This window comes from Gallinula chloropus (genome assembly GCF_964237585.1).
Source record: "Gallinula chloropus genome assembly, chromosome: 3".
Lineage (NCBI taxonomy): Eukaryota > Metazoa > Chordata > Aves > Gruiformes > Rallidae > Gallinula > Gallinula chloropus.
The window spans coordinates 97,767,201-97,836,291 of record NC_140087.1 but is presented as its reverse complement, the minus strand read 5'-3'; the positions used below and the strand labels follow the sequence as shown (position 1 = coordinate 97,836,291).

The 69,091-nt window shown below is 42.9% G+C and overlaps 2 protein-coding genes across 2 annotated transcripts; one reads left to right on the top strand and one right to left on the bottom strand.

The window, feature by feature from the left end:
- Positions 1-27,314: 27,314 nt before the first annotated feature.
- Positions 27,315-41,885, bottom strand: KLHL31 (kelch like family member 31). Its single transcript, XM_084262570.1, has 3 exons — positions 41,829-41,885; positions 38,363-39,566; positions 27,315-35,461 (listed from the first exon to the last, which is right to left on the bottom strand). The coding sequence occupies exons 2-3, from the start codon at positions 39,532-39,534 to the stop codon at positions 34,729-34,731; spliced, it is 1,905 nt and encodes a 634-aa protein (XP_084118696.1). The 5' UTR covers positions 39,535-39,566; positions 41,829-41,885; the 3' UTR covers positions 27,315-34,728.
- Positions 41,886-47,338: 5,453 nt separating this feature from the next.
- On the top strand, positions 47,339-66,843 carry LOC311189500 (elongin-A-like; the record flags this gene model as incomplete). Its single annotated transcript, XM_084261163.1, has 11 exons — positions 47,339-47,416; positions 54,273-54,329; positions 55,231-55,343; positions 56,981-57,683; positions 59,106-59,205; positions 60,043-60,216; positions 60,815-60,912; positions 61,701-61,881; positions 62,386-62,509; positions 66,473-66,591; positions 66,726-66,843. 11 exons carry the CDS (start codon positions 47,339-47,341, stop codon positions 66,785-66,787), a joined length of 1,809 nt encoding a protein of 602 aa, XP_084117289.1. The 3' UTR covers positions 66,788-66,843.
- Positions 66,844-69,091: the final 2,248 nt, after the last annotated feature.

The following is a 69,091-nucleotide window of genomic DNA, read 5'->3' as shown; positions in this document are numbered from 1 at the left end:
TCTCCAGAGAGAAACACCTCATCTGCCCCAGACATACCTGCTCAGCCCCCGCCCTCCGGTGCCAAGAGAAGGCCCAACTAATGAAGGTGATAAAGAATGAGTTAACTCTCTGGGAATTGATAGAATGGTCTGAGTTGGAAGGGACTGTGGTGGTTAAGGCCCAAACAGCCTGAACGGTGCATGAAGGGAAAGGCTCTCGCTTCTGGGAAGGAGATCTTCTAAGGATGCCATTGAAGAGGGAGGAATCTAAGCGAGATTGCAAATCCAGTGACAAGGACTCAGAAGCTGAAATTCATTACACCTGAACCTTTGTTTTCATCGCATCCACAGAGCTCTTCCTTCTTGGGCTTTGGGAACAAGTGTGGCTGGCACGCAGTAGGATTGCATAGCTAAGGGTTTGAGGGTTAGTAGAATACTTAAATTGTGGTGTAGCCCACTAATGGGTGAATTGTATTATTAGGTATTTCATTAACTGAATTACTATACTGACAAGAACTGCCTAATCTCCATTCTTCCAGGATATGAGGTGCCTCAAGGATAGGACAGGCTTCCAACAGATTAGAATAATAAATCTAAAATGCATTAGTGGAAAATATCAAATATTAATGCAAAACCACTCAAAAGTAAAATGTTTTATATCTTGGTTACTTCTTTAGTGACCTAAATTTGTATACAAAGAGCCGCATTGACAGAACAAGAACAAGCAGTGACCATTATAATTAAAATACAAACGTTTCATTTCAAATGCAATGTTTTCAGGGGCTTAGGGCTTTTTTTAAAACTCACGTCTCTGGCTACATTTTTAATAGTTGATCTCTAACTGAAAGCAGTGCTGCTGTTGTTACTGTTGTAGATCTGGAGAAGGCCTGTTGGGTTAGCTTGGGGGGGAAGAAAAAAATCTTTTGGTTAAAAAGATCTCACAACCTGTTTCATTTTTGAAAAATCAGGAGGTCCAAAACCCTCGTGCTTGGCAACAGGAGTCTTATGAGGTGTATCCCTCAAGAGAAAGTCGAGTTGTGCTTTATTTCAGATCTGGGAGGACAAAGAGACTTCATACACCGCCTTGCATATTTGAGGACAGTTGCACCAAAAGATCATGATTCAACATTGGTCCCACCACACTGCCACCCCATCTTGGGTTTTCCCCAGCTTTTAAATCCAAGCTGGAGCACCTGAGGAGCCCCAGCAGTGACAAACGTGGCCAGGTAAGGCCTAATGGCTTTTCTGCCAGATGTGTTAGCCCCTTTCCTTCTCTTGGGGCAGCTGAGTCTGGTGTCGGAGCATATGTTAGTATATCAGAGTAAAATGAACACTGTCTTCTGGTGAGCCTGGGCAAACCTGTCCAGGTTATTTAAGACCCTCACTCCCATTTCACTTGGCTGATAGAGAGAGCAGTGTGATGCTGTGAGACACTTTTGAAAGAATTGGGCATTTGGTATATCCTTGGTGCTTTGGGTGTGCTTCTGTATCTAACTGACTGTAAACATTCCCAGCAACATATGCAAAATATCCAAACTAAGATCAGCTTTATTATAACACAGGCTGCTACTATGCAGCTTGTACTCTTCAGCTGACCATTAATGCTACTCTTTGACCTGAAATTCAAGAGCACATTTTCACTGTCTGTTTTTCTCCACGTTTAAACATGGCTCATTTTTGTGTTATCTTCGTGTCATTCAATAGTCTATTTCTAGTCTTGTGTGCTTAGTCTTATCAGCTGTAGAGCTGGTATGTTGTTTATAACAGAAATCCAATATATTTTCCTTCTGCATCAGTAAAACTGATAGAAACATAAACTGTTTTCTCACATTGTAGTCTCTGGCATAACAGCATGACAAATCAGCTCTGTTTATGAGGTGCTTACTGTCTTCAGCTGGAGCCTTTTTCACTTTAGTTCTAATGTGTGTGCTCTGGCAGTGTGGGACTATCTACAGCCTTCTTCCTTTGCAGGGGACTGAGGAGGAGTGTAAACCGTTCTGAGGCTGACAGCATCACGTGCAGAAGCATTCATTTGCACATCACATAAAATACGACTTTGAGACAAACCATCGTTGGATAATGTCTGCCTACATGCATAAAGTTGTATAATTATTTCCAGTACACTTATTATCATGTATAATTACTTCCAGTACACTTAATATGGAAAAAAGCATGCTTCTCTAAACATGCAGGCAGTACTTTGGATACTGTTAGTAGTTTAGCTTCACACCAGGATCTCCAGCCCCAAGACTTGACTGATTTCTTCAGACAGTCCAAAGGAAAGTCTTCTGGATTCAACATGGGAAGAAAAAAATGCATGTTTGCTAGAAAAGCATTTTGTGGAGAAGAAATGTCTCATCCTGAAAAACATTCTCTTGGCAACATGGAACTTTTGTAAGGGTAGACTCAGCCCAAATTCCCTTTAAAACTTCCTTTTGCTCCAACAAGATCTGTTTTATAACTAGGCCACTTCATTATTTCTTGATCTCTTTGAGTATCTGCATGTCGGTCCCATGGAGGGACCATTCGTGAAGCAGCATCCAGTGATCAAAGAGCAAATTAGCATTAATTTGGGAAATGTCACCACTGACTTCAGTGCATTTGGTATCTGTTAGGGTTTTTGTTTTGGTGTTGGGGGGGGGGGGGGTTGTTTTTTTTTTTCCTGTGTGGGGTGTGTTCTTTGTTTGTTGGGTTATTTTTTTTTAAATTTGTGTTCAGTTGAAGCAATTAGAATAATTTCTCTAATTAAATTCTATGTACCCAAATACCAGCTTTTTTTTTTTCCCTTCTCTTCCCTGCTCTGTTTTAGAACAGAAACTTAATGGAGAAGCCTTGCCTTGTATGGAAAAGAAGACAAATTGTCTGCATCAAATTGTAAAAAAAACAACATTTATTTTTTTCAGAGATGGAAAAATCATTTCCAGGTGAAATTCAGCTCTTTGTTTATGACAGTGTTGATGCAGCATGACAACACCCAGAAATGTCTGTCCCAGGAAACAAAACTATTGTAGGAAACTAAGATCTACTGAAGTTACAAAATCCTAGGAAAACCTACTGAGGACTTGAAAACCATTAAAAAACCTTCAGCTGTTCAAATTAAGATAAAGATCAGTAGGCATCTAAAAATGAGTTACGGTTGAAATAGTCATTGAATCAAAGAAGGGTTTGGGTCGGAGGGGACCTTACAGATCATGTATTTCCAACCCCCTGCCATGCTTAGCTTATCCACCAAGACCCCCCCAAGTCCTTCTCCTCAGGGCTGACATAAATCCATTCTCCATCCAGCCTGTAGCTGTGCTTGGGATTGCCCTGATCCATGTGCAGGACCTTGTACTTGGCCTTGCTGAACTTCATAAGGTTTGCACAAACCTAAAAGTTTGCACAATCTTAAGAGTGCATGGACCTTTTCCCTCAACTAGTAACTTCCAGGACCTGAAGAGGACTAACAAGAAAGCTGGAGAGGGACTGCTTACAAGGGCATGTAGCAATAGGACAAGGGGTTATGGTTGTAAGATGAAGGAGGGTTGATTTAGATTAGATAGTAGGAAGGAATTCTTCACTGTGAGGGTGGTTCGATGCTGGAACAGGTTTCCCAGAGAGATGATAGATGCCCCCTGGCAGTGTTCAAGGCCAGGTTGGATGGGGTTTTGGGCAATCCGGTGTAGTGGAGGGTGTCCCTGCCCATGGCAGGGGGGTTGGAACCAGATGATCTTTGAGGTCCCTTCCAACCCAAACCATTCTGGTTATAAAGTGGAGGGTGTAAGTTGGTAGAATGATATGCACCTGAGGAGCTACCCTTAGGGTTCACATGTTCCTGTCTTCCTGGAAATCCCATGGAGGAAAATCCACTTGGGATTTTGTGTTACCTGCAAAGCTGTTCAAATCAGTGGCCACTAAATAGAGTAGTTTGGCACTCTGAGAGTATACCTGCATGTGTAGACTCATGGGTGGGACCACACCTACAGAATCCTTTCTTTTAATCCTTTCTATTACTTATAAGAAGTAATAAGTAAAAAATAGGTGTCTTGTGATGAGGCTGTTATTACAGAGAAGAAAGGTTTGTTTTTCTTCATGAATCATCTGCACAATTTTTTAAAGCAGCATTGTTCCAGGTGACTGTTGAGTTGACATTGCTTAATATTGTGTTATTCTCTGAATAAAATGAAAAGATTTCAGATGGAACAGTCTGCTTTCAGTTTTCTAATGGTATCCTTTGTCAAAAAAAAATAGATCGTTGTTTTTTTCTGATAAAATTTTTATGCTTCTGGGTCTGTAATTTATGCCATGCATCTGTGTCCAGTATAATTGATTCAGGTGAGCAGCGGATGTCATGACTGCTGCCTCCAGCAAGGAGGGCTCCAGGCATTTTCTGAGGCACTGGAGAGATCGGTGCTCGGGCAATTAGTTCTTGATGCAGAAAGTCTTGCCAACTACTAACTTGGAGTAAATAATAATGAGAGCAGTCTGGCATGGTGACTGATGCCCACTGCATCTTTTTCATCTTCCTTCATGACCTGTTCCCTTGGAGATGCCCTCTCCAAACCAGCTGTCTCCACATGTAGTGAAGTCTCCATGCCAGAGAAAGTAGACATCTAGTCGATATGTAGATAGCTTATACAAATCTCCAGTTCTTCAGAACCCACATGTATTCAGCTCAGGTCCAGCTCAGATACTGAATTGCCATGGTATTAGGTCTGCAAAGCTGGAAATACCACAATTTTCCCATGACAGAAACTCTTTTTTCCCCACTTTGTGTGTTCATTGCCTGGCAGCTTTTTGCCTGTTGCAGTTCTGTCTCCTTTCATCATTCAATATTGTCAGTGGGGTGTAAGTGATGGTGGATTGATTCCTGGTGGGAGTAGTCAATATTTACAAGATTGCATATTCTGTAGGCTTTTGGTCATGTAACAATGAACCAAATGGGGATAATCCTTCAGTGTTTCAGATGGCCATACATATGGGTGCTTGTACCTTAGATAAAACGGCAGCAGGAAACAACATAACCTTCAAGAAGAAAATGAGATAGCAGGGTAGGATTTGATAAGAGTTTTTAAAAAGCTATGGTGAAAGCTTTCCAAGCCCCTAAGTAAGTCTGGAGTCTCAAAAAATGATCTGATTTGAACGCTTAATCTTTTTGTCAATTTGAAGCAGGAGTGGTCACAAAAAGATTACACATAGATTTTCCTCCATTGATTTTTGTCCAGTGCACTAAGTCCCAGACAGTAGCTTAGTCTCAGGAACTGCATCTAGTTAGAAAGACTGAGACAGTCAGCAAATACCCTGTGGTACTTTTCTAATAACCAGGTCATCATTTTCCTTAAAGACTAACCCACTTTTCACATGGCAAGAGAAATAACAATTTACGGGCTTTTATATAATAGTCCAACTTAGCTGTGGACATTATAAAACCCTTGAAAAACAATCTCATTTTCCTATTGAGTGCCATACCTTAGTTCTTCTGTTTTTTTTGATAGCTTGTGGAAACTAATCTATTTGCAGACATAGTATTATACCTTTTTTTTTTCATGATTGTAGTGAAGAAACAGGATACATTAAATAGTAGGGGTAGAGAAAATAGTCCACTAGAAATCACATGCCGAATAGTCTCCAGAGATCAATTACACCTTCCTCAGTTTCAAGTTCATCTCCAAATATTTAATTTAAAAGTATTTTTCATCTCATCTGCTTCATACTGTATATTGTGTATAATCTACTTTGTATGGAGTATAAAGTTCTGCTGAAAAGTTGAAAAATACTGGGAATGTGTTCTCCTTGTCTCTTTGATGAAATTGGTTGGTGGGTGATTTTTTAAAAGGCTTTAGACAGAGATCAGTGCAAAATCAAAACAGTAAGAAGAAATCTTGAAAAAAGAGAGCACCGGGATAGAAATTCAGTATTTGTTACAATATATTCTTTGTGGGTAACTGTTACCACCATTCAAACCTCCACGGAGTTTCCACCAGACAACTACCTCTCAGGGTCTGTCTTCCAGAGGGAAGTTAGAAATGAGTTGGATACCCCATTTGAAAGGGAAGTCAAACAGAAGATAGGGAACATGCCTTTTGTAAAATTTCTTTGGGTGGACTAATAGATATCATTTTACAAGTTGGCCTAGTACTTAAGAGTTACAGCACTTTGTAATATGTTGTTATTTATAGCACCTCTGAGGAACTGGCAGCTGGTTATGGGTACAGGTAGACAAGGTGATGAGCAGGAATGTCAGGCTGCTTTGAGTGGGATCCAGGATGCTTAAGTACCTAGAATAATATTGCTTAGCTTAACTGTAGGCCCCAGCTCCAGGGCTTGATCCAGTTATCTTAGAGTCAGAGCCTCAGTTTTGCATAAAGTCTGCCATGAAATCACTGTGTGAGAAAGAGTAGTGACAGCCCCATGGGCACTGTCAGCAGAGGGTGACGAGCCTGCCCGTGAGGAGAGGCTGCCTGTGGGATGTAGAGAGCTCTGAGGCAGGGCACACAGCTTCCCTTGCTGCCATGCCTACCACCATGCCTCTCTTTGAGAAGGAACCCCCTGGGAGTGAATTGGGCAGTGGTTCAGCAGATGTGGTGTCCTGGCCCATCTCCTCTGCTTGCAACTGCATGGCTAACAGGTGCCAGGGACTGGTTGGTGGCACCCCTGTGCTATACCAGCCTTTAAACACTTGGGGAACTGCATCCTTGGTGGGCAGATGCACCAGTGACTGGGAAGTGCACGGGAGAGCACTGGGTCAAAGAGGACTGCTGGAAAGGTCAGCACTAACAAGGGGCCCATTGCTAAAAGCTGTATATTCCCTGGAAAACCCCTGACATGGGACTCAGAGAGGACTCATCACCTACTGTTCTTCCTGTGCAGAAGGTTGGAGGAGTGGGTAGATGGAGTATGTACTGTTACACTGGTTACCTTGTCAGGGCTGACAAACCATATTCTCCTAGCCAGTCAACAGCTGATGATCGTAAGGCCATGATCATAAAATAATAAAGATTAGCAAAAAGCTTTTAAAATAGTGCTGCACCTTTGTATCAGCAAGGCTGTGTTTATGACCTTGCTTTGTGCAAGGTACACGTTTCATTTGTTTATATTTCCTGTCTCAGCTCAGGCTCTGTAATCTAGAAATGCCTTTTGTGTGGCGTTCAGCAAGATTTTTACCTAAAGTAAAAAAAGCATGAAGAAATAGTTAATGCTGAGCAGGTGAGGTAAGAGTTGGAACCTAATCTGTGCTTTGCATTACTAAATCCCCCAAGGCTCCATTGTCCTAGTATTTGAGGTTTATAGAAAATAACTGCCTGGTTTCTCTCCCGTGCCTGTAAATGATTATATGCCTCACATTTCTAGCCCTTGCTAATGCTGCCAGTACCAGTAATACAGTCTCCATGTGGTAACTTGGTTTTCACATCCATATCTTTAATCTTTGTCCAAATCCCCATTTCTGCCAAAGAATGAATCAAGCACCACGATAAGACAAGGGGAAATGTAACCCTTGCTCCAAATAACCTCTAATGTACTGTAATGTTTTATCACAAGAGCTGCACTTTGCACAGTTGTGTAAAAAGGCAATCACCTGCCTGCCAAACCTGCAGCACTCCCACGGTCCGCGGTGCTGACACCAGGATTTCCAGCTCTTGCCTCTGGGATTAGCTGCTGGCAGCTGGTTCTTTCCAAGACTAGCATCGCCGAGTAGCAGTGCCAAGGCAGCGTTGCTGGTGGGATTCGTGCCCCGTGTGGACCCATGCATGATGCAAAGGGGCTGAGAAGGCTGCCAGGTTTGCTCAGCGCAGGCTGTTCTAGTCATACAGCAGCAGAGCTAGAAGGAAGAATAGAAAACACAGCCAAAAGACTCCATGCTCAACGTAATAATACCAGTTATTTTCTTCTTGGGCTTAGATAAGGGAGTTACAGTACCTTACAACTTCTCTTTTATTGTATGGATGGGTGCAGTTTTGGTCATATGGATCGTCCCATGAGAAACCTTTGTTCTTGTCACTACAAGAAGGACATTGAGGTCCTCGAGCATGTCCAGACAAGGGCAACAAGGCTGGTGAAGGAACTGGAGGGAAAATCCTGTGAGGAGCGGCTGAGGGAGCTGGGGATGTTTAGTCTTGAGAAGAGGAGGCTGAGGGGAGACCTTATCACTGCCTACAACTACCTGAAGGGAAGTTGCAGAGAGGTGGGCGATGGTCTCTTCAGCCAGGTGACAGGAGATAGGATGGGGTAAATGGCACTAAGCTGTGCCAGGGGAGGTTCAGATTAGATGTTAGAAAAAGATCTTCACTGAAAAGAGTAGTCAGGGCCTGGAACAGGCTGCCCAGGGAGATGGTTGAGTCACCATCCCTGGATGTGTTTAAAAACAGGGTACATGAGGTACTTAGGGATATGATTTAGCATAGGACAGGAACAGTTGGACTTAAGGATCTTAAAGGTCTTTTCCAATCTTGTAATTCTGTGATTCTGTGATTCTCAAATTTCCCATGACTCCAGTTCCAGCAGTCTGTTCTAATCTTTTTCATAAGAGCTGTATAATTCTGTGGCACCTCACCAAGGATGAGGCTTTAAATCATTAATTATTGTTCAAAAATCCCAATTAGAAACCTGTTTATTACTATATATATACACCAAAAGATTAAATTTATTAATAAGCCTAGGCATATTCTCTCAAGAATGAAACACATGCTTACCTAGTCCAGCAAATACTAATGAGGCTGAAATGCCTATTTGCACATAGACCTCCTAGATCAAAAAAGGGAATGTTGGCCTTCCATTGAGTAGTTCAGGTATTCCAATAATGTTATGTCCCACTTGTATCTTTCTTGTCACATTGTGTTCCTGGATAGATAGCAGAGTATCTTTCTTGTCACATTGTGTTCCTGGATAGATAGCAGAATGGGTGGACTATGATCCCAATAGCTCTGCTTTCTCCCAGTGAGGAACCACATTGTGTGAGGGAACAGGTCTGCCAGCTGCTGTTCCACCACTGCTCCCACACACTGTGTAATCATCACTGTTAGAAGAAGTAGTCAAGGACCGTTGGCTGCAGGGTCTTTGGTGGTGTTAGCACACTCATTTCTTACATGGTGTTGCAGAAAGACAGAGTCCTCAATGACCAAGGAGGTTGTGTGGAGGTGAGGGATGGCTTCTCAAAGACAAAGATGCTACAACTAGAAAGACACGCACAGCTCTCAAGGGATAGGCAAGTGCTTTGGAAACACCTCAGTAGATGCTATTCTGTGTTTTAGGCCCTTAAACACATTTAGTATCTGGTCTCCAAGATTTTCTCTTGGAGTTCTTTATGTTCACCAAATAGCACACTACTGTTCAGCCTTCTGAGCAAGGGTATGTAATTACTGACAGGCTGCAGATGGCTGTTAAGACAAGTCTGCAGGGCACATAACAAAGAATTAACGTGTCTGCAGCAGTCTGCCATAGGTGAAGTTACACGTTTGGGCTTGAGATGGCCTAACATCTCATTTCCACATAAAGGAAGAGACTGTGCCCTTTTCCCTGTTCTCCCCCTCCCTAGGCCCTCCTCCCCTCACGTGCACTGGCTTGTGTTTTCTGACCCTGCCCCAAGACAATTCAATTTACTGGAATCAAGAATAGTATTAAACTAAGAAAAAAGGTGAATTGGCTTTTGATGGCTCATGGGACTGACTCCAAGCTGTGAACCTACTGAAAAGCACCAGGGCGAATGCAAGGGATGGGATGGGATGGGATGGGATGGGATGGGATGGGATGGGATGGGATGGGATGGGATGGGATGGGATTGTGTGGCTGGGTATGGGTCTAGGGAAGGGAAGAGGAGGGAAAGGAAAGAAGATTTTTAAAGCAGAGGTAATCTGGCAAATCTGTTCTGTTGTGATCTGCCTCTACCCTTGAATAACAAAAACCAAGTTCTGTTCACATGCAGTCTACCTTCAGCACCATCCTGAAGATACGTGCTATTTTTCTTTGCCATTATAGATTTGTCTTTCAGAGAGTGAGTATATGAGTGAGTGTAAAAGCTGGGAGTGCAATAGGATTAGCCGAAGAGGCAGCAGCAGTGCAGTGTTGCTCTAAGGGAAGGTGGTCAGTAGAACCTGAACTCATCTCTCAGCTCCCTCCAAGAGATAACAGCAATCTCTCTTGTCTTCTCCACAGGACCTAAGCGGGCTTTCTTTTTTCATTTTTAGTTTGGTTTTTTAGCTGGGGTTTTTCTTATCCTGGTTTTGGCTGGGATAGTTAATTTTCTTACTAGTAGCTAGTACAGTGCTGTGATTTGGATTTAGGATGAGAACAATGTTAATAGCACACTGATGTTTTGGCTGTTACTAAGGAGCATTTATACTAAGTCAAGGACTTTTCAGCTTCCCGTGCTTTGCCAGTGAGGAGGTGCACAAGAAGCTGGGAGGGAGTATGACCAGAACAGCTGATCCAAACTGGTCAAGGGGGTATTCCATACTGTACCATGGGATGTCATGCTCCATATATAAATAGGGGGAGTTGTCCAGGGGGACACCACAGCTCTGGAACTAACAGAGCATCAGTTAGTGGGTGGTGAGCAGTTGCACTGTGCATCATTTGTTTTCTGTGTAATATATATATATATAAAATCATCACCATCGTCACCATCCTCTTCCTTTTCTGTCCTATTAATCTGTCTGTATCTCAACCCACGGTTTCACCTTTTTCCCAGTTCTCCCCACCCCATGGAGGGTGGGAGCAAGCAAGTGGCTGCGTGCTGCTTAATTGCAGGCTGGGGTTAAACCACAGCACATAGGCTCTGGAAACAGATCAGCTTTGAATCTTCCTCTCAAAAATCTGTAGAGAAACTATGAAACTTGACATCAAATAAATAAATGATAATGAATGTACTGCCTGAGAAAGATCCAGCATGATTGAATAGAACAAAAAGGAGGAAAATTAATGATTGGCAGCAACTAGTAATCACTGGTGTTCAGAGTTTTTGCAGATTAAGTCAGACATTTTCTGTTTCTGTTCAAGTCAAAAACAATATTTCCATTGGCTGCAGTTGGAGCAGTTTTAATCTTTTAAGCTTTGAACAATACTGGGTTTCAATCTAGAATAATAAACTGCAATATTATTTCAAAACTGTCTCAGTTATCTGATGTGTGGGCTCATCATTTATTCTAACACTTACCTGACTTTACTCATTCTTCTGCTGAGGTTAGTTTAAAAGCAAAGGCACCTCACAAGCTATCCTCCCTCGAAAGGTTACCTAAGGCTTTGTTTTCCACTTTTTAAGCTCTGTGGGAAATACAGCTTCAGCCCCATTAGAAAGAAAACACCACCAGAAGAACCCGTGTTCTTCTTGCAGCAGCGTATCGGGGTGAGCATGGCCATGACTCACTGTTGCCTTTGGCACCCTGTTTAGACAGGCAGGTGCAGTTGGCAGGTATTTGGTAGCCTCGGGTGCATGGCAGCACAGGGGCCCCACATGCCGAAACACTGGCAGCCTCGGTGAAATGCTTGATAGGGAGCAAGGCAGATGCCTGGACATAAGCTATCATGGGTAGCCAAGCAACACACACAGTGCTGCAGTTACAGCATAGGACTTATTGGACCCCACTGCCCTCTGCGTTGGTGGCTGGAGAGCGGGTAGGATATTCTAGAGTACTCAAGAGGGCATCTGCATATGAAAAGCTTCACCTTTCCTCAAGATTCCTAGAGCTGGCATGATAAGAAATCATAGATGAAAGAGCTATTGGAGAGCGTACTTGCTGGTTTTCCTGAACAGATTCTCCTCTGGAACCTTTACATGGATTATGGGTTCCCACTTCAGCTTCTTTTTAAGAAACAGGGTATTCGTGTTGCTTTTTACTTCACTGTAGTGTACTGTCTTGGCAGTCTGAAGATGGAGACTTCAGTGTTCCAGCTGTCACCACATTACAGGCAGCAATCAGCCTAGTGCTCCTGGTGCCACAAATGCAGCCCTCGTGTTGTCTCCAGGGAAGCAGGAGAAATGGATGCTTTGCCTTATTCTGTGAGCTTTGGTTCATCTGCCCACCCTTGGGATCCTTCTGAGATAGGAGTCCTTTCTTCTGTGTGCATCTGTGTAGGCACTGGATATGGTGGTCAGTTCTGGGACAGATCAGAGGGAAATTCAGGTTTCAAACTTCATGTTTTCCCTATGATACAGGTATTTTTCTGTTCTCTGCAAACCTATCCTACAGTCAGTCAGTCAGTCAGAAAAGTGGCAGCCTGAGAACATTGGTGTAACTGTGCCCAGCAAGAGGAAAAGAAGGACATTTTCTGGGGTCGGGCCAAAATGTGCTGTTCCCTGAAAGATCTCTGCTGTTTGCTGTGGAATGTGGAAGGCTTTTAGGGTTGGGTGGGGAACTAGAGACTAGTGCCACAGAGAATGCAGTTGGATGTGGCTGTGGCATACAACCTGGGGAAGGCAAGACCTGATTTCACAGCTTCCTTAGTCTTCATTTTTTAGTTTCCTTTCTTGGACTACTGAGTCTTAGCACTCAGCTGCTGCTCAGCTGAACTTTCAGAATAATGAGACGAAGTACTACATTTTTTATTTTCTACTCAGAGCTGTACTGGGAACAAGTTCACTAAATAATACAGGGTGCAGAAAGACAGGGCTAATAAAAATCCTGCCCAGGTTCTCATTAAGAAATCTCTGCTGTTCCTGTGTACTGAGTGAAGCAGGGATCTCTTGAAAGTAACACAATGCATCAGTATCATTAAACAGGTGTATCATAATGTATACACAACAGGGTGCCACGTTAAAGGCGATCTTAATTCACGCATTTATGATGTTAAAGGGACTGACTTTGCTTAGATAATTTTCTTTCCATCCAGGCCCATATTTGCTGGAGATTCCTAGGTTTCCAAAAGTGAAGGTGATAATGCAGATCTCCTTCCTACCATGTACCTACCGTACATGCTGACTCTTATACATCCCTCAGCAAGTCAGACATCTTTGATTCCCTATTCCAATGCCTGACAAGCCTTTTGGTGAATAATTTTTTTCCAATGTCTAATCTGAACCTGCCCTGGCACAGCTTGAATCCATTCCCCCTTTTCCTATCACCTGTCACTTGGGCGAAGAGACCAACACCCATCTCTCTACAACTTCCATTTACGTAATTGCAGGAGGTGATAAGGTACTCCCTCAGCTCCCTTTTCTCCAGGCTAAACATTCCCAGCTCCCTAAGCCACTCCTCATAAGGTTTCCCCTTCACCAGCCTTGTTGCCCTTCTCTAGACATGCTCCGGGACCTCAATGTCTTTCTTATCGTGCAGAGCCCAAAACTGAAGACAGTATTCTATTTATGTGCTGTTTCTGGCTCTGTTTATGGTGCCAATTAGAAAACACTGATCAGAACTCACTCAGAAACTTCGTTTCTGTCTTGATTGAGGCATATAACTTCATTTTCCCCACTGTAAAATAAAGATAATTACAGAATCACAGAATCGTAGGGGTTGGAAGGGACCTCAAGAGAATGATCGGGTTCAACCCTCCTGCCAAAGCAGGTTCCTTGGGACAGGTCACACAGATAGGCGTCCAGATGGGCTTGAATATCTCCAAAGATGGAGACTCCACCACCTCCCTGGGCAGCCTATTCCAGTGCTCTGTCACCCTCACTGGGAAAAAGTTATTCCTTCCCAGGTGCAAGACTCTACACTTGCTTTTGTTGAATCTCATCTGGTTTCTCCCTGCCCAGCTCTCCAGCCTGTCCAGGTCTCGCTGGATGGCAGCGCAGTGTTCCTGCGTGTCAGCCACTCCTCCCAGCTTTGTATCATTGGCACTTGCTGAGGGTGGATGCTATTCCCTCATCAAGGTTGTCAATGAAGATATTAAACAGGACTGGACCCAACACTGAGCCCTGGGGAACACCGCTAGTCACAGGTCTCCAGCGAGACTCTGCTCCACTGATCACCACCTTACTGCTGCCATTCAGTAGCACATTGCACTTACATTTGTGGAGGAAGCGAGTTTCTGCATCTCAGATTTCTGCATTTGATAACTTGTCCCACTACACACTTGACTTCTCCAAAGACCTGCAGAGCTGATCAGTAGCAGACATCAAAATAGAAATAAACCTGAGTGGGGTCAGAAGACAGCAACTATCCTTATTGATGGGGAAATGTTTACTTGACTACACAAAGGATGCGGTATATTTAAATATTCGCATCCTTTTGAAACACAAAGAGATCGACTAGTAGAAACTGTAACTTTGAAATGGAACATTGTTATTTTGGGGGATGGCACTAAGAGTAATTGTAATTGCCAAAAATCCACAGAAATATTTAGAATGATAGAATGCTTTGGACCGTAAAGATCTTTGAGAAATTGTGCTGTTCATCACTTGTTTTGTACATTATTATTATTATTATTATTACTACAGTATTCCTTTTTTGTGCATGTCCTATTTAACTTTTTATCTCAACCCATAAGTGTTCTCACTTTTACTTTTTCACTGTGGGGAGTAAGTGAGCGGCTGCCTGGTGCTTAGTTGCTGGCCAGGGCTAAACCACCACAGGCATCCACATCTTCTCTGGGCAACCTGTGCCAGTGCCTTATCACCCTCACAGTAAAGGATTTCTTCTTAGTGTCTAACCTAAACCTACCCTCTTCTAGTTTAAACCTATTTCCCTTTGACCTGTCACTACATATCCCTAAAAACAGTCCCTCTTCAGCTTTCCAGCAGGCCCCTTCAGTTGTTTTCTGGCAAGCATGACCAAACAGAGGAGCTCTCCTGGATCATGCTGTACTTTAATTACTGACCCACCAGTAGGACCTTCGTTTCTGACAGCAGAATCCAACAAACTGCTGTCTTTTAGTGCATACGGGCTGTGTTCCCTGTTACTTCCGACTAATTCCATCCAAGCCAAGTCGCTGTTTTTGTGTTCCTCTCAGATCTCAGCTTTTTGCTTCCATTTCAGACTGCTTGAAGTTGAAAACTAAAATTTGTGGATGGATTTCTTTGTGGTATGGCCCACAGATACACAATGGTTCTATATAATCCATATGGCATGATAAATGGCATCACTACATGGCAGCAGTGCTGTGAAAATCAGGTCTCCTATTCCTTGGTAGTCAGAGACCCAATATGATGCTATTTGGAATAATCTAAAAGAATCAGATCTTCTTTAATACAAGAAGCAGATCCTTTTGATCAGTTCATTTTAGTTTTCTGCTGATATATCACCAGAAGCCAGAAACAGATGGACTTCTTTCAGGAGGAATTCCATCCATTTCTGATCTTTGTAAAATTTAGGCTGCTCTCCATCATTGAGCAATGTCACACTGTTTCTCCCAGCTAATAAAAAAATACCAGTGACTCAGCATCTGTAGCCTGTAATTCAATAGCAGGTGAAAAGTTTGGATGGCATGACAACATTTCATCCTAATGTTAATGTATTATCTTCAGGAGAGTCCAAAGGGCAGCCTTCTGGAACAGGAATAAATGAATACCTTTAGCCTTAATTAATCATATGTACTCTGCTTGTTTTCCAGATGGCACTTGCTCTTCTTAGATGAATTGAATTCTGCATTTGGATTGATTGGTCAAATTTGCCACCAACTTTACTACTTTCTTGCTGAAAGGGGTAAAAAGCAGTCCAAGACAGACAGATTGTGACAGCTGATATTTTCTCTTCTGAGTAGTGAGTTGGTTTGTTTTAATCCTCTGTACTGTAAATTATTTCCAAAAGCTTCAAGTGGAAAATGCAGATGTAAACAGGTTTTTGGTACTTCCAGGGAACATGGCTTGCACAACAGTTTAAGGAGAAAAAAGCATTTCAGGAATTAAATTCAGGTGGCTTTTGTTCAAAGCACATTTCTGTTTGTGGGGAGAAGGGGGTGTATGGCCAGAAGAAGCACCACCCTTTAAAGTATTTGTGGGGAGGTAACAGTGTAGCAGCATCATTTCCCACAAGTTCACCAGCATGGGACCAGGCTGATCCGGGAGCACTCCCTGGGGGAGAGCAGCTTGTTGGGGTCTCTCCTGCCCATGTCAATGAGGAGCACACACAGAGGTGCCTTTTACATGTGTCATGGTCTGATACACCCCAGATCTGGTAATTAATTTTGCGGGGCCTGTGCGGAGGGAGTATTTGTCAAGTTGCTTAGTCGCTGCCAACTTGAAGCATAATTAAAATAATGGAGCAAAAAGCTCTATATACAATTAACCATGCAATAAGTCCTCTCCAAAAAATAAATTTTCATCTTAATTTATTTTAAACATGCAAACATAATTTGTTTGTAACATGATCCTAGATTTGCTGAGTGTCCCTGACAGGTTATTATGGTGTGTCTCATGTGTCATGTGCCCTTCCATAACGTGAAAAGTCCCTACAATTTCTGTCCAGTCATCCTCTTTTGGCCCTGTTTCACATGAGCAAACTTGCTAGCAAACCAGTAACTTGGTATTTGCATGATATACCAAGCATGAAACACCTAGAGCCAGGTGGCACTGGGACAAACTGTCATTGCACAACTCTGCTGTGCTATCAGTAGAAGAAAGCTGACACTCCTTCACCAGGTTTATAACAAACAGCACCAAAGACATTGGAGAAAGTCTTCAATTTTATGAAACTGTATATCTTTCTAATGCAATGTAAGGAATGCATTCACTTTTTCTATTTTTTTCTGTTTAAAGTTCCCAAAATCCTTAACACTCCAGTTTTAACAGCCACAAAATGTCAGGTTTTTGCAGCTCTCAGTGGACTCAGCAACTTTAACTGGATTTCTGTAGGACAGTTTGCTGGGACTGAGAAGATGCTCGTTCAGCAGCATGACTGTCTGATGCTGAAAACCTCCCCCTCCAGTTTGTCCCTCAATGAGCAGGAGGCCTGGCCGCAGGGATTTGTGAAAAGATTGATCTTTCACAGGGAACTGCAGATTTCATTGGAAACAACATTTCACAGGCACACACCGGTTGTGACCAATGCTTCAAACCAGAGGGCTACGCTGGGAACGTAGCAGGTCACTTGGTGGCTCTGGGGTGGACACAGGGTGCTCAGGACACAACCTTGCCATGCTGGCAGACTGGGGGCTGGCAGCTTGTGCTTTCTGCAGCAGAGCTGGAAGAGGGGAAAGCGTTGAGTTCCCCAGCTTCCTCAGAAGCTTTGGCAGGTCTGCACTTGGATCCAGAGGGGCTAGCCCATGTGCCTGTCTGCTTTGGCTTGTCTACTGCCTGGCAGTCCCACTGAAGAACAACCCGTGTGCTCCGGGGGCTGCCAGAAGAAGTCTCATGCACCATGGGCAGCTGATCACTTCGTTTAGCTTTTCAAAAACCTGGTGACTTTTCCTGAAGCAAATGCTTTCAGAGTCTCCTCTCCTGGCATTTTCAGTTGACATTCCAGTTTGAAACAACCGCTGCTGTTTGCAAAGCGCATGACTTGTGCAGCCCAGCTACAGGCCCAGCCAGGCGCCCTCCGTGTTCACAGAGAAAAAGCTGTTAAGGGTTGCCCTGCTAAGGCTGGGAAGTTGCTTCAGGGGTAGGAATTGTATTTATAAACTGACATGAGCCGGAATGAGTGCTAGAAGGTGTAGCGCTGCCCCCCTCACCTGCTCGTTCCTACCCTCTGCCAAGAGTTTGCACCAGCCTGATCTGAAAGAGAGGGAATGATCTGGCTGCAATCTCAGCTGGCAGGAACAAAAGCACAAGCGGCAATCCGCCCTGGGGTCATGGTATGGTTTTCCCCTGCAGCTGCACTGAGAGAGATGGGTACCTGCTGGAGGCAGAGCTGGGGGGGGATGGAGAGCTGCCTCTGTGGGGATCAGGGGATGGGGATGCAAGGTGGTCTCTTCTGCTGGTTCTGGGGACTTGTGTTTCCTCACAGGGTGCAGTTATGTGAGGTGGCCAAGCCTGGGGGTGGCTGTGACCAGTCTTTGTGAAATCGTTCTCATCATGATTTCCCCCTTGCAGGGATGGCACACACCAAGTGCTCGCCAGAATGGCAGAGATAGACATGTGGCAAGCTGGGCTGCAGATGAGAATTGGTGTGTAGAAGATGCTGGGAGATTCCCCCACCCCAGATGTCTGGGATTTCACTGACAAGGTAAGTGGTGAGTATTTATGGCACAAACGTGTGTTCCAGGGCACCTTTTCACAAAGAAGTTGCATCAAATGGACTCTTTTGTTCGTTGAGAAACCAATTTAGAGTTGTGGAGCACTGATTCATCTGCATGGTAGCTCTCAGTGGTGATTTTGTGGGTCAGCTCCAGACTTGGAGAAACAGGGGCATGTAGAAACTCAGGCTGTACTTAAACAGGGGCATGCAAAAAGGACTTTCAAGGTCCTTTACAAGTTAATGCCCCTATTTTTTTATCTGTTTTCCAACACAGAACAGCTAAATATTCTCATCTTGTTGGAATATTTACATTTTGTCTGATTTTTCTTTCATTGCTTTCTTTCTTAATTTCTTTCTCTATGACTGGAAGAATATATATGAATTCCTGGAGAAGTTTACAAAAGACTAGAAGATAAACAAACTAAGTTCACCTTTGTAGATTAGGTGAACTTGTTGGTACTTGCTGTCAAATAACATGTGGCTGTTTTAACTGCTGGGAAGGTGGTGGTGACAGCAGCACTGGCGTGCCGTGCTGAAACCATTCACACATGTACAGTGGCTGTTGAACATGCGGAGAGCAGAGAAAGGGGCAGATAGTGGCCTGTGGACTGGAAAACCTGCTGTATAGATGCTCAGAATTTTATTTTTTTAAAGCAATTACATGGACAAATATAAGGGATAAATGTAATTTTCATAGAATCATAGAATCATAGAATTATAGGGGTTGGAAGGGACCTCGAGAGATCATCGGGTCCATCCCCCTGCCAGAGCAGCTCCCCAGCTCATATTGCACAGATAGGCGTCCAGATGGGTCTTGAATATCTCCAGAGATGGAGACTCCACCACCTCCCTGGGCAGCCTGTGCCAGGGCTCTGTCACCCTCACTGGGAAAAAGTTCTTCCGCATGTTGGTGCGGAACCTCCTGTGCTACAACTTGCAGCCATTGCCCCTTGTCCTGTCTCCACAGACCACTGAAAAGGGGCTGGCCATTTCCCCCTACATCCCATACTTAAGATATTTATAAACATTAATAAGGTTCCCCCCTTAGTCTTCTTTTCTCTAGGCTGAACAGTCCCAGCTCACTCAGCCGTTCCTCACAGGGGAGATGCTCCAGGCCCTTACTCATCTTTGTAGCCCTCCGCTGGACTCTCTCCAGGAGATCCCTGTCCTTTTTATTCCAGGGAGCCCAGAACTGGACACAATACTCCAGGTGGAGCCTGAGCAGGGCAGAGTAGAGAGGGAGGATCACCTCCTTTGACCTGCTGGCCACACTCCTCCGGATGCACCCCAGGATCCCATTGGCTCTCTTAGCCACCAGGGCACACTGATGGCTCATGGCCAACCTGTCATCCACCAGGACCCCCAGGTCCTTCTCCACAGAGCTCTTCTCCAGCAGGTCATCCCCCAGCCTGTACTGATTCAAGCGGTTAATTTAGTTTTTCAAGGAAAAAATTGGCTCAATTTGAGATTTGCTATCTTTCCCCATATATCCTCTACTTTAATGAGCAGCTGTGAATTTTATGCAGGAATTTTGGGGTGCAGCTTCATGCAGTTCATTAGGTGGGTGATCAGACCTTAAATACTTAAACCTGATGTCCAGGCATAGAATCCAGAGCAGACCGAGTGATACAACGAATAGTTTATTCACTGAATGTGCACAAATACATTTTTATTTTCTCTCATTTCTCTATGACTTTTTGATTTTTTGGCCTAGTGTCCCAGTGAAGGGAAGCTTTGGTAATCACGACATCTATCCATCTGTTCCACTCTAGTAAAACAACTGCCACACTTTAACATCGTGCAGTAGTGTGACACACAGCTTGAAGGCATTAGTAGGATTCATTTCACCTAAGTTTAGACTTCTATAGTATCAGTGTCTTCATCTGAGACAGTCACCTTAGGTTGTCCTTACAGTTAGTGGAGATCATTTGGCACTGGTGGAACATGGTTGGAACCACGATTCAAATAACCTGATTTAGATGTCTATTTTGGGATGGAATGAATCATGGGCTGAGACCGACTTTTTCTCTTTATTGACTAGCTGGGATGGTCAGCTGAGATGAAGAACAGTGGCATAGTGGAATTTTCTACATGATTTAATGAGGCAAAACAGAGGTGTGTGTTCACCAGCAGGGTTGTGGCCCCTCAATGTTGGTGTCCGGCTGCCAGCCAACTCATGGCCCTTGGTGGGAGGCAGGGGGACCTCACATGGCCCTGTACCAAGCTGGTGTTTAGAGGACATGAGAAGAAGATGAGGGTACTGCTGAGGTGAGGAAAAAATCATGCAGACCTTTAGGGTCAGGAGAGTTGGCAGAGTTATTCTGTTGGGTGGGTAAGAAAATAAGACTCTAGTTCAAAAGAAACACGGCCTCACCGGATTTACTGCTCAGAGAATTAATTCCTTATTCCCATGAACTCACCACAACTCTGCATGCTGTGACTTCTCAGGTAAAACAACTTCTGCAATAACCCTTTCAGCATTTAGAGGTCAAGCCCTGCCTCTGATCAGCTTATGATGCCAATTTCCAACTTGATAATTTTCAAGCAAGCATTTGTGGTTTTCCCCCACAGCCACTCTATCATCTCAGAAAACGTCACTATAAACACCTCACACCCACCTCATTCTTTACTCTGCAAGTGCCCAGGCCTGCTGAAGTCCTGATGATGATGGAATGGTTGCTTTGCTGAGGCTGCTGCCTAGGATCAATTGTCTCTGCTTCTAGCTGCTTTCCACCTCATGGCTCCCAGTCCAAGTTCTTCAGGTCAAAGCTTCTCTTTGTTGTGCACAGTAAAAGTCAACAAACTTGGGTCTGTAAAATTTATGGTAATGCAAGCAAATAAATAAGCATATGCTACTGTACTGGTTCTGTCCTGCCTGTGTGAATGTTGGTGGTATTCCCTCCAGAGCTAAGAGTCTGGGAGTTGTTTTGACCACGTCTCTAAAATACACTCCCCACTAAATGCTGCCCCTTTAGGCTCAGTTGCTCAATTTTTTGTGGAAGGACACTGCAAAGCAGGATCGACCCGTGCCTGCGGAGGGGCAGCCACAGACAACAGCTGCAGGAGGACACAAGAACCCAGAAGGGGCCGTATCTTCTGCCTGATTACCAGAAGAGTCACCACCACCTTAACAACTGTGGTCACAGTTTGTGCTTTGTCCCGGTGGCTCTCAGCAGTTCGTAAGGCAAGGTGCTGTTCAAGGCCTGGCCTTGGTGAAAATGCAGTTGCTCCCGCACGCGTGTTCTCATCTCAGGATCGCTTGTTGGTGCGTATTTATTTAGCAACTCACTTTCTAGGAACAACTCCACTCGTGTTCGCTCTTTCATTATGGGCGAAGCGGAACTGCTGGCCCTGTTCTTCAGAGGGCACGACGAGAGCGAGCGAGCGAGCTAGTGGCCTGCTCAAAGCCGTGGAGGGGGCAGTGACGCACCCACGGAGCAGTCTGAATGGCTGGCAGGATCTGCTTGCCTTTCATTCCAGGAAAAACAAAGCAACTCGTGCAGGCTGGGAGAAAAGCTTCAAAACCAATGAACTGGAACAATCACTCCCTAGCTGATCCTGTTCAGAATTCGGTTCAGAGTCCCACACTGAAGAAGGAACAGTGAATGCCAGATCCTCCTCTTACAGAATCACAGAATGGTCTGGGTTGGAAGGGACCCCAAGGATCATAGAGCTCCAACCCCTCTGCCACAGGCAGGGACACCAACCTCCAGGCCTGGATCTACACAAGGTTGCCCAGGGCCCCATCCAACCTGGCCTTGAACACCTCCAGGGATGGCGCATCCACCACCTCTCTGGGCAGCCTGTTCCAGCACCTTACTCAACCTCGAAAGCTTCATCTTCTGAAAATCTCCCAAAAGGTTGGAGTCTGTTGTCCATGATTCCACTTCTTGGGTGTCTTCATCTTCCTGGTGGGACAGCAGAAAGAAGCATGATGCATGTGACATCCTTGTTATCTTGCTGAGGGAGCACAGGCCTTCTGGCCATGATGTAAATGAACAATTCCCTCAGTGTTTTCCAGTCTGACTGCTTCCATTCACGTCCTCAGTTATCAATACTGACCATTCCTTTGCCTCACTGTACTGTGCTCTCTGCTGCTGCTCTCAGATACTTTCATTCCTGCTTCACCCATAACTGCCCAACTATTTTTTTGTCTCCGTACTCTGAAGGAGGGCCATAGGATTGCCTTCCAGGGACTTCCTTGCAAAACACAAGGAAGGCAGTGTTCAGAAGGTTCAGAAGCAGTCTGTAAATACTGATCTACCTGGGTGCATGTGTATTTGCTCTGCACCAACCTGTTAAGGCTTACAAATGTGAACTGTTCCTGCACAGTATTTTGGGTGAGTGAAACGAAGTGTGTGAGCTCCTACAAATAAAGGACACAACAGCCTCAAAACAAGACTTCATGCCAATTAATCTTCATGTGCAGGGAAAAATAAGTATATATCTGAGGTAGAATTCAGTTCAAGGTGGAGGTCCTTGTATTTGTGTGTATACATGTAGGTATATATAAAAATATCCTTGTTGTCTAGGTTTTGACTATGGAGACCAGTGGCTCAGTGGAGACCAGTGGCTTGATTCAGTTGCCTAAATAGTGCCATTTGAAGTACTTCAGAAGTCTGAGGTATGTGTCTGGCACTTAACAACACAGGGGAAACCCATGTCCTTTTGGAATGGCTGGATGCCAGACAGGACACCCTCCCGTGCTCAGGCGGTGCTGGACATTTATGTGTGAATCTTATCTTTAGCCTATACAGTTAGTAAAGCCTGAGGAGCAACTCAGCTTATCCTAAAGTAGGACTTTGGAGACTTTGGGGACTGACCTGTTGGAGAGCAGCATAGGTGACAGGGACCTGGGGGTCCTGGTGGGCAGCAGGATGACCATGGGCCAGCAATGTGCACTCACGGCTAAGAAGGCCAAAGGAATCCTGTGGTGTATGAGAAGGGGTGTGGTTAGTAGGGCAAGAGAAGTCCTACTCCCTCTCTACTCTGTCCTGGTGAGACCACACCTGAAATATTGTGTCCAGTTCTGGGCCCCTCAGTTAAAGAATGACATGGAACTCCTTGAAAGAGTCCAGTGTGAGGCCACTAAGATGATTAAGGGAGTGGAAGGGGACTGAGGCGTGACCTCCTTAATGTCTATACATTTGTAAAGGGTGAGTGTCAGGAGGATGGAGCCAGGATCTAGTGATGGAGCTCCAGTGATGGTCAACATTAGGACAAGGGGCAACGAGTGGAAACTGGAGCAGAGGAAGTTCCATGTGAATGTACGGAAAAACTTTTTCACTGTGAGGGTGACAGAGCACTGGGACAGGCTGCCCAGAGAAGTTGTGCAGTCTCCTTCTCTGGAGACATTCAAAACCCACCTGAGCATGTTCCTGTGTGATTTGGTCTAGGTGATCCTGCTCTGGCAGGAAGGTTGGTCTAGATGATCTTTCGAGGTCCCTTCCAACCCATAACATTCTGTGATTCTATGACTTTGTGGGTGACTGAATAAATCACTCCATATGCTTGTATTGGCTGATACTGTACCCTTGGCTGTATATGTAACTGGAGGCTTAATATCTAGTGCATATATAGATGCCTAAATTGATGCTTCCTGACCTTGAGTTGCCCTTGGGTTTCACAGGAGCTGTGGCAGATACGAAAACACTTAAGTTACCCAAGAGCCAATGCCTGTGACCACTCAGTTTCATCACTTGCGCGACTGAGCTGGCCTTTTTAAGCAGTCTGCCCTTCCAAACAGATATGGTCATATGGGAATTCTTTGAGCTTTGAGCACTTATCTATCATATGAATGGATCCAACTTCTGGTAGCGTGACCCAAACTGATGTATCTTCCTGTTCTGTTTCTGCTGGGTGATCCAGTCTCTTTTCTGTGGCTCCCTGCCACAATTTCAGTCTAGGAGATAGGCATACCTTTCAAAGGGTCGTTTGATAAAGAAGTATTCAAGTTGCTGCTAGCAGCTTTGGATGTTATTTATTACTTGCATAGCACCGAAAGAGAGGTCTGCATGGAGTTTTAAGACATGAGTTACAGTCCCTGCTTTCTTTTTTCTTTTTTTTTTTTTTTTTTTTCAGATTTTTCTAAGATTCCTTTGGTGTCTAAGTACCTTTCTGTTCACCTGGCCTGGCACATCTGTTTCTCCTTCAGAAGAGCTGATCAGTTAGTTCTGACAATGTGACCAAGGTGTCCTTTTGCCAGAACTTGACACCAGCAATGAAGCAAAGAGACCCTGAAATGTCATCAACGGCCGTGTTGGCTGCTCCAGTGCATTTACTATTGTTCCAAGCAAGTGTGATCTAATGGAAAGCAGGACTTTCTTATTATAGCAAGCTGTAATTCACTGGCTGAACTCTCAAGTGTATGCAGAGGCCAGCGTAACAGCTTCAGAGCAGCAGCTGGGCCAGGAATCTGTTGGCTGCACTATTGTTCCAGCAACATGGGAAAGAACTGCTTTTCCCATCTGCTAAACTTCGGTAATTTCAAAAATGTTTTCATGCTGCACTGGGATGAAAGCAAAAAATGTTCATGCAAGAACTTGTCCTGAGCCGAGATACCAGCATTTAGGGCAGCAGTTTGGCAGACAGGAAACAAATCTATTCACCCTCCCTCTCCAAGGGTGGTAAATGTTAATTTATTTATTCAAATAAAGGACGATACTGAGTAAGAGAAACTTTCAAGTAGGTTCCTGGTGAGATCACGTGTCTGCAACATGCAAACAAAGATCCTGGTGTGAGCCAAAAAGACGAAGACATTCTGCAGGGAAGATGCTCTCTCATGGTGGCCACAAATTCATCCTGGACCTGAGAAGCCTCTTCCTAGGGAAAATGTTTTCAGACCTCATGCACTGCTGTGCATGTTGATTTTGACGAATTGGAATTTTTCAGCTCATCCTCACTGAATTCCACCTGCATTTTTCATATCCCTGTACCAGCCCGTTGGGATCTTCCAGGATTACAGTCTTGTATTAGGAAAGGCTGAATGAACTGGGGCTGTCCAGGCTTGAGAAAAGAAGACTGAGCCCTGGTGGCTAAGAGAGCCAATGGGATCCTGGGATGCGTCAGGAGGAGTGTGGCCAGCAGGTCGAAGGAGGTGATCCTCCCTCTCTACTCTGCCCTGCTCAGGCCCCGCCTGGAGTATTGTGTCCAGTTCTGAGCTCCCTGGTATAAAAAGGACAGGGATCTCCTGGAGAGAGTCCAGCGGAGGCTACAAAGATGATTAAGGGCCTGGAGCATCTCCCCTATGAGGAAAGGCTGAGAGAGCTGGGACTGTTCCGCCTAGAGAAAAAAAGACTGAGAGGGGATCTGATTAATGTTCATAAATATCTCAAGTGTAGGACACAGGGGGAATCAGCCAGCCCCTTTTCAGTGGTCTGTGGAGACAGGACAAGGGGCAATGGCTGCAAGTTGGATCACAGGAAGTTCTGCACCAACATGTGGAAGAACTTTTTCCCAGTGAGGGTGACAGAGCCCTGGGACAGGCTGCCCAGGGAGGTGGTGGAGTCTCCTTCTCTGGAGATATTCAAGACCCATCTGGACACCTATCTGAGTGATATGTCCTAGGGAGCTGCTTTGGCAGGGGGGTTGGACCCGATGATCCCTGGAGGTCCCTTCCAACCTCTACGGTTCTGTGAATCTTCTCTCCCAAAGCGTTTGTGAACAGCAGGTGGACACGAGGTGAGGGCGAGCGGGCAGCCCACTGCTGAAAGAAACTCTTTTGCACGACCTGACCACTGCCTTCGCCTTCACTCCTTGGAACCGTTTGCCTTCTGCTTTCTCCCCCTCCCGTCTGCCAGCAGCATCGCTGGCTGAAATAACTGGTTGGCGGCTTTCCCTCTGCCTTCCCCCGGGACTGGCCTCAGCTTTCCACCCGGACACGGCGGCAGCGCGGCACCATGCCCACGCCGAGTGACACGGCCCCAGCCCCGCTGCCCGGCCCGGAGGCTGCCAGCTCCGCTCTTCTGGTGCCCTCCAGCGTCTCCTTCCCGAAACAGCTCAGCAGAGCAAGACCTGTAAGAAAAGGTCGCGCGTAGAGCGATGCTCCATCGGGAACGCGTGAGGATCAGGCGCCGAATTTAAGGCTGGATTTAACTCCCTGGGTAAGCAGCGAATCCCTGACTAAAGGCAAGAGGCTTAAGTGCCCGTCTGTCTTTAACATAGGCTGAGAAATCCCAGCGTTGCTAAGTTCAGGAAAGCTGCAGGCATTCCTGGTGATCGCAGTAGCTACTCTGAGCACTGCCTTTCAGAGATCATAGAATCACAGAATGCATTAGGTTGGAAGGGACCTTTAAAGATCATCTAGTCCACCCCCCCTGCAGTAAGCAGGGACATCTTCACTGGATCATGTTGCTCTGAGCCCCATCAAGCCTGACCTTGAATGACTCCAGGGATGGGGCCTCCACCACCTCTCTTGCCAACCTGTTCCAGTGGTTCACCACTCTCCTGGTAAATCATTTCTTCCTGTCTCATCTAAACCTACCCTGCTCTAATTTAAACCCATTACCCCCTGTCCTGTCACTACATACCCTTGCAAGCAGTCCCTCCCCAGCTTTCCTGCAGGCCCCTTCAGGTACTGGAAGGCTGCTATAAGGTCTCCCCAGAACCTTCTCTTCTCCAGGCTGAACAACCTCAACTCTCTCAGCCTGATTTCACAGGAAAGGTGCTTGTGTCCCTCCTCTGGAAGCACTCCAAGATGTCCATGTTTTTCTTGGGGATCCCAGAGCTGGCCACAGTACTCCAGGTGAGGTCTTACAAGAGGAAAGTAGAGGGGGAAGGTCACCTCTCTCGATCTGCTGGCCACACCCGTGATGTGATTTGCCTTCTAGGCTGTAGATGTACATTGTTGGCTCTTGTCCAGCTTTTCATTCATCAGTCTTTTCCTGCAGGGCTGCCCTCTATCACATCATTGCCCACCCTGTATTGGTAGCGTTGATTATCCTGACCCAAGTACAGGACCTTGCACTTGACCTTGCTGAACTTCATGAGGTTTGCACAGGCCCACCTCTCTTGTGGTCCGGGGCTTTCTGGACGACATCCCATCCCTCTGGTGTGTCGATCACACCACTCAGCTTCATGTCATCTGCAAACTTGCTGAGGGTGCACTCAACCCCACTGTCTATGCTATTGATCAAGATATTAAACAACGCTGGTCCCAGCACAGATGGCTGAGGGACACCACTCCGTATAATTGTTTGCACTGTAGCTAAAAGATGACATTACAGAACATAGAATGAGACGTCATGGTTTGTTCTGCGGTCGGTTTAAGTGATGGGAACATGAGTTACAGACTGCAAGACTTTTATTCTGAGTTTTCCTCTTTGCAACTTCAATAAATTCCATCTTTGCCTCAGAATAATCCATCCGTAAGGAACACAAAATAACAGTGTCTCTTCAATTTGGCTGGTTTTAATTGATCTGAATGGCTATTCTCATGCTGCTATGTGGGGATTCTACTTAAGGAACACATGGTGCCCTTCAAATGAAAAAAAGAATATGCTGCCATCGGCTTAGCTAACATTTCCCTTACAAGCATTCACAAAAAGAAGGAATAAACCAGTTTATAAGCCTCTGCACACTGGGTTTTTAGTTGGCATAATGAACACCATAGGTCTATGCAAGATGGATAATTTAGGGGAAAAGTCAATGAGTGTTTCTCTGACATTATTTATCTGTTTTGTAAGCAAATGATGACATAACAAACTCTGAAACATATCTGGAATATAGTAAAATAGAAGTTTTCTCAGACTGTTAAGTTACAAAATAAATATGGCAAGAAAAAAAGGATCCAGTTATTTTTAACTTTAATCCATGTTTTTTACTTTAGTGATGCTGGGAAATATTTTGTCAAGACTTGCTTAAAAAAAAAAATCTTTTTATTTCCTTTTCCATGAGCTCTTGGACTCTCACTGGGTACTCTGGCTGACTCCAGCCTCTGTGTCAGGGACTCACTGTGAAGGGAGACTCCATCTTACAGTTTGTGTCTCTCCTCCCCTGGCTTGGGGACGGTTGCATATCCCACCCTGGGACTGATCTGTTCCTCCCTTTTGGGTGGTTTGGCTCCTTCTGAAATTTAATTCACTTCATGTAAATATATATATCCATGTAAGTAATCTGTCCTAATCATACCTGCTGTTGCATTATTGTTGGTAAGTTTGCTTCACTAGTGATAAATTATATTAATGTGTGATAGTATATACCTACTTGGTTGTTGCTGTCATTGGCTGTACTACCATGCTGCTTGATGCTGCTATTGATTGACACCATACTATGCATTGATATTGTATTACTGATTGCTGGTAATAACTTGCAATAGATTGATGTACAATCATTCATATTCACTTTATTCATCTTCATACTAGCTTTATTAATCATAGGTGTATTTGCTAGCGGTGATTGCTGTGGTTGTATACTTGCTAGTGGTGATTTTTGTGGTGTTTGTGGTAATCTGTAATAAACTAGAGACGTTCAGAGGATAAAGCCTCTGTATGACAGGACCCTAGGAACCCATACTTGCAACCCCTGCAAAGCTGCAGGCTGGTGATCCTTCAGGTTGTGACATCCACTGAATGCCAAATTGCGCTTTGAATACAGCCCGCGGTGTCGAAGCACAGGGAATGCTTTTTGGCACTTCACACTCTCTCATCTGTGGCACAACTTAATTGCTCTTTAGAATTCAGACTTTTATTTTTTTCCTTGAAATTTAGATGCTTTTATTTCTGATACTGTTACTCATACAATCCAAATTAAAACACCTTAAATTGCTAACCAGACATCTGATTGATCACCATTTTTTTGTTAGGCGTTCTGATTACAACAAGTGACTGTGAAACGAATTGTTAAAACCCAAGCTCTTTTCCTTGTAATGAAAAAGATAAAAGTGGCCCCAGTGTCACACTGTGTAGCTTATTGAGAAGATAGCTTGACAGCCCGGGTGTAACAAACATTCCAGTCTGCTGATATGAAAGCAAGGATCAGCAGGGGGCTCAGAAAACAAAGCGTATCTCAGCTGCAACCAGGCGTTTGTCAGAACGAGAGTCTCGCAGATTCCAACTGGTTTCACAGTGGCTCGTGCTGTGTATCGACAGTTTCATTTGAAGCATATCATGGAAAAGACCAGCATGCTGTTACCAACAACTGCTGCACCACAAATCTGCATTTTTCAAGCACTAACATTCTCACATTACGCTTACAGATTCTGGCTGTGGAAATGTGTTCCCTTGTGTCATCACAGTCTACCCTTGAAGTGTATAAATAGAAAGCCTATTTGTATAAGCAGTATGCCTAGCACTTGTAAGCCAGGGAAATACTTCACAGAAATAACTTATATGTTAAACGTTTCCTGTTGGAAAAAAAAAAACCCTGCCAAAGCAGCACCTAGTGTAACATCCAGTGTATCTAAATGTGTGTGTTCCCATTCTTACCAACAGAAATTAACTATGTATATTCCTCATCAGTTTGCTAATAGCCTATATCTTTATTGAAAATTCAATTTTCATTCAGACAACAATGAACTCACTCAAGTCTTTCGCATGGCACAACTCATCTGGTGTTAACTGAACCTCTCACACAAGCCATACAGATTTGCAGGTATTTTCCTTTATTCTTAAGGGAACTTGTGGGAACAAAGCTCTGAGCATCTGAGCACTAGAGACTCATGTTTCACCCTTTTTTCCAACAGGCATTATAGAATGTGCCCTTTACTTTATTGAGGCCACTGGTGATAAGGCTTTCTTAATTAGATTCACAGATGAACTTCTATGTACTGGTCACATCTGTGTATCTTCTCTGGTGCCCCCTGAGTCATCCAGTTATGGACGAGAGAAAATAAAAGGGACAACAGATCCTTCTCTTGCATGGAGGAGTCAAAGAACAAATCCGTGCATAACAATGTTTTTCATTACGTATACAAAGTATATCTTCAACATAAACGATGAGAAGATCCATAGCAAAAAGGTCAGGAGACTATAGTAGGACTACTGGATTCAACTACCTTCTCCAAGCAGGTATATTCAGAATTTGAAAAAAGATCTCCCAACTTGGGAGAACCAGGTTAGAGTTGAAAATTCAATTCAACTGAGAATTCAAGTTACAGGCAATTGGAAACTGAGTCTTGCTTTTTGTAAGAAAGGCTTGGCCATCTCAGTTTGGTAAAAGGAAGAAAGGCTGTTTATGGAAAGGTGTGTGTTGAAGGAGGTGCTTCCTTTCAGCATGTATTTCTCAAAAATCATTGAGAAATGGGAACAAAATCTTAGTCTACTGACTGTGCTAAGAGGTTCCATCTTCCCCTTTCCACTGTCTGGAGCCTCTGGCATCTCCCATCCTGTCTTGTATAAAAACCTCTGGAGCATGCATAGGATTTAATTCAGCAGCCATCCCCAAGGAAATAATCCTTAAGGAGATATCCACTCTCTAAAAAATTTAACATGCCTGCATGGTAAGCAGGTAGTTGAATGGTGATATTGAGGATCAGCCTAATACCTCCATGCTGGCTCTCATTGGCCATCGATACTTTTCTACCCATGGATTTAGTTCTTGTATTTTAATCTTCCAAACACAAGCACATAACTGTGTATATAGGAGACATCAAACTGAATTCAGTAAGGTATACACAATTTGTTGGACCATTGGGTTTACAAGCAGAATTACTAACCCCAGCTGTTACCAATGCAAAGCTCCCCCTAAACTCAACATGGGTTTGAGAAGAGTTAAAACTGTAGGACTGACTCATCTTGGTTTCAAGTTATATAAAACATGGTCTTACTCAGTTATTTAATTTATCATGTACTTTTTCCTGCAAGAACCACCATTTAAAAATGGCTCAACACAAAACACTTTTCAACACCTGATAGCTTTGGTTGATGCTAATTTTGTCTTCCGTCATTTGACCATCTAGAAGTTGGCACCTAAGTTTACTGGAACTCTTGACTGACACACAGATGATCTTGCAGTTAACTTTGGGAAGAGATTAAATGATCATGATCTCATCTTAAGAACTGAGCACAAAATCTTCCTTTCAGCATAACTTTCCAACACTTAAGTTTCTCCCTCACAACCTTGTAACACACTCTCTCATGCACCTACACAAGCATGAATAAACAAGAAAACAAACCACTACCAAACCATTTCACTCACACACTGGAGAAAGCTTATTTTCAGCTTTGAATTCCTTGGAAGCACAGAAGAGGTTGTTGATTATAAAATGCATAGGCATAATTAATTTTGAAGATAGCATATATATATATATATATTCTTCTTGCCATTAGTATAGCATTAAAGATGCCTGTAGTGTTTTAACGGTCTCCATCTCACACAGTTGAAAGCCCTTTGCTCTACTCAGTATTACCATATACAGTACTTCCTAAATTGCATGTTAAAATTTCTTTTTGGGATATACAATATTCCAAGTTCAACTGAGATACTGTAATTACACATCAGAGGATTGAAAACATGGTACCGGACAATGAAAGAACACCACCCCAGAAAACACAACATACAAACCATTTTTCACAGTTCTAACAGAAGAAGATTGTACATAAAAATGTTACAAATAGCTCGGTACCTTGGTATCATCAAAATAATATTAAGTCCAGCTGATATTGTCACATATTAAGGGCCAAAACCCGGCTCAATGCACAGTTAAAACCTACACAGATGTTTAGAGAAAATAATATAAAGTCACGCTGAAGTGCTCTGCTGGTGACAGTAACATTTGTTCATCTATCTAAAATTTTTGGCCTACATATGCGCCTAATTTGTGCTACAGGACCACATGGCCTGTGCTTGACTCCTGCCCTAGAACAGGTTTTCATGGACATGTCACGGCCAAGGGCAGTGGAAGCTGAGGAGCAGTCTTCCGTCTGGGTATGACAAATTTTTCAGGCATCTAGATCTACTGTTCTGCCAGAATTTGGCCAAGAGTTCGAAATCCTGTACATCTTATTCAGTAGTCCCAGTGAAGTCAATGGAACTTTTTTGTGACTAAGATGCAAAGGATTTGGCCCCCAAAGTTTTTAACCCTTTAAGTAGTAAGAGAGTAGTTTCATTGCACTTAGCCCATCATTCACAAATACCTTTCTACTCAAAACCAGAACATGGTTGTTGATCTATAGGAAGTGTGGGCTCACAGAGAGAAAAGCATGTGGGAACATCTGACAACTCATAGCATTTTGGAACTGAATTCCAGAATTTCATCCAGTATTTGCCTGAGGCCAAAATTATTTTTCCTTCAATTCTTAAATGCCATCTTATGGGTACCTTCAAAACACTAAATAACTGGAGTATGTATACAGTGATAATCGGGTATGTGTACGGGTGTCTTCATTGGACTGGATGGATATGCAACTTAGTCTACTACTATTAAAATTTTACAAAAAATATTGGAGCTTCAAAGAGCTTCCTAAATACTTTTTTATGGAACATGTGGTCTGGACTTTGGGAAAAGAGAAATTTTGCTCTCATCCACGAGAAGCTTTTGGTGACTGGAATGGGCAAGAACAGCATTTTTGTATTTAAAGCAAAGTAATCTTACTCTGTGACACAATTCCATGTTTTGTTCTGTGACTGTGGATTTAAATGGGATAATGTGAATTAAATGGGATAAAGGATAACTATGATAATTAAAATAATCAGAACTATATGACAGCGCTACTTTGACTATAAGTCATTGCAATGCAGTGTATTATAAAACCACACAGCACTCAAAAATAGAATTTGTTATTTAAAATTGCATTGTCAGGATGCAGACATGAACTCTGAAATCTGAATGGGAAAATATGATTGAGTACCATGGAGTTTAATCCCAACCGACAGAGCGAATTACTTCATCTCTAATACCGTGTCATGCTCATGCTGATGCTCAATATGTAGCTGCAACAAAGCTACAAAGAGCAGAGTATGAGTCCTGAAAATGTTTGCCTCAACAGTATCTGCACTTACAATAAAAATCTGGCTGCCTTGTTAACAGTGCCAAGAGCATCCTACTCGTTGGCACTGCAGCCTGGAGGTGTCAATGATAATCTGAGGAGACTGCATGTGAAGCCTCTCTGAATGAGTTAAGGCGAGTGAATTTCTGCCCCTTTGGCTATATTAAATCATTTTACTTCTTTGTATTGCTTTTTTCCTTACCCACAGAAGGATGTAGACATTTTGTGCTGATAGCAGTCCTTTGGTATCAAAGTCTCCAGGGACATTAATGGCTAAGACAACAGGATTAGATTTCATGCTTAATTCTCCCACTGCATGCTGAAATTAAGAAGAAAATTTCTTTGAAGATAATCTGAGTTGAGTGAAGACTTCACTCACTGGGAAAACTTCACAGACTTGAACAGGTAGAGCATGAGTCTAGCCTTTCGAAAAACACAATTAAAAGCTCTTAAAAAACTAAATAGAGCTGTAATGGAGGCTTTGAAAAGAGGTAAATAATGGCATGCCTGGGAAAAGGTTAGTTGAGGGGATGATGTGCTTACATCTGGTAAGAAAGGTGTTAAGGTATCTCTTTGGTACCATTAAGTAAAGTCTCTTGGATTTCATCCAGCTTTCTGATGATTCACCATTTTTTCTACTCTACCCTTAGAGGCAGATCCTGCAGTCTTTACTCCCCCTCTGTTCCTCACTCAGCTGTGAATCTGTCAGACTAATACTGAGTAGGAGGGATGCTCTGTTCATCTCCTCTTTTAGGCACCATTAGCCCTGGGTGCCTTCTGGCATGAACTCAGCTTCCAGATTTCACCTCTGCTGCAACAATCCTAGCTCCCTGCATTGGAGAGTTCCTTCCTGAAGGCAACCTGGACATACATTTCCACACAGATGGGAAGAGTAGGAACAGGAGGAGACATACTGACAAGCCTTCACACCTTCCACCTGCAGTGATAGGAGAGTCTTCTTGGTATGAGGGGGAGGATGGGGTGGTGGTCTACTTCTTGGTGTGCACATGGAAGTCAGGAGAGAAATGTGGCACCTTAGGACTGGCCCATAATGCTTGCAGGAGCGAAGTTATTTTGTGGATTCAGGTCCTGAAAGCCATGTCACAGCATTAGATATGCGAGTTAAAGGGTTTCATGAAAGAAGTTAGGGAGTTTCATGAAAGAAGTTAGGGATGTCTTATAATATCTGAAGAAGAAAGAATTTTTTTTTTTTTTGTGAATACCACTGCTCCCTGCAAAAATATGCACACACTATATGTACTTTTTTGTGGGTTTTTTCCTCAGGTGTGTCAAAATAGTAATTGCATAGAAAAGAACAACACTGACCAATTTTATGAGGACATGGCATATTTCTGATCTGTGTTGAGATTTATTACTAGCAATATCTGATTTTCATTTTGGGTTCTGAAAGCATTTAAAACTCACTATTAAAAAAGCCTCACAACAGTCTTCTGAAGCAGGTTTATCTCTATTTTACAGGTAAGGAAACCAAGGCACAAAGAAATGAAATGATTGGCCACAGATAACATAAGTCAGCGGCAAAGTATCAGGAAAAGAATGAATTTCCCTCAGCATTTACCACTTAACTCTCTCTTCCTGCTAAGAAAATTCATCTCATCCTTCATGTGCCGCTTCTTGCCACCCGTATTAAGATGATGAAAACTGATCAATTTGAATGGTTAAAACTGTTTCAAAGCACATGATTTTTTTTTTTTCCATATAAGCACAAAAATGCTACTTAAAGGGTTAATTATAATGCTGTGCTGGTAAACATTTTTGTTTATTGCTGGTCAGACCCGTATTTAAATACTGACTGGGACAGAGGAGACTGAGCTGGCTCTGGACTCCCTTGTCTTGGTGTTGGGCATGGATATCGTACAACAGGATACACCAACAGTGGCCTCAGGCAGCTCATCTTCCTCTGTCCACTCATTGAGATCGGGGTTATAACACTGAATGCACTTCTTGTATTTTTTCTCTACTTCATTCCAGCCACCTACTAAGTAAATTTTCCCGTTAAGAGTGGAGGCACCAGCAGTACTCACTCCAGTTTGAAGCGGCGCCACGTAACTCCATTGCCCTGTGTAAGGACTGTAACACTCCACAGGGAGAACATCAACCCTTTCAGCTCTACCCCCCAGCTGAGACCCACCCATGACGTAGACCCTTTCCAGAAGGGACACTGCGCAGTGCCACCCCCTCGGGGTGCTGAGGCTGGACTTATCCTGCCAGCTATCTTTGCTGGGGTCATACATGCACACTGAGCAAGAGTAAGCGTTGTTAATGTACCCTCCTGTGACCAAGATCCGACCATCCACCACTGCGCTGGCGTGGCAGCACCTGGGCACCTCCAGGGGCGCCTTCATCTGCCACTGATTAGTGGCAGGCACGTAGCATTCAACTGAGGAGAGGCAGCCCTCGGAGTTGCGGCCACCCACTGCAAAAAGGAGGCCACTGAACACGTTCAGGCTGAAGTGGGTGCGCCGCTGATTCATGCTTGCCAGGTGAATCCAGGTGTTGAAACGAGGATCGTATCTGAAAGCATGAAAAACGGAGGGTGACTGTCTCGCATACTGCTCTGCTGAAGCCTACAGCCCCTGTCCCACTGCTGCTGTGGCTGTAAAGCTGATAGAATTGTAGCTTGTTATTTAGCCCATTAGAAGCCACTGGAATGAAACTGGTATTCCTGGTGAAGTTTACAAATTGATTTAGTTCTTGATTGGAGAAAAACGCATTAGTATCATTCAAACCTGGTACTGCATCACTGAAGTACACCTGACTCTTCTGTTAAGAAACTCAGTAGAATAAGTGGAAAGAGATGCTTTCAACACACAACAGAAATTTTGGGTTTTTTGAAATTTACACCTACAGCAAAGATGTCAAAATTTACTCAGAGTTGTATAAAAATGTTAGGTGATTTATACATGTATCTTTTTAGTACTTTCTATCTGGTATGTGTTCTTTCCCTGCCATCCATATGGAGTGAGAATTATGTGGGAAGAACAGCTCTGCTTTCTAACACCATTCCTTTCTGAAATAACTCTCTCTGTCCTGGGCACTTAAATGGGCAATTTTGAAATAGGATATAGCAAATTATGACTCCTGAAGGAGTTGAGTGAGGTACATGAGTAGGGCCATACATTTCTCCTGTTGCCTGCTGAGGGGACCAGAGAATCATATATGACGACTATGGCAAAATAAATACTAATTAGCTGTCATTCAGCATTGTCACCTGCAGCTCAGAAAGGAAGTCCACAGACACACTGATGTGTACTGACATGCCTATTCAGCCAAGGACCATGAAGATTCCCCACTTCCTCCCCACAACCAAGGTGTACACTGGGTGCATGCCTCCTTGTGAGAACGTAAGGCATAGCAGATGATTGGGAGAGCAACAGCATAATGCCAATTACCCAATACATTTTTCTGACCAAGTAGCTTGCACAATAAAAATGACCTAGAGAAAGGCTCTCCAGAGCCATCTGGACAGGCTGGACAAATGGACTGAGGCCAGCTGTATGAGGTTTAACAAGGCTGTCAGGTCTTGCACTTGTGCCACAACCCCATGCAATGCTACAGGCTTTGGGAAGAATGGGTGGAAAGCTGCCCAGAGGAAAAAGACCTGGGGGTGTTGGTCAACAGCTGACTGAGTATGAGCCGGAAATGTGCCCAGGTGGCCAAGAAGGCCAACAGCATCCTGGCTAAGTATCAAAAATAGCATGGCCAGTAGGAATAGGGAAGTGATTGTGCTCCTGCACAACTGGCACTGCTGAGGCCTCACCTCAAGTACTGTGCTCAGTTTTGGGCCCCTCACGACAGGAAAAACACTGAGGTGCTGGAGCCTGTCCAGAGAAGGGCAACAAATCTGGTGAAGGGTCTAGACCACAAGTCTTATGAAGAGTGGCTGAGCAAACTGTGGTTGTTTAGCCTGATGAAGAGGAGGCTGAGGGGAAACCTTATCACTCTCTACAACTACCTGAAAGGAGGTTGTAGCCAGGTGGGAGTTGGTATCTTCTGCCAGGTAAGAAGTGATAGGACCAGAAAAAATGGCCTCAAGTTACTCCAGGTGAGGTTTATATTGGATATTAATCTTCATGAAAATTCTTATGAAAAGGTCTGTCAAGCACTGGAACAGGCTGCTCAGGGAAGTGGTTGAGTCACCATCCCTGGAGGTATTTAAAAATACATGTAGATTGGTGCCCAGGGACATGGTTTAGTGGTCTTGGAAGCATTAGCTTTATGGTTGGAGTCAATTATCATAAAGGTAGGTGTTCTCCAACCTAAATGATTCTGTGATTCCTTAATCATTAACTTTGCATGTTGGTTGATGCCTTCAGGAGAAGTTCCCTCTGGGAGCAGAAAAGCAAGCATTGATAAGACTGTAGTGAGCTGGAGGTCGGCCTCTTCTCCCGTGTAGACAGTGACAGAACTAGAGGGAATGGTATCAAGCTGCGCCAGGGGAGATTCAGGCTGGACATTAGGAAGCACTACTTCTTGGAACGGGTAGTCAGGCACTGGAATGCACTGCCCAGGGAGGTGGTGGAGTCACCGACCCTGGGGGTGTTCAAGGAAAGACTGGATGTTGTATTGAGGGACATGGTTTAGTGGGAGCTAGTAGTAATAGGTGAATGGTTGGACTGGATGATCTTTTAGGTCTTTTCCAACCTTGATAATTCTGTGATTCTGTGATTCTGTGATTCTGTAGCTGTGTACCAGCATTGCATGTGCATAGGCTGTTAGCAGGTAAAAAGCTGGCCTGTCTCACCTCCAGCCTTTGCTTCCAGGCTGTCAGATTTTAGGCCGAACTATTTAAAAACTACTAGCACTATTTCATGTTAGCCTATGCACTTTTCTGACCTTGCTATCAGTCCTTGGATTACTATAAATAGGAGCTGTGGTATTTCAGAAATGAGGTATTATTTGGAGTACACTGTGGAAGTGGAATATAGCCTTCAGGAGATGGTGATGTTGTTTCCAAAATCTCAATAAATAAACAAACTGAAAGGATATGAAATACACTATAAAAGCTGTTGAAAATATGGTGGATGGTGCACAGAAAGTAAAAATTTTAATACCTAAAGGTGTTTTTCTGAACTTTCTGTGAGACATCAGAAACTCTTGAAATTTATAAAGTCTCACCTTGTCTGGTTTAGTGCATTTTAATGGTACCGCAGCACATCCCAGAACTTCCTATTTATGTTCCTATTCATTTCTTCCACTTGGAGTAGGTTTTCTGTCATCCTCACTTCTCACTGTCAATGTGTAGTCATGGTGAAGTTTTTGTATAACTTCAGTTACCCAGCAGCCACACCTCCCCAACCCTGACCCCCTTCTATTTATCTGAGTGGTTCATGCTGCATGTCGCAAACCGGTTTAGCCTAACTACCTGCACTGTGTAGAATCAATCTCTCCATATTTAAATAAATAATCAATTACCTGCAGAAATTGCTGACTGCATGCTTGGCTTGGTTCCTGGCATCATTCTGGTCTTCCCCACCGGCCACATAGAGAAATCCATCCATTACCGTCACGCACTGATTAAAACTTTTAGCAGGCATTTCACTCAGCTTCTTCCATCCATTCTCAGGATCTCTGTACAAGATGTCTCTGCTAAGAGACTTTTCTGTTAGAGCGGGGCGTCCCCCAACAGTAACTAAGACTCTGAAACCTCCACGGATCCTCGTTCTTCTTGACTGCAGTGTATTCTGGTGGTAGGGAAGCAAATGATAGTTCATGGCATCCACGAGGAGCTTATGGCAGTCTGCATCTTGCATCATTCTCGGCACAGTTTGAACGTAATTGACAAGGTCTTGGGCTGAGATGGTACCGAAACGGATGTTACCTAAGAGATCGGCAGCAAACTTTACTCTTTTTTGGTCAAATTCCAGCCATTTTATTGCAATCTGGAATGCAACAATTTCAGAAGGCAACTGCAAGTCATCATCTGCAAGAAGTTCGTTAATCTGATCAAAAGTAAGTTTTAAGAACTGATCTGTTTCTGAAAACTCAATGAAGTTGTCTCTAATGAATTTATGCGCTGCTTCTTTGGTTGCTTTTAGTCCGTATGTTTCTGCGATGTTGGCAATGTACATACAATTCTCAACACTGATTTCTTGGATTAGAAAATCACAGCACATCTTCACAAGGGTGTGAATCTGCAGATAAATTGCTGTGGAAATAATACTACCTATCGTATAAAGCGAGAGAGTAAGTTTTCCGGTGTACGCATAGGTGATAACAGTCGCCAGACCCAAGGGGGATACATCATTGAGGTCTACTCTTTGAATGGACGGATCTTTCTTTAAGATGTTGTGGAAGTAGTCGCTGCTTGAAGCCATCACCACCTTATGAACACTGAAGGATTTGGTTTTGGTACTGATAGTCAAGTCACAAAGAAAATTTTCTAGTCTCATTCTGCTCAGACCTTCCAAGAGATTCGGGCTATAGGATGGGTCAGAAACTTCAGATGAGATACAGCTGAAACCGTTCCCTCCATCTAAGAGTCCATTCAAGCCATTCAGTTTACTGAGGGGGCCATCTTCCACAATGATAGTCATTTCATTGATATCTGCTTTGTTCTTCTTCACATTCTTCTTCTTTGGGGCCATGACTGCAATGAAATATTACAGCCAAGAGCTTGCTAAAAATAAAATTAGAAGATTTCAGTTGTGAAATTTAATAGCCATGTGATTATGCAACAAATCTAACCTTTGTCAATACATATAAATGCCACAAAACCAAAACACATAGGATAATCTATCTTCCTCAGATCTATTATACTCTCCTAGATTGTAGTGTGGCTGCTGATGAACAACAATCAATATTCAAATTGTGAAGAATACAGCTACAATTTTAATTAAATAACAAGGCCATAAATGAATATTCACCTTTTATCACCATATTAAAAATGTTAAATTCTCTAAATGAGTCTCCCAGAGTGTTAAAATTTTGTAACTGTATGTTCAAATCAGTCAGGTTCTAGACCTGAATTCATGAGTCTGAAGTAAAGGAAAGATATGAGCCCCCAACTTTGTTCATTCTTACTTCAGGGCCAGTACAGACTTAGAGGCAGTTCAGAATTTGACCAGCAAATATTCAGAATAGGAGAAACTCTTAAAAAAAAAAAAAAGCAAGATGACATAAAGTGAATTTTTGTATGATATCACACTGATTTTAGATTTAGGATCTGCTCCCAACTGCTTCCAAGTTCTTGTAACTTTTGATTTTCTAGATTGATGATATTCTGTTTCCCATGTCAGGTTCACATATACTGTCTACTCATAGCATACTCTGCTTGCTTTTTGGTAGCAGTAATTTGAAATTTATTATCCTACTTTTAGGATTTTGTGGGGATATAGGGAGAAGAAGTCTAACTCTCATTTGAAAAAAATACCATGTGACCTGCAGCAAGAGGCGTTATTTAAAACAAATTCTTTGTGTGTTATATGTAACATAGAGTTATATTGGAACAGACACTTGAATTATACGTATGAACTCTAGGCAAGTTCCAGCTCTTGCTGAAATGAAGGGCCATGTTTTTTGTCAAATGCAACGTGAGACAGACCTAAGTTTTCAAAGGAGCTATTTCAAACAAGCATATGTATATGTAAATACACTTTGAAAGAAAGCATTAATCTTCAGTAACACAGTTAAAACAGAATTGCTGACATCAGCATTACAACAGATTCAAATATAGCATTTATCTCCAATATATCCATTGATTTTAAAAGAATTTATACATGCTTATTGTCTTCATGATCCTTACACTCATAAAAACAGAACATGAAAAAATGCTACTTAATGATAAAACAAATGACTACATATTTTAGAGAACTTAATAAAAACACTTCAGCAATATTTTAATCTAGCATCTCAGCACACCAGTTTTTCCTTAAGCACACAGCACGTAACAAAATGGTAATTTAATTATAGAAAGGAATGGTTGCTGCCTGTGAACACCAGGATTTTTTTTGCTGCTGATGCTGGGTGATGACCATGTGCAGAGCCGGCGAGGGTGAAGGCCATGTGTGCCCAAAGTGTCAGTGTCAGGCCGCGCTGACGTGAGCTGCGATCCCCAAAATGTCATTGTGCCAGCGCAGGGGTCAGCTGCTCCCCGGCTCACCCCCCTGCTCCGGCTGCATTCCAGGAGATGCATCTGTTGAGACCTATCAGAGTCACCTCCCAGAATAGAAACCTCCCAGCAGCTTGCCATTTTAAGACAGCTTCAATCGAAGGTATAGCTGGTGTTTCTGTGTACTTGGTCGTTTTAACACAACTTTAGTTGCAAAACCCCAAATGATATTGCAGATGCTCCCTGTATTTGTTGGCACAGAGTAAAAGCCAAACAAAACTTTTGGATGTCTTTGTATGTCACCCACCTAGTTGTAGCTTTGCATAGTTAACAGCAACAACTTTATAGCTGGTAAGGGCATATTCTGTTGGCAATCATATTTGTGACTCTAAATATTTTTAGAGACCCATAACTTAAAAAGTTTAATAACTGCAGGATGTAATGCTTACTGCCTCACTGCATCAGTGCGTGTGACATTTTATGCTCTCTGTTAAAAAATGTCCATTCCAATGTTTTTTCCTGAAAAAGACTTTTCCATCAGCAGAAACGTTCCCAGCTAGATTAGTGTATAAGTACACAAGTGACAGGACATGCAGAACCAGTGAAACAAACCAATTGATCCTATAATAAATTCAAATTATTGAACTTTGAAATTGCTGAATGATTTAGGTTTCTATAGCCCTATGCTTTCACCTCATTTATTTTAGTTTAAGAAGTCATGCCAAAGGACTCTTGGCGTCCCAAAACAGTGCATTCAAACAAACAACCTTCACCCCCCTTTAAAATGTTACTTTTAGCCACTATCAAACTGAGGAGTTAAAAACCCCTTACCCTCTTCAGAAAAATGGTGTCCCAGTGCTGTCCAAGAAGCTGTCAGTGAAAAATACCTCTTCCTTGGAAAACAAGAAGACAAAAAGAGAGAAAATGTGGTAAAAAAAAAAAAAAAGAAAAAAAGAAAAAAAAGAGAGAGACAGAAAGATCAGAGTCCACTCGTTAAGTCCCAGCTTGTGGTTTCCAGTGGGACGCTTTGCTGTCACAGCGAGCAAAAGAGACTGGAGCCTGTGCTTGGGTGCTCTTTAAAATGACCCCTCCTCTCTGTGCCCCACTCCCTGCCTCTGCCCAGCCACAGGAGATCAGCTTCCCAGGGCTGCCTGGCCTCTGGAAATCGGGGGGGCAAGTCTGAACCCTGCAAATGCACAGGTACAAGGGCGGAAAAGGAGGGGAAGGAGAAGATGGTAGATCCACAACAGGTAATAATTGCCCCAAGTAAGTGTAGGGTGAACCACTTGGTTGGGTGTCTGGGCAAAGGCCAGTATGCTTGGGGAGGGGGACAGGTTTAGCTTGGACATAAGGAAGAAATTCTTTACAACGAGGGTAGTGAGGCACTGGGACAGATTAGCCAGAGAAACTGTGGCTGCCCCCTCTCTGGCAGTGTTCATGGCCAGGTTGGAGGGGGCTTTGGGCAGCCTGGGCTAATGGAGGGTCTCACTGCCCATGGCAGGGGGTTGGAACCAGATGATCTTTGAGGTCTCTTTCAACCAAAACCATTCTGTGATTCTAGGGCACTTATTATCTTAACACATCTCAATATATTTCATCTGTTCAATCACAGTATAAAATTCCTTGCATGGATGATTATCCTTAACTTTTTTAGGCTCTGTCTTAACGGGATGAGCTGTAATGATTTTTACATGAAGAGTATGTTCCCCACTGTTATTCATGAGTTTTAAAATTCATAAACACTATTTTTTGTAGATAGAACAGACATATTTCATAGAATCACAGCCTGGTTTGGGTTGGAAGGGATCTTGAAGATCACCTAGTTCCAACTGCCCTGCCATGGCCAGGACACACTCCACCAGACCAAGTTGCTGAAAGCCCCATCTGTATTTCTAAAACAAGACTCCCAAACACAGATAGACTAGTGAACTTGAGTACTCAGTGTTCCTTTTTTTAACAGCTCATACTCAGACTTTTATCAACTTTTGTAATTTTAAGAAGCCCTAAAAGGCAAACATTTCTCTTTTGTTATTTTTCATTTAGGTTGTTTTTTTAATGAAGGGAACATTCCTTCTCCCTAATGAATGCGCTATCATGATCTCATTTTAATGCCATATTTTTAAATCTACTAGCATGTTGTAAAATAAATTTTAAGTCTTATTAAGTATTTAAAAATGTATTTCCAACATGCTTATATGATTCACTGCTGAACAAAACTATACAGACAACAATGGGGATATATCCCAGTTGAAAATGCAAAACTAATTTGTGATTAACAGAAAAGGCTGAAGGTGCTCTGAGCTGTGCAGTATAGAGACAGCCATCTTGGGAGGCACTCCTCAACATCCCAGTGTATCATTATTAATGCTGACACAATCAAACATATCCCATAGTTCTCAAACTTTGGTTGTACATTGGGGCAAAACCCATGAAAACAGTAGATACTCGATCTTCAAGACCAGAGGATGAATGATAGCATACGTGGCTATTACACAGCATGCAAGCTGGTCTTGGAAGGAGTCATTCTCATTTTCTATTAATTTGCACACAACAAAGTCTTTAAAAAAATAAACAGTACCAGGATTATGTTGAAAATAACCTCTTGACTGATTATTTCCTTTCCAAAGGCATAGAAATTAATTGCTAAAAAGTATTTTGATATTGACTGAAGTTCTTGCAATCAAGTTATGAATTACTTTCTCAGTTAAAAAGAGGGTAGTACATTTTTTGGCAGTATCTTAAGTCGTCCAAGATGTATCCCTTAAAGGTATGAGTGAATTGTGGGAAAAAACTTTTTAAATTGCTCCATTATCAATGTGGTCTAAATGACTAAAGACAGTATTATCAATCCATGCACCAGTAGCAGGTAATGTAGTAATGCTTTAACATTTTTAGGGGAAAAAAAGTGCAAATATTTCAAGAGATTCGTTCTCAGCCCAATAAACAAGAATAATAGTAGTTAGTTATTCCATGTGCATGACCCAGAATCAGCAAGATGGTAAATTCTTGTATCAGTGAAGATGGGCCTTCAGGCAATTATAAGCATCTCTTCTAATCCACACACAACCATTACTGAGCTTTTTCTGGAAAATGTAAAACCTTTTCTTTGAAGTCAGCATGCTCTGATTTGTTGGTGGAGCGCAAGGGTCACAGCCACGGCCACATGGAGAGCCACCTTGGTCACTGAAAGAGCTTTACAAAACTCAAGCTCAGCTTTAGATCGTGACTGCTTTGTTTGCTCTGAGCCTTTTGTGTTTACTTGACCAAATACTACGCACCACCAACGCCCGTATTTAGTTCACTACGCTAAACAGTTCTGAAAAATACCTTTAAGTGCATTAATCTGAACGTGCTGAGCAAGCACGCCAAAAAAGCCCTTGGGAAGGCTGCAGCTCCTCCTGCAGACTGGAGACGCTGTGAAAGCTTATTGAATTCCAGCGGGAACTGCAGTCCTTCCAATAAAATGATGGAAAAGAAACATGTTTTATTTCTAAGCTGCTGAATAAATGTATAAACAACTACTACTGTGCTGGATGAAATGCAAAGGCCTTGATTTCACAGCAGGTGGCTTTGAGGAACTGTGTTCAGCAAGACACCCAGCCCCAGGTGGGTTGCTCCGACCTCCCCCACGAAGCAGACCTCCTTCAGAACTCCCATCACTGGCTCCCACTTCACTGCCTAATTTTGCCCAGCCAAGCCTCTCACATTGATCCACGCCCTGAAACCCTTGCCTTTTTATTCTCCTTTCCTCATACAAAACCTATTTCTCTTTCTTGTTTCACTCTTTCCTCAGAAACTCACCAAACACTGGCAGTAGAGACCTCCCGTTTGCAAACCTTGGAGCAGAGTCAGTGGCACAACACAGCTCTTGAGCATGTAGTGACAGAGCAATTATAGGATCTAGATTTTTGTGTATGGCAACCCTGCTACTTCCTAACAAGGGTCCCACATCAATGCCAAACAAACAAATCCTTTCTAGCAGTCAGCATCAGCCAGCAGTTTTGAAGGACCAAGAAAGCTTGGAATTCTCTCCTCTGCAAAAGTTATGACAAGCAATATAAGAAATGCTGCAACTGGACCTGGGCAAGAAACATTCTTCTAGTTCTAAGAAAGTTTTAGAGATTTTAAATGTTTTCTTCTTCTCCGGCATAGTAAGTTTATAATTATCTGAAGCAGGGAATGCAGGGGGAATCAGCCAGCCCCTTTTCAGTGGTCTGTGGGGATAGGACAAGGGGCAATGGCTGCAAGTTGGAGCATAGGAAGTTCTGCACCAACATGCAGAATAACTTTTTCCCAGTGAGGGTGACAGAGCCCTGGGACAGGCTGCCCAGGGAGGTGGTGGAGTCTCCTTCTCTGGAGATATTCAAGACCCGCCTGGACGCCTATCTGAGTGATATGTCCTAGGGAGCTGCTTTGGCAGGGGGGTTGGACCCGATGATCTCTTGAGGTCCCTTCCAACCCCTACAATTCTATGATTCTATGATTCTATGATAAAAGCATGATCTTACAGAATAATTGGAAAGAAGTGCAGCAAGGAAATTTGCCTCATCCCACGACCCCCAGAAACTTGATAATGAAGGCTTTCAAACAACATATGGGAAAACCAGTTCCAATCGCATAATCCATGTGACAATCTGAGCCTCAACTTTCCCAATAATAGATGACTTTAACCACAATGCTGGCGTGGGCTGAATCTCATCCAAGATTTCTTCTACATAAATGCTGCTTTGTGTAAGTTATTTCATACTATTGGCCCAGAAAAAAAAAAAGAGCAACCAATTGTGGATGGCAAATTTTAAGGAAGGGTTGATTAAGTCTGTACACACTGTGCAGATGAGTTAAACATTTCGGTAAAATAAATGATGAGCATGGGAACTGGAGAATCAGACTGCAATGGGGACCTCAATTTGTTTTTCCATATCCAACCTTAGCACTCTACCTACTGTATTGCCCTACCAGCTATTTTAGGTTCTCTACTGATTTGCTATATGCTGTGCCAAGCTGTAATAAGATCTATTTTGCACAAGTTGTAACCCTAATGTGCAAATACCAGATTTTTGCCTACTTAAAATTACCCTGTGATTCAGACTGGACAAACTCCTTTTAACTCTTCCCCCAAACACTGTTTTAAAGAGTGAAAGGTGGTCTATATATCTATTTTAATTCTATCTATATTAACTTCCAAGGAAATGCTGTAAGCCCATAATTTTTTTTTTTTTTTAGGAAGGGCTCATTCAGTTTGGAGTCCTTCAAGCATGAAGCATGTGCTCAGCCCCAGCAAGCTCCATGGCAGATCCTGTTTCAGCTATGCAGTTTGCTCAGCATCAATAAACAATTCCTTGCCCTTGCTGAAAGTTGCAGGGCCCCAAAGTGCTCTGCCCCCCTTAAATAAAAACTAAAAAAAAAAAAAGAAAGAAAGAAAGAAAGAAAAAGCATTAGCCATCTGCTGTAAATAACACAGGTCAGAAAGAAGAGGATGTTCACCTCAGCCTGAGCATTGCCTTCACCTGCAGGTAAGGCCTGCAGTAGTATGCCAGTGGGCACCAGTCACATGGCTTCATGGGCTTGGCACTGCTGCCTTTAACCTAGCCATTGTGCTTCACGGCCACTAAACTGCCTTATGGCCACACACAGGCAAGGGAAATGCCACGGACCTTCTAATTACCCACCAGACAGGCATGCAAGTCTGCAGAAGCGAGTGCCAATGACTGCTGCTAACCGAGTGCCTTGTCCTGCCTGGGGCGAGCCGGGGACACAGGCCCCTCCAGAGGGTGGCACGGCCTTACTGACAGGCCCACGGGTCTTGGGGCAGGCTGCTTCCCTCCCAGCCCTACCTACCACACAGCATTTCTGGATAAAGCTGACAGAGCTAGAATGAAGAAAAGCAGGTAGAAAAAGTTGTTAGTAACCAACCAAGTCAACTGCCGTCATTAGCATCCGGGCAGGGAAGAGACGCTTCGAGCCGGGCCCTGCCTTCGTCAGACCCGGCTGCCTGCACCGCCAGTCTGCAGGGCCGCCTGGCCGGTGAGCCCCGTCCGTCCATCAAACCCCAGGGGAAAGCTCAGAGGTCGGCCCGGGGCAGCGCCCGGCTCGGGGAAGGTGGGGCGGCAGGAGGGTGGCTCGGATGGGCTGAACACGCGGGGGCAGCTGAGGAAACACAGGGGCATCGCCAGCAGCCGTAAACGGACCGCCGTGGGCCAACGGCCCCGAGGCAAAGCACGGCCGCTTCTCGCCGACCAGCAGCACCACCTATGGCGTAGCAGGCGTTGCTACAAGAGGGAAGGGCGGGGGGCTGTAAGGCCTGGGCGGAGCAGGGTGGAGCGGACAGGGAGTCCGGCGCCATGGCGGAGCAGCAGAGCGCCGCCCGGAGGGTGTTGGAGTTGAAGGAGCGGTTGGGCTGCGAGCAGGAGCCTGCGGAGGTACCCGAGCTGGCTCCGGCGGGCGAAGGCGGGCGTTCTCCCCAGGGGCGCCAGGAGGCTGTTTGATCTCAGTGTAGACTATGTTATATGTTTATGTGTATATATGTAACGCAGAGTGGTGGTGCCGGCTGAGCCCCCTGGCCCTCGCCGCGCTCAGGAGACCCGGGACCGCTGCTGGCTCCTGCCGAGCAGAGAGAGCCGTGTCTGAGCGGCGCCGCTGAGGGCGAGCCCCTGTGTGAGGCTGCGGCCCGGCGTCTGCCTTTCGTTTTCCTTCATTACCGTGGCCAGGCGGGGTTGAAGGAGGGCAGGGAAGCGGTTATTTCCCGGGCGGGTAAGGGCCGAAGCTTTCTGTGAGTGACCAAGGGGTCAAGTGAGGAGGAGGAGGGCTAGCTGTTGTGTGGCTGAGTCTGGCCGTGTCTTGTCAGCCTGGCCAGAAGGTCAAAACGGAGGAGGTGAGGTGCAGGTCTCTGTGCTCATAAGAGCCCTTCTTGGAGGTGGAGGTGTTTCTGCCTTGTTGTAACAGCACCAAGCAAGGGGGACAGGAGCTGTCACACCCTGCGTTGTTATTCCCGGTGCGAGAAGAACAAAGCTGCTCTTATCTCTGAACGAAATTAAACAACCTGATAGCTCAGTAGCTGCAAGGACTAGATAAGGAATGCTTGAAGCGAGCAAACATCACTGGGGAGATGGATCAGAGCAGCTTACAGAAGCTGGGCTTGACACTCTCAAGGTACCACGAGGCAGCAGACAAGAAGATAAGCCCAGGCTCTGGAGTGGGGGGAACAGACACCCCTTGCTTCCCGAGCAGCAGCCTGGACTCTGAAGGAAACGGAAGCAAAGCGCTACGTGCCAAATTTGGCTTAGCGTTTCATGAAGTAATAAATCACATCTGACTGAAGAAGGTGTAGGCAAAAGGGTGGTTTGGTTGTTTGTTTGGGTTTTTGGTTGGTTTTCTTTATGGTTGAATTCAGCTTTTACTATACAGGGTTGCATTTGCCATGATAGATTTCGAAGACGTTGAACAGTGATAGAAATTTGTGGATGTATTTGGAGGCAGAGGGCGGCAGTAAAATTCAATCTGTATTGTTTTCAGTAGTTAATGACTTGAAAAGCTTAGTTATTAATCATACCTACTGTGTGTTTTCAAAGAGTGTGTATGCATATATAAGAAATAGTGATTTTTCTAGCCAGTAATGGTTTGTCTCCCTGAATACCAATGCTGTAGGCTGTATCTGTCCAAAATGCAAATATCTCTGCAGGTGCTTTTTCAGATGTTTTAATGTGCAGTTCAGTAAATCTTAAACTTCTTCATGTGCTACAGAAGTGATCGGATATTACAGTCTTTGAATTTTTTTAATGCTTGGGGTTGGCATTGATGTACTGAACAAGAGAATGAAAGGGAAAAGAAAGAAAGAAAGAAAGAAAGAAACAATTCTAACATTAATTAATTTGTAAATGATCCCCAAACAATAAAGCATGTTCAACTGAAGTGAAAAATGTGGATAGGCCTGGCAGATTTGGTCCTGTTAGGAAGGAGATGCACAATTTTTATGTGATATGACTGCAAGCTGGTGCTGCATAAAATGGGACTAATGGTGGTGCTGCAGCACTTCTGTGTCCCTGGGTAAAGCTGTCTAGTCAAATAGAAACATTTGCAGATAACAGGGGCTGAGGAGTGGTAGGGAAGTGAGGTACTGATAGCTGTAAATTGGCAGTCATGAAATGCACTGCTAATAAAAAGTAAACCTAGCAATAGAAAATATGTTACCGTGCTTAAAGGCAAAGAGGAAAGTTTTAGGTACGTGTGGAAGGAATAACAAATAAATGTTAGAGGTGTATGTTGGTAAGTGTTGGTGTTTCAAATACTTCTGTTCCATACTTGGGAATAGTGTTTTTCTTGGCTCTTTTTAATAATTGCCAAATACTTTGTAATCTGATGATGTTCTGCATCTTTCATGGTTACTGATTGTTTACGTCAAAAGCTGCTTAATATGTGAGGTTTGGTAGTTACCCCAGTGAGTTTTCAGAGAAGTGACCGAAGAATGAACAGAACTAATGGTTTAGGTACTGATTGACCCTTCATGTACTAAGGAAGCATGACAAGAAATAAATACTGTGCTATTGTCTATACAGGTAACTGAAATAGTCTTCATCAACATTAATCATGAAGGAATGTGTTCAGCAGTTGTATGACATTGTGTATAAGATGCAATTCATGTAGAATTAAGAGATGGTGCCATGATCCATGCCACTCAGTGAGAGTTTCTGTAGATATGTACTGCCAAATTTATTTCAAATTATGTTAATCTGACACACTTCTAAGTACATGCAAGTATCCTAAGGCATTTGACTTCTGTATGATGCTGATGACAGTAGCAGTTTTATGGAACCTCATGCAACAAGTGGAGTGCATTTCAGTTGCACTCACCAAAAATAAGCATGAGATCGCAATAGAAAACCATGTTAATTTGTGGGTTTGGTTGTGGGTTTGTGGTGTTTTGGGTTGATTTTTTTGGAGGGTAGGGTGGTTTATGCATCTGTGTTTGACAGCAAAAGCATTGTAGGGCAGTACTACAAATGGAGAGACTTCTAGAAACCAACTTTGATCACGTGCTCTGCTACATTCATTTGAGCGACATGCATTTTAACATGGCTGAGTGGAAAGTCACAGCTAGGAGCTATGAATATGGGTCACTCAGGATAGGAGACTGTATTTTGGAAAGCATTGACTCAGAAAATGATTCGGAGCTCTGATGTATGACCAGTTGAGCGTGAAATTGCAGTACAACACAGTGGCTTACAGAATAAATGCTCTCTTTGGGTAGCTTAGCAGGGTTATGTTATTACTGCTGTATAGTATTAGGCGAACAATTACAGGAATATTATGTCCTGTTCTGGGGATTGTTCTTAAAAACAATTCTGGCAAGCTGGAAGAGATAGTTAAGACAGCTTGAGGAAGGCTATAGCTCTGGCTAGTATAATTTACTGAAACTAGAGAGCCAAGGTAAAATATGTGATTACTGTTCACATTTCTGTGTTGCATAAGAAGTTTGGAAGAAGATTCCTTTATTCAGCATACAGATGATGTGAGACTGAGTTGCTGAAAGCAAAACTAGACAATTTTTTAGGGTTTTTTTTTTTTTTACCAAGTGCTTAGGAATGGCTCGCTTGGGAGTGTACTGGGGTTTTCTAATGTGCTATCTTCAAAGTGCTGGTATTCTTTCAAATGAGCTGTCTAATTCAGAGATATTATGAACCTGATGTGGATTTACAACTTGGTGAAATTTCATGAGCTGTGTTAGAGGAGGACAGAATATGTAGTTATAGATATCCCTTTGAGAGTGATGCAGCTAGTGAGTGAGGGAGAAGAGGGAAGGAGAGAAAGCAAGAAGACCTTATAGTGTGGTGAAAAACATTGAATAAATCCCTTGACCACAGATGAGCTGGGGACCTGTTAATGGGTCCCATCCTTTCTGAGGGGGCCTAGCTCAGCCAGGAAAAGTGAGGTGGCTGTACAACACTCAAAAGGGAGGCTTGAGCAGCACTGGTGCAGTGGGAAGAGGCCAAACTCAGTGCACCTGGCGTCTCTTGTTATCACTTTGCTTTCAGTTTTGACTCTGGAAAATTTTGTTTGCTCACGTTTCTTACTTGTTGTTCATTATCTTTGCTCTCTGCTTCACAAATACTGGGCAGGCACTACACTCTCTCCTCCCCATCATCTTGGCTGGCTCTTGCTTCCATTGTCACTCCTGTGTTTGTCTCTTGCTACTATGTGTGTGCCAGCTCTCAGTTTGTCTCTGTTTTCTGTTTACGTTCTAATAGGTATTGGAGTTTGGTATTTGCGCTTTAAAAAGCGAACAGCCTCTCCTAGTCTTCAATAGAGAAATCAAAACTCTCCAGCAGCTCTTTCTGTTGCTGATATTTGTCACAAATTACATTTTCTTTCATGATTGTGGCTGTAAGTCTGGTTTTAAGTGCCCTATCTAGTTGGCAGTGTCCCTGCTCACTGCAGGGGGTTGGGCCAGGCGGCCTTTACAGATCCCTTCCACCTGATGCATTCTGTGAGCCTGAGGTGAGCGATTCCTGCCGGCTGGGTGCTGCCATTCACCACTCCCAGTTCCCACAGGAGGCACATGGGCTGCTCTCTCCTCTGGTAGTCCTGTAGCTGACAGCTGCCCATCTCACTGCAGCCTACTCGGCTCCCTGCTTTCCAGAGACCGGGGCTGCTTCTCCTGGAAGAATTGTCAGTGTTTGATCAATGCTTTCTATTTTCTTATGGAACCTTCTTGTTTGGCCTCATTTGCAGAATGTGAGAAACATTTCAAAAAAGGAAAATGAACAGTGTGGTCTTTGGTTGAGAAAACTTTGGTATTTTTTTTTCTGTCATGAAAACGTGTTGACTGCTCTCAGACATGCTTGTCATCTGGGCACTTTTGTAATTTAGCCTGTTGTTTTGAAGTTGTACAAACAGTAATTGTCCGCTTCCTGGATCTGTTCTGAAATGAACTCGTCTCCGTGGATTAACTTAGTCCAAAACACTTCAAGAGGAAGTGCTCAAACCCTGTGTTCTCCTTGCAATTTGATGAAAACATTTTTTTAGTATTCTCCTGTGTGTAGGATTGCCTTTGGGCTATGGGATTTATTCCCAGTAGCATGCGCTGCTTGAGTAGCTAGTCATCCTATAAAGCACAGTATATTTCCTCAGCAATGGCTATGTCCTTTTGATTGCTAAATAAATTAAATGAATAGGGACGTATTTTTGTTTAAATCAGATAATTAACTAACCTGACACTGATAAAATAGTTTATAATGATTGTGATTTGTTTTACTGAAGTCTTCTTGCAACATGCTTCCTGAGGAGGATTATTTAGAGGATCTTAAACTCATAAAATATGTAGTGAAGTGTCTGGAAAAACATTAAGCTTGTATTGTCCTGAAAAGGAAGGGTTGTTCTGTTAAGATGAAACATTGTTTTGACTTCATTGCATTTTGTTAACTCAACCTGCTGGTTCAGGGAGTATCTTGTCTTTGAATAGGAGATAAGCAGAACTTGACGTGGCTTTCTTATTGTTTCCAAAGCTCTAGTCAGGAAGCTTTTTTTTGTAGGTATCCTGCCGTTTTGTAGTTACCCACACTCTTGGGGAGAAAGCTGGCTTGTTATCTCTGGTGCTAGGTATATCTTTCACTGTTAGAGTTTTTCTCATGTTTTCCCAGGCTGTGAAGCATTTGTCCTCTGCTTCTCTAAGTCTCAGAAACACTATTGCAGGGTAGATAGTCCACTGCACACCATGAAATTCAGTGTAAGGTATGGGTTTCCACTACTAATGCGTTATAGGAACAATGCAGATAAAAAAAATCCCCCCCCCCAGTGCTTTTTATAAATTTTGTAATTTTTTTTGTAAATTTGTCAACTGTATTCCTGCAATTGCAGTTAGAAATTATCCAAAAGCATGATTAGTATTCCAGGCTTTGTGAAAGGCTTATGAAAGGCTGTTAACTTCTGTTCCATGTTAATTCTGTCATCTACATATCTTTTTAGAAGTTTGTGAAAGATAAAGGCAAATTGCTTGTGTATGGCCAACTGCAAGACTGGTGCACTGTATAGCCACTGCTGAAGAATCACAGAATGGTTCCAGCCACCTTTGCAGGGACACCCTCCACTAGACCAGGCCGCCCAAAGCCTCATCCAACCTGGCCTTGAGCAATGCCAGGGAGGGGGCAGCCACAGCTTCGCTGGGCAGCCTGTGCCAGGGCCTCACCACCATCACAGAGAAGAGGGTGTTTTTTTCCTAATATCTAATCAAAATATACCCCCTCATAGTTTGAAGGCATTATCCCTTGTATTGCTGCATGTCTTCATGGTCCCTCTCCAGCTTTCCCATAAGGCCTCTTCTGGGACGGGAAGGCTGTTACAAGTTCTCCGTGGAGCCCTCTTTAGACTGAACATCTCGCTCTCTCAGCCTGTCCTCACAGGAGAGGTGTTCCAGCCCTTTGTAGTCCTCCTCTGGACCCATTCCAACAGCTCAGTGTCTTTCTTGTAATGGGGACCCTGGAGCTGGATGTAGTATTCCAGGTGGGGCCTCACCAGAGCAGAGGAGGGAGGTGATTCTCCCCCTCTAAACCTGCTGGTCACTGCTTTTGATGCAGCCCAGGGTACAGTTGACAATTTTACATCAAGAAATTGTGTTATATTGAAAAAATATTTTATTCTGCCTATTAATGGTACTGCTCTGTTATTAAAATGCTTCTTATAGGAAGAATAGACATTTGGTATTTGAAAAATTCTTTCCTGCTCTGATGGAAATGTTGACTTCTGTAACAGGGGTGCATTTCATTGGTGTGAAAACCCCCAGCTCTTCTGGCTTGAGCTCTCTTTGTTAATGTACAAATTGCAGTTAAGTTTTCTAAAACCTCTTTTTTTGCAAACTGGGCTCCCATCAGCTCATTTCTCCTTTCTTGCCCTGGAATGAAGGAATGGTGCTGCTGATGGGGATGCCTGCTGCTTTTTGCATGGTGGTTCTGCATAATGCAGCTTTTCCATCAGTCCTATGACAGATGAGGAGTGTGGCCATATATATGTCATCTGTACGAGCGTATTATCTTTAATGTAATGGTAAATTCATACCTACTGGGTTTTCTGGTATTAGTGAAACTGGGGGGTTAGCAGAACTGCACTGGTTTGCTTCAAGCACAGCCCTGATGTGCAGCAAAGGAGTGTTTACATTTTCCTGGTGTTGCCAGATATTCCTCTTAACTCTATGTAGTATTTTTGGATTAAACATGTGAGTGCTGATGACAAATGAGTATTCTTAAGTTCTACTCTGGTTTAAAAAAAGTATCTATTGTTTCCCTTCAGATTATAGAAACACTGAAGGTACTACAGGGTTTGGATATATCGCTGGATGTTCTAGTGGTAAGTGACCAATAATGTGTTAAGCTCTTCCATAGTGAATTACTGTGTAAATGCCAGGGCTCTCCAGCCAGGGAAGCAGTGAATACTGTTGCATTTTGTAACTTGGGCATATGACTTGACAAATGCAGTATTATACTGACAGTGACACAGCACTGAGCAGGGATCTGAGCACATAGAGAACACTTTGCTCCTCAGACTTGGTTTCTTCTTACTGTAAAGTTGCTTTCAAGTCAGTGCTTAAGATAAACACGGATGACTCATTCTTTAGGTGTGCTTCAATAACATAAACTCAGTAGAGCAAGATTTGAAGACACAAAGGTTATATGAAGGTAACTGTATTGGGGAAAAATAGAAAATGACAGGTTTGGAATGTCAAGGTGGTGTGCCTTTCCCCTCCCCCACCCCCACCCCCCCCTCCCACCCCATGGCTGAGACTTTCAGTCATACGAACTCTTCTCTGACCTCTCTAGACTAATCCTGCTTGAGGTGCACTGTAGATTAGAATGTGTCCATCATGTACACTCTTTAACTTGGTAAAATGAACCTGCATAAGCCTAAAGGGAATTTTGAATTGATTAATCTAACTCACTGGGGCAGTATGCATTTTGTGGGCATAAGCATTGCAGCCAAGTGAAATTCCTGAAATACATACATTTAATGGAGGAAAATTGCTTCTCTGATTTTTATGAATTAAGTCTGCATTTTATAACCATACTTGGTTATAAGAATTACTACTTCTTCAGTTCTGTTTGCAGTATAAAGAATGCACTTATTTCTTTAGCTGCCATAAGACTTTTCTGACTACTAGGCTAATACTGTTTGTTGCAGTTTTGGAGAAGGTTTTATTTGGGATAATTGTTATGACTTATTTTGTCTATCTTTCTTTCACTCTTTTCAACAGGAAACTGGCATAGGCAAAACAGTTAATAGTTTTAGGAAACATGCCACTGCTGGGAATGTAGCTAAAACCCTGGTAAGACAATGGAAAAAACTTATTCCTCCGGAAAATAAAAGGTATGTGTGAAAGAGTTAATTATACTGTGATATAACTCCATAAGATACAGCTTGGAAAGCTTAGGGAAGTGGCATGACAAATACACATAAGGACACATGTATCACTTGAATGGAAGAAATTAATCTTTCTTTTATAGAATATCAGAAAACAAATAAGAGCAGTAATATTGGTCAGCCAACCAGCATGCAAAGACTTCAGCTACCTTTTTTGACAAGTTCTTAAAATCATAGAATGTGTTAGGTTGGAAGGGACTCTAGGGGTCATCTAGTCTAGCCTCCCTGCAGTAAGCAGGGACATCTTCACTAGATCAGGTTGCTCAGAGCCCCATCAAGCCTGAGCGTGAATATATCCAGGGATGGGTCCTCCACTGTCTTTCTGGGCAACCTGTTCCAGTGTCTTACCACCCTCATATTGAAGAACTTTGTCCTAATATCCAACCTAAAATCTCCCCTTTTTGAGTTTGAAACCATCACCCCTTGTCCTACTGCTACATGTCCTCGTGAACAGTTCTGTCCCAGGTTTCTTATAGGCACCTTTCAGGTTCTGGAAGGCTGCTATAAGGTGCCCCTGGAGCCTTCTGTTCTCCAGGGTGAACAAGCCCAACTCTCACCATGTCCTCATAGGAGAGGTGCTCGGGCCCTTTGATCATTTTTGTGGCCCTCCTCTGGACACGGTCAAACAGATCCATGTCCTTGTGTTGAGGGCTCTAAAGCTGGACACAGTATTCCAAGTGAGGTCTCACCAGCACAGAGTAAAGGGGCAGAATCCCCTCTCTCAATCTGCTGGCCACACTTCTTTTGATGCAGCCCAGGATGTGGTTGGCTTTCTGGGCTGCAGATGCACATTGGTGGCTTGTATCCAGTCCTGCTTATATCAGCTGGGACCTAAGCCAGTGATGGGTGATGCTGTGTACTTCCTCAGGGAAGCAGGAAGCTTGCTCTTTTTTCCCAGTGGTTAAATGAGGCAGCTTTCCAGTGATTTGATTGTACAGAGGGCTTTCCTGTAATGTTCTTGACAGAGAGGGGCTTCCAATACTGGAGGAGTTGCACTGAAGGGATGCAGTTCATTCTCAGAATGAAGCAGCTATCACTGTCATGGTCAGGCAGACTGTGCTTTAGATAAATTGTCAGAGGTCTGCAAAACAAGGCAGAAAAAGCCAAATATATAGATTGACTAAATAGTACACTTTAAATCTGAAGCTGTTCAAACAGGAGAGTGAGACACCAGAACGGGTGAGAAAGCAAACCATAAATGCTAACCTTTTGTCATCTGTATCACCTACAAAGCATGTCATAAGTTCTCTGTCTCCTAGTTATTTCAAGTACTACATCTGTTACCATGTGTGTTAGATACCACTTTTTTTAAACACATTATAAGCAAATAGTCCAGTCAATTGTCTTGCTGTCAGTTCTTGTAGCAATATTTAGCGGTGCTGGACCCAAGAGCTGTGGCTCTGGAATTCTGTACTGATGATGGAAGAATAAGAGTAGAGCAGAGCACCATTCTGTGGCTTGTAAAATTATGACACATGGTGTGATTTAATGTTTTTAGTTTTACTGATCTAGGGAAAAAGATTGTTAAAGAACCTGGCATCAGATGTATCATGGGATGTGTTTTTCGTTTTTGTGTGTTGCAGTGGTCATGGAGGAAGAAAACAAAACACTGAAAAAGAAAAAGATGAGTCAAACCCTCCAATTTCCAAGGAGATTAAACCTTTGGTGGAGTCCAGAGCACCTGTACTGTCTTCCAGAAGATCCAATAGTGTTCCCACTTCTGAAGAGTTAAATAAGCAGCATAATGGTGGTGGAAAGACCCACCAAAACAGAGATTTGGAATCTCAAAAAGAATGTGACAATAAAGAATGTAGCAGAGATGGTTCTAAGCATGCTTCCCAGGGTGCCAATCCTCAAGCTAAAGAAAGTAACTTCAAAGAGAAAACCTCCACAGACAGCAAGAAAGATTCAGAAAAGCAGTGTTCCCCTGTAGCCAATAAAGATTCATCATCCCTGAAGGAAAAGCCTAGCAAGGATGCTTCCAAACAGAGAAGTCCTAGGCATGTGAAGAAACCAAAACAGAAACTTGTCATAAAAAGCAAAGCTGAATTATCTAGTGATGAGGAATTTGAGCCCCCTACTATGTCTTTTGAATCTTACCTTACTTATGATCAAGTTACCAAAAAAAGAAAGAGGAAGACTTGTTCTACAGGTGTACAGCCAAAGAAGTGCAGTGAACAGAACAGCTCACTACCACACAAGACTTCAAAATTCTCTCACACAAAAAAGGGAAGAGAAGATGTAAAAAAATGTGAGAATGATCAATTAGAAACTCCCAATAAAAAGGTAAACCAATATGTGGTTGAGATAATAGCAAATAAACTGCAAATGAGTGTTTTCATTTAATATTTTCAGTGAAATTCAGCTGTATTTTAAGTAACAGATTGCATGGCTCTGACATACCAGCTGCATTGTGGTTGCCAATAATTCCAGTAATGGGGGCAAAAAAATGATTGTTTATTGCATACTACCAGTATGCAAATTGGCTTATCCTGTGTCTTTAGGAAGATTTTCCAATATGACATCAGTTTATCTGCATCAACTAGTCTGCTTTTCATGTGCAAACTAAAGGTCCTTTGGAAAGGTGCCCCCTTCTTCCATTCTTGACCAGCTGATTTGTGGCTGTAGCAGCTGCTTCTATAGAACACAGTGGGTTTGTCAGATGCTGTGGTTCTGTAATAGTGAACGTTAAGGTCTGCAGTGGAACTGAGCTTTATTTTTTTTTTAATGCATGAAGTAAGCTACAGCATTGCATATAAAAATAGCTGAGACATATTTGTAAAGTGAAGTGTCCTAGTCACTTGAAGGGAAAGAAGCTTAAATAGCTCCTCTGAGCCGAGGTGTATTTAAACATGTGTGTTAATTCGACCTTTTCACTGGAGGCCTTTTGTGCATTGGGAATTAGAGGTCTCCTCAGTCTTTTATCTTTACTGTGATGTGAAAGCTCCGAGCTTTATTTGTTGTGGAAGGTCTGCAATCTGAATGTGGGATCTTTTATCCCCGATGGAGAGAGGTTTGTGTATAATATGCTAGCATAAACTGTTTCAAGATCCAGGATTTTTCCTCAAAACTATTAATGATACTGCAGTGGAGTTCAGGGAGATGCAAGTTTTGGGCTGTTAGGCCTGGCTTACGATCAGAGGACACCTAATACCCAATTTAGATGTTGCACGTAATGCTGAGTATTTGTAGGGACCTGTACTTATCAGACTGCTACATCTTAAAATCCCTTTTAAGGGAGGATCTGGAAAATCATAGGCTAAATGGCTTATCGAGCACAAGACCTGATAGTATCTGGTATGAAGCTGTTTCTTGTCTTTCATGATGGTATTTAATTGGCCATTTTAAACATTTAATTGTGGTTTTGTCATCTTGCAATTTTATTTCATTCATTGCATGCTTCTAACCTCAGTAGTAATTTACCTGAAAGCCTGTTAGCTGAACACTTCTACTCTGTTCTTTAATCTCTTTATGCACTGATTGCAGATATTCCACTAAGTTCCTTTTGTCATGTAGTCTTGGTAAGTAGAGTATGAAAGGGTATGCTGAAAAGTAATCCAGTGAGTAAATTTTAATGCAGAAAAGCAGTAATTCTAGTTACCCTAGTTAACTTTGGGGTTTGCCTAAGGGTGTGTTTTGTAGCTTATTTTAAGCCTCCATAAACCCAAATTTGTAATCTTGAAGCAATGTTTCCTTTACTGTACACAGGCCAAGGTGGCATCCCTCCAAGATCTTCTTAATACTCCACTGCCTAAATTTCTGACAGGCATCTCAATCTCATCTCCCACATATGCTGCAGACTTTAAGGGTAAGTCATATGCAAGGCTGATAAATGTAGAGCACTGCAGGTTTTTACAGCTCTGTGTGGAGATGTCTTTATCCCCTTGCCTGTCATCTCATCTGTCTCATCTCACCCTGCTCATCTGTCTATGGCAAAGAAACGCCTCATCTTTCTCATCTGTAGAAATCATGCTGAAGCGGAAAGGAGTTATAAAGGCTTCTGTCTTGCGGCTTCCTGAATGAGAAAATAAAGGTTGCCACAGATGTAGAGAAAGCATAGATCATGTGGTAGTTCTGCAGGCTCCATTTATCTTTACTCCTGTATATACCGTATAGCAGGCAAAGCCTTAGTAGAAATTAATCTTAGATAAAACAAATACAGGAAGCCCTAGGTGTACCTTTGGCATAGGAACTTGCTAGCATCTTTATAGGTAGATGACACAAAGTGCCAGTGGTTCCACTGTAGAGTCTTCAGCAGTTTCATCTCTGGTCTCGAAGCAACGCTGTTATTGCAGCTTCTGGCTTTTCTGGGATAGTTCAGGAAGATCAATAATGTGCTGTAGACTGTTAATGTAGTATTCTAGATGTGAAATAAAGCTCATACAGACTTGAGTCAAAATAATGTTTGGCTTGAGTTGGTGCAGTTCACCTACAACATACATACTATCTCGGTGCTAGATGATAATGAACAGACTTCTGTAGCATAAAGTACATGTGGAGGTACCAAACTGTGCTGCTGTAACTTTGTATTTTTAAAAAAAATATACATGTGTTCTACCACCTGTGTATCTCTGAAAGCTGAACGTTTAAAGCATTATAATATGTCAGGAGGTAAAGGAAACCCTGCCTGATGTTTTGTTTGCAGTTTCCCCAGCACCTGTTGTAGAAGTACCCCAGCAAGTCAGCAAGACAGCTCAATTCACAGGACAGAGACACAACTCTAAAATGCAAGTTTACTCTGGATCTAAAGCAGTCAGTCTTTCCAAGATGCTTACGCTGTATGAACAGTGCATCCGTGTGCTTCAGAATCATATTGATTGTGAGTACTTTAAGGGATTTTTAGCAGTCTGTGCCTGAAAGTGTAGCAGGCTTTTTTTTCTCTGTGACAACAACTGGACCTGCTAGAAGATACTGCTCTTTCCTGCTGACAGCAACTCAGAGCAGGTTGAAAGGCACTCAAAAATGGATTCATGGCCATGCTAAAATGTAGTTTTGTTTTGAAAGTGTACGTCTTTAAAGTTCTAATTTTAGTTAAAATGTTCCATAAATTTAAAGCCAAAAAGCTTGCTGATTCCCCACATCTTCCCCCCTGCCCCCCAGATGTTGGTTTGTATAAATTAGAATGAGCGACCAAGAAACTCTATATTTTTTTTTTTTTTTTTTTTTTTGCACAGGCAGAGAGTGATGCATATAGGCAAAGATAGGACAATTAGCTAATCAAAGATGCTTTCTCCATCCTCAAATATAACTGCCAGTCAGTGTGGAACTGCTGATTTATAAATATTCTCATAGCCTGACTTCAAAACATGTTCTTTTTGTGCTTGTTAAAATTGTATTTTTAATTTTCAATTGTTGGAGTGGTGTTACCCACAGAGTAAAATAAACGAGTTATTGAAAGTACTGTCCTCTTTTTGTAGTGCTACATGAAGTAGGAGGTGTGCCCTTTGAAATTCTTGAGCCTGTGCTAGCACGTTGCACACCAGAGCAGTTGTTCCGAGTTGAGGAATGTAATCCGGTAAATTCTGCCTTGTTGGATTCAGGGAACCACAGAGGACACGAGGCGTCTGTTTCTGCCTTCCTTGCACCCTTTTTGATGAACATTCTCCACGGGTTACACTGTTTTTATGTTTTGCATACTTATTTCTTTGAATTTGGCTGTCATTATCAAGCCTCCCTTTCTTGAGTGCCAGGACTCAGAGCATTTGGGAGAATTATTACTGATGACTAAGTGAAAGCTGGTGTGGGCAGAAAAGTATCTTGGCTTCTAAAAATAAGGAAAACAAGACTTCAGTGTTTACCACTGAAATAGCTGGGAAAGGCATAATGGAACCAACTGTTTTCAAGTTACAAACTGTTAAGGCTGCAAAGCATACCAATTGGGGAAATATCTGGGGTGAGACTTCATCTGTGTGGTGGATTTTATCTACTTGAGCTCTATGATGCATTTGGACATTGAGATCTTAAGTGTGGCACTTCAGTGCAAGCTGGCCATTTCTCTGCATGCCTCAAGCTGGTAGTTGGTGTGGCCTGAGCCTGTGCTGGAAATGCTAGTCTAGCCAGTAAGCATGGCTGATTAACTCAAATGTAGAGCTCTGCGAATTGAAGCAACATGATTTCTAAGCTAAAGTCAGCAACTCTGCATGGTGTTGCCATGTTCTGTGATGGGGGTAGCTGTGACAGCATGTGTGGTGGGATTTGTTCTGTACCTTTCTTCACTGGGAGACTGGGCTTTGTCTACAGGCTCAGCTAACAGGTACTCTTGATAATACTGCTTTGATTTAAGTTATCTTATGTTCAAACCAGACGTTTAAAGAAGAGTCTGACTGCTTGTGGAAGAATCACTGCAAGAAAGATTTTAAGAGTGAGAGCCCCCTGGAATGTGAGTCTTGGCGTGAAATGTACTTGAGACTGTTCAATCAGAGAGAAGAAAAACTGAAGATGCTTACAAAAAATATTCTTTCAGCCCAGTCTGAGAAACCAAAAGGTAATATATGTGGTTAGCTTTTCCACTTAGAAAACCCAGTCTTTTCTGCTATGCTTGGCACTTAGTATATTTAGTTCGGTGATATGTTTCCACTGAATGCTAATGCTGAATCTCTACAAGACATCAAGCAAGAATGCTGTTCCTTTTAATTACAAATTGCTCAAAAAAAGATGCACACATTATTACAGTATGGTAATTGATAGTACTTGCAGTGTACAATAGACAAATGTTACCTTACTAGTTAGACTGAGGATTCTAAGCAGCAATGTGAAGAGTACAAATGTAATCACAAATACAAAGTTGACATATATGAAGAAATACTGTATGCAGACTGCACATGATTTGCCATGGCTCGTTACTACTCTGGTACCAGAGTTTGCTTTTTTGATTAGGTTTTTTTTTCCCCCAATTTAAATTTAAACTGCCACACAACCATATCAACTGAGTATTTAACATAAAGGGCAAACAAAGTTACATATCCTCTGCTTCTTGCTTCTGCATTAGGTCGGCAAGTAAAAATGGCTTATATGAGCGGTGCGGTAAAACCACCCAGGAACGTTCGCCGACAGCAAGAAATCCATGGGACAGCAGGACCTGTCTCCCAGCTTCACCCCATAGAAAAGCGCAAGTGAGTGTTCTGCACGAGGCTTTTATTTTGAGTTTAAATGTCTTTTTTGAGTACAAAAGCCTAGTGGCAAAGTATTTCTGAAGTTACAAATACTTCTTTACTTTCCTTTTTTAAGCAGTTAGTGGCTAGAAATTAACGTGTCTGTAAGTCTTGGGCACTCCTCTGCTGTGTATGTGTTATCATTGTACATTTCTCCTAAGTGCCAGTGATCAGTTCACCCTTCCAGCTGGAGAGTGAGTGGATGCTGCTGTTGTTCTTTGCATTATGCTAATGCTGCTTATCCTGGGGAGATTTCAGTGGGTTGTTTGTGTTGTGGTTGTTATTTTTTTTAAATAAACCTGCCCAAGCAGCTTCACATGTTCCCCTGCTTTCATAAAATCCCAGTCAGCTGTCCAGAGTGATGTAGCTGACCAGAGTGAATTTCAGCAATTTTTAATACTCTTGATTCTGGGTTTCTGCTTTGGCAGCTTAAAAAAGCGTCTGGAACAGTATGTAGAGATAGCCAACGTTAATCACTGAAGGAACAGAAAGCTGGGGTTCCTCAAATGCTTCCTTTTATATAGCACAAAGCCTTTGTGATATTGTAGCTCAACAGCCATGAGAACTGAAATGTGATGTTTTTGCCAGCCTAATGATGCAGCCGTCCTCTTGGATAGAGAATTCAACTGAGATAAACCAGCTGTGGCACCAGCTTCTACCTCTTATGTACTTCAGCAGTCTGTCTCCACGTAGTTGAGGTTTTTCCTGTTAGACTATCTGTTCTTGTCTGAATGAGAAGTCAGGTTTGATTCAGGAGCACCCCATGGGTTGATGAGCCCACATGCTGGCAGCTAGGCCATAAAAGCTATGGATAATTGGAGAATCATAGAATAATTTTGATTGGAGAAGACCTTTAAAGATAATTGATGCCAACCACAAACCTAGAACTACCAAGTCCACGAACTCATGTTCCTAAGCACCAAATCTATGAGTCTTTTAGATACCTCCAGGGATTGTGACCCTGGGCAGCCTGTTCCAGTGATTGACAACCCTTTTGATGAAGATTTTTTTTTTCCTAATATACAATCTAAACCTCACTCTGGCACAATCTGAAGCCATCTCTTATCCTATCACTTTTTACTTGGGAGAAGAGACTGACATCCCCCCTACCTGGCTACACATGCTCCTTTCAGGTAATTGTGGAGTGTGATGAGGTTTTTCCTTAGCCCCCTTTTCTTCAGACTAAATAACACCAGTTCCCTCAGCTGATCCTAATACCTTGTTGGGGTAGATTAAGAAGCGATTGAACTTCACTCCTTACAGTGAAGTAACAATATATTTATTGATACAAAGTAGTTAAAGTCCGATGGTAAGTGAAACACTGATGTAATAAGATTTGGTGACAAGGTACACTTGGTTATTTACTGCCTGGAGGACAGTGTCAGACAGCTTATCATGGAGAGTCTCCCATTGAGTCATGAGGCTTAGAATGGACCCCCTTGCATTCTAAATTCCTTCTCAAGAGGAGAGTCCAGGGATGGCTGGATTCAAACTTAATCCCAGACTTTGTCAATGCTTTGTCTAAAGTATTTTTATTTTTTTATATATATGCAATCAACCCTTGTATCACTTAGCTAATATTCTTAGAGTTTCACAATTCACCTACCAAGTATCTAGTGCAGTTAAGATCCTCTCAACCTTGAGGAGTAACCTTGAGAAGCATCCCTGCTGCCATGTAGGAGAGGTCAGTGGGCTCTTGGGCTGTCCTCTATAGAGTAAGGTAATTGAGTAAGTCATATTTACGTAGCAGACACGTATTTGGTAGTTGGATGCTCAGTTAAACCTTGGCTGTAGTGTTGTTACCTGCTTCCTTGGCATTTGGTTCGAAGTTGAATGCAGCCATCTTGATGCCATACCTATTTGTGGCTGTAAGGATGAGGAGGGGAGCACACAGACATGTTCTGGTACTTGAGACCCTTCACCAGCTGCTTCTTTGGACATGCTCCAGCACCTCAACATCTTTTCTGCAGTGAGCAGCCCAAAACTGAACATCGTACTTGGGGTGTGGCCTCACCAGTGCTGTGTAATGGGCGACAGTCACTTCCTTTGTCTTCCCCCAGGGGTATTCATATTACCTGAATGTGGGTATCTTAAATCATGGTCACTTACTCTGCTGTGGCTGTTGGTGAGTGTGGTGCTCTCCCTTGTCCCCATTGCCTGCAGCTGTCCCCATGTTGGCATAACCACTTGGCAACTATCTCAAAATTATCCCTGGGGTGGGGGGAAGGCAGGGCAGTGGGTGGAACACTTTGCATTAATCTGAATTAGGGAGCAGTTATGCAGGCTGACAAATGTGAGCAGATAGTGACAGATAGCTGGGAACTGGGAGGATAAAAATTAAGCAGTTGTGAATGTGATGCAGGGCTTAGTACAGCCGAACATGTCAGCAAAGTAGCCTGAAGTTGTTTCTGTTCTCGTGCTGCAATGCCGGCAGTTGTGCCGAATAACTGTTCAGTCTGTGGTTATCTAGTTCACGTGCCTAACTGGTGTGGGTTTATTTGGGATTAAAAAAACCCCTACAAAACCATGGGAAAGTATCTTTTATGTTAATTTCAGGAGCTTGACTTGAGAGTCAAGCAGTCCTGACTTACTGCTCAAGATGGTGGTAGTATGAGGCAGGAATGAGAGCCTAGATGTAGGAGCTTTTTTAAAATCAGCTTTTACATCAACAATGGATTTTTTTTTTTTATAGCTGCACCTCCAGGTGATTAAGCTAGGAAGCTTATTTCTGAACTGTTGCTGTTCTTAATGAAAAGATAGTTCCGAGGAAGTAGTTTAAGGCACCTGAGGTTGGGCTTCATCTTTCAGTTGCACTGTGAGAACTTGTATCTCTGTTAGACCAGCCTTCCAGTTTAGGTGTTTCAAGTACAATATAAGTATCCCTCCTGCTCCAGTAATCTCTGGGTCACTAACTGAATGGTGTACTCAGAGCCCTGCATGTTTCTTTTCTTTTCTCAGGCATGATAAATTAGGAGGAAGTGCTTATGTGTGAAAGGAGCCAAGAGGTGTGGTTGCTTTGCCTTCTTGAGAAAAACAAGAGTTTTAGGCATGAAGAGTTTCACTTCATTGATTTGACCATGTCTTCTGAATATCTCATGGTTTTGCAAGTTCTAGAATTTGTACAGCTGAAATCTTCACTGAAGAAGCTGGTTTTGCAGAAAATCAGTGTCTTATGGCAGATGTGCCAATCCCTAGCAGGCTGCTGTTTGCAGGCTGCTGTTTGCAGTTCAGTGTGCAGTAGTATATGGTAACTGGCAGCAGATGCCAGTGGCTGGCTCTGAGGTGGCCAAGGTTGCTCAAATTGGTGACATCACGCTGACACTATGCTGTGTTGGTTTAAATGTCTTTAGCAGCAGGCATCAGCTCTGTATCTGTAACTGCCTCAGTCCTTGTCCTGTTGATTGAGGGTCCCAACCTAATATTTATGGTTATTGTCCCTTTTCCTAGACCTCCTTACTTTAAAAGTAGAACAAAAATCCCAACCCCCCACTAAATGATGAAAATTTGTGTAAGTTTACCCTCATTTTCTGGCAGAGAGCTAGTTAGCAGTTCAGACATTTTCAAAGAGGAAAATAAACACCAAGAGCGAAGTAGAACACAGGGCATTATGAATCCCAATGGCATTGCTGAACACTTTGATCTCTCACAAATTCTGGTAATTTAATTTTAAAGACAAATAAGATGCATCAAAATTGATAAATGGAAAATTTGTGCAAGAGTGGAAATGGATTAGATGACAACCTGAGGTTCCTTCTGACCAGAATTATGCTATGACTCTTGAAAAAATATACCACATACCTGTTGAAATATTTTCTTTGTGGTGTAAAGTATTAAATGTTCAAGTTTTTTCTTCAAAATGAGCCAAAGCATATGGTAGTTTCATATCAAAAACTAATTTTTTTTCATACTACTTTCTTTTAAAAGAATAAGGATTCCAGAAATCGGAGGCAGGTATAACACATCATCAAGCCTGATCTCTTCTAGCAACAGTGGAAGCTGTAGCTCAAGCACAATGACTCAAGATGGAAAGAAGCCTATCAAAAGTAAATGGAATTTCCTCAGATTATCAAGATAATTATTTTAACTTGCTAATAGTATGTGCTTAATATTATGGTGTCACCATTTTAAGTCAGTCACTGCTGTAATCCTAACTGGTCTGTTTTTGTTGTTCTTCAAGGAATTGCACCAATCATGAGGAAATCCTTGGAAGCATTGAAGAGTAAAGCTGGGCGGCGGTAAAATGAGGCTGCGTATCTGGAGCTTGTGTGACTGTCTGCAGATCAGGCTACAGCTCAGGAAAGTGATGTAAATGTAAACTCTCTCCAATTGGCCTTAATTGAAATAGGTATGGAACATTGCAAGGACAAGTGATTTGCAATAAAAGTTGAAACATCTGAATCCTTTTGATCCTGCTGCTTTCTTATTCATGAATGAGGAAGATTGAAGGTCAGTACACAGTAATGACAAGTCAGTTTATATGGACTCTCATAGATGCTGTCTTTATCCGTTTATGCACACGTTTGCATAAGTACAAATTTCATGGGAAGCAGTTATGTTGTGGGTATCTTTTGCCAAGGTTAAAGTTGTCTGATAGAAGTGGACACAAGGTGTACTTGGATACAGTTGCAAATTACTGAGTCTGGGAGCTCAACTTCTGACCTCCTGGAAGTGGCCTGCAAAACATCCTTACTCATCAGCCCTCTTACTTGATCTGGGCAATGAGCCCAAAGGAGAGGTAGGAGAAGAAAATGTCGTAAATCTCGAATTGCTTTTTTAAAGATGGATTTATATATTGGGCAGGCCATGACAGAAAATTATATAGTATTTAGGAGCTCTGTCTAATTAGGACACTTTTGATACAATAACTAAAACCAGACCTGTCACTGTATGGTACTGTCTAAAGGCATTAAGTCCTTGTGTAGGAGACTATTTTGAATGAGCAGAAGGGAGGGAAATCAAAATGTCATCAGTTTGATGCCATGGTCATCTTGTAGAGCTCATGCAGAATAATTCATTTAAGTTGGGAGATGAGAGAAAGCTTGTGCTGTATACTCTGATGGACTGCTCTCAGCCTGTTGTGAAGAGACATAGCTTGAAACCTTGAATATGAGCCTTTTGTGTTAAAAGTGAAAAAGCTATTTGGTCTTGAATAGCTGTCCTTTCAAGAGTTGGACTGATGCAGTTTGGGGTTGGTCTATGAATGGGTTTGCTTTTAGAAATGAGATACTTTTGTAGTTGCTTCATCTAAACCAGTTCACTTGTATGAATTGTAAGCCTGACTTTGCCTTGAAGGCATAGCTTACAAATGGAGGACTCTTACTATAGACTGCACTCAGCAGCAAGTAGGTCTTGTTTCTTCCTTTGTACTTCTGTAGGATTTAGAACTTCTCCTGAAGCCTAGGGTAAAATTGTCACGAAACCAGTTGCTGTCTCTTGGCCAAGACATGTCATGTGTAGATTTCCTCACCATCCTATAAATTTTCAAATTACAAAAATATATTAAAAATGGCATTTACAGTTGAGTTATGTAGTCACCCATACCTAACAGCTTGTGCTCTATTTATGGAAGGATTTTAAGTCAGCAGGCATGCTACTTTTGTGTGGTTTTTTTCTCTCTGCATCTTAGTTGCACTAAAAAGAATGAAAGATGAGAACAGGTGTGTTGACCTGGAAACTCTGTGGGGAGCTTTCTCTGGGATCAAAACAAGCATTGACTAGTGTGGTGTCTGTTATCCACATCTGTGAAGAATGCTCCTGGGAGGAGCCTATCTGAAAGGCCAGTGTACCACCCTTTGTCCATCAAACAGTTCTGGTCATCTTTGTAGTTGCTAATTGGTGGCTAATTCAGATGAAGGTTTAGTCTTGAATTGTTCAAGAATCCTGGGGAGTGTGTGTGTTTGGTGGTTTTTTGTGAGTTTGGTGGCTGTGGGGTTTTTATTTTTTGCTAAATCACTTTTGTTTGCAGTAATTGTTGATGGTATCCTTTTATGTAAGAAAAGACCAAGCTGGAGCTAAGCTTTCTGTTGGGCTCTGGCATTAGAGAACACAACTGTAAGCCCTCAGAGCAGCTTATAGATGACAGGAGTGTCCCCTTGAGAGACTGAAGGATAAATAGCTGGTTTAACTAGTAGTCTTGCATTGCTAATTGAAGTAGGAAATAACTCTCTTCCTACCCTTGACACTGATGGGGGAGCTGTATGGAGGGCAAATTTGACTTCAGGATTAAGTTGCTTTCATTTCCTCTTCTTGCTTTGTCTCACTTCAAAGGCTGTAGACTTCTCTCTGGTGAGAGATATGCTGAGGGCACCCGTGGGATCAAATTGTTTTCCTGACAAGCTCTACATTAGAGAGTACTGTAGACAAGCAAATCTCTTTACAGTAGTTGGTGCTATACACACTTCAGGGTAGGGGTTTTCTTTCACTTCAGTCGTGCTGTGGCTTGTTCCTATAGACTGAGGGCTCACCCTAGGCTTCGGTATCAGGAATGCTCTGGGAATGGATATCCAGCTCTTTTGTGAGGAATCCCATTCTTGTAGCTTGACA

Coding starts and splice junctions, on each gene's coding strand:
- KLHL31 (XM_084262570.1), bottom strand. CDS start 39,534: ATGGCCCCAAAGAAGAAGAATGTGAAGAAGAACAAAGCAGATATCAAT. Junction 35,462..38,362: donor GCAGTCAGCAATTTCTGCAG/GTAATTGATTAT, acceptor TCATGCTTTCAG/ATACGATCCTCGTTTCAACA.